Raw genomic sequence first — 60948 nt, 5'->3', positions numbered from 1 at the left:
TGAAAGCCTGTGTTGTTCTGCATAACTTCACCAGGATACATGATTGTTCCTCCTCTGATGGTGTTGTGCGTAGGCCGGACAATGTGCGCAGGGTGAGACCACCTATCAACCCTCAAAGTAGACCGCTCTCTGGCCTCAAAGTGCGTGATATTTTCACTAATTACTTTATCTCACCTGAGGGGGCAACTTCTTGGCAAGAGCATGCTGTGTCTATGTTATAATTTGTTTCTTTAAGTGTGTCTAAATATATATTACTCAACCCCTTATGATTCTATGAGTGTTTCATTGCATTGGTTGGTGCCTGTTAGTATGTTGTGAGGGATTGTGAAAAATCACACAGAGACGTTAACTAGAGTAGACAAATTTTTAGTTTTGCCTTTTTTTTGTTTTGCTTAAAGGCAAACATAATATTGCCATAAGGAAAATTTGGCAATGGCCAAAATGACCCTTTGTGCCTTCTTTAACTTGTTGTAAAATTATCATTACATAACAAAACAGCCACAAAGATTAGGCAATAACAACATTGCTGCATCACTAGATTAACCTAGATTTGCCAACAAAAGGTGAGCTCCATCACCTAAATAAAGGCCACAAGATAACACTCACATTTCCTCATAATGTTATCCAATCATAGAAAGATTCCACCATGACAGGCAAGGCTACCTCACAGCTTTCACACAGATATTACCTGTCTGTAGAACAGACAATATTTAACCATGCTATACTGGAAAGGATGAAAATACAAAACTTACTTGTTAAGACATAGAGAAAGCGGGTTATTCTGAATGCTGGTCGCCTAGAATTTTTTTACTAGAGATTGCTAACAAAAAAGGTGACTACTTAACTAAGGCGAGCACGCCTTTCCTAGGCGTTAGCAAGTGAGTAGTGTATTTTCATCCTTTCATTTTACAGTATAGCGCATTTAAATATTCTCTTTTCTACACACATGTAATATCTGTCTGAAAGGCGTGAGTAGCGTTGCCTGTCATGATGGATTGTTTCATATGTTTAGAAAACATTGTTTAAAAATGTGAATGTTCAATTATGTTCTAAATGTTGGTGATGGAGAACACCTGTTTTTTCATTTCTATTAGGAGCACCAGTTAAAACTCACTGGACATCTCCACCCATCAGAATCATAAATCCTCATAGGTTGGGGAAGGGGAACGTGGAAGAACAGCCTGTGGGTGCTGCTGGACATTGTGGCCAACATCGCCCTGTGTGGGGCCATACTGTTGCCCATGATGCTGGAATTGTCCTGCCTCCTGGGACTGTTGGGGATACTGGCCAGAGTAATGATGATGGTGAGGGGCTTCTTGTTGGCTCTGGTAGGCACGTGGCTCATACCCACCAAGATAGCCAGATCGTCTCCAACCAGGTTGGGACCAGCCTCCAACACTGGGTGGGTACAAGTGGCCATATTGGTGGGGTTGGCTTGAGGAAGACATTTGGGGCTGCGGAATAGAAGGTTGGGTAGGGGGAGGAAGGGGTTGAGGTGTTGGCCCACGTATTAGGGGCTGTTTGGACCCTGCTTGAGCAAGCATCTGTGTGGATGGTCTCATGCGCATTAAATTTCGTGGTGAGAGCTGCCACCTCTCCAGAAATTCAAATACCTCATATGGGGTATTGGGGGGGGTGCTTGCATCAAGCAGGATCTGAATACATCCCCTAATACGGAGCCGGACCTCACGGGTAAGGGCACGGAGATAAAGGGTGAGGCTACGTGCATAGGCCTCCTCCCCATCATCTGTAGTTACTCTCGACAAATAATTGAGCACCCCTGTGTCCACATTGGTCCTGCTCTCTTGAATAGTGACCTGGCACCTTCTTCTTGTTCGCCGTGATGTTAGAGCAGCCTGTGGGGAGGACCTGATCTGGGCAGTTGGGCTGCTGCTCAAGTTGCCCGGCTCTTCCAGGATGGGTGATGTGGCAGCAGCAGACTGTCCTGGTGGTGTGTTGTGTAGGGCAGCCATTGTGTTGTCTTGTGATGCCTCATCTTCAGCCATCCTCTTGTAGGGGGGAGAAGATGGGCCAGCCACCTCATCCCCTACAGGATCTATAATGGGCTCTGCCTCTGAGGCCGTTCCTCGATCCGTAAGGTTGGATTGAGTTCTGTTATGAAATAGAACAGAGGCAAAAATACATCAATATTTTTGTCCCTGTAATGTATTTGTGTAATGTGGTGTGAAGTATGTACTTACGGTCTCAGATCCAGAATTGGGGCGAGGAAGTTCAGCCGGTCATAGTATATGTATTTTCTTTTGACATATCCAGCATCCCCACTCCTGGACCGCTGCTGGCGTTCCCGGCGGAACTGGTCCCGGATGCTTCGCCAGCGTTTCATCACATCTTCCACTGCAATGTGACAGGAAATATTGTCAAAATCACGTATTTGAGAGGTCACGTTTTCTAACAGTAGTCTAGGCATGGGGCCTTCTGGGGTGTGCGTTCTACCAATGGTGGCATATGTAATTGGCCAGATACACAGGGTCTCATTAGCTCCACTTAAACTAATTTTATTGGCTAGGAGGCTGAGGAGCTTGTGGCCTAACCCCAAATTATGGCTGTGTGAAGCCACGTGTCACATCCAAATGTAACGGCCTCATGAGGCTAATAAAAGTACATGCACAGGAAGGGGGGTGCTGATTCTAGATTCATTTTTTGGCGCGCGCTAAGGTTAATGATATTTTTATGGTTGCACTTACGAATTTTATGCTGCTCATCACGTGGTCTGTCACCAAAGTCATGGTACATCTGGCGACAGATGCGCCTCCATGACGCCTCCTTTCTTGTCCGGTTAGCATAATTTGCATCGCGTGGGTCCCATATTTCGGGACGCTCCTGCACCAGCACAATTAGCATCTCAACATTAATGTATGTGGACGCCATGCTGCTGCTGTACTCCATGGAGGCGTACTTCCTGGATGTCTGGAGCGCTTTTTGAGCTCATTTGCATGTCTAGGCTTCCTGATGATGGATTGGCCCATTTCCTGTCACCAGCCAAAAGACCTGCGTATTGCTCGCAGGTCACACGTGTGTTCCGTGTGTAATCCGTATTTTTTGCGCACCCATAGACTTGCATTGGCGTACTACGGGCGTAGTACGCTGACAATCGCAGCATGCTGCGATTGGCACGGAGCGTAGGATACGGATGAGAAATATACGGCTGGTGCGAGTGACCCCATAGAGAATAATTTGTCCGTGTCTAATGCCTGCTTTTTGCGCCTCTCACTCGCCCGTATTCCTCGCCAGTGTGACTCCGGCCTTAGACTATAATAGGCACAAGTTCTCCCCATGAAAAGCACGAATGGATCATGTACATTGATAACTGATGTCTACATGAGCCCTTACTGATAATGAACTCATGACTCACCGATACCATTTTGATTCATTTTAAGCTTTGTTCACTGTGAATTCTCCATCACAGATTCTTTAGAGCGTTCCGCCATATTCGAAAGCAAACAAACCCCACTATAGTCAATAGGATCTTCCGCTGCCATTTGCTTCCATTGTGTAACGGCTTCTTGTATTGTTCCATGGAATGTGATATCTACAGATATTAGAGCATATACCCCTAATTCAGCAATGTATTGTGGTATGATTGAAGCTGCAAGCATCCACTTTGGGGTTGTGGACGCTCCTCGGGGGAGCTGGAGGTTGTCTCACATCAAACAGAGTCACGATATAATGTAGTTTGCCCCATTATTAATTATATTGGTCCAAGTACGGAAAACTGTTAGAACTCTATTATGCTGTGACAGACGTGTAATTAGTCCGCTGAATCCTTGTTATATACGCTTGTCTGGTTCTTTTTGTATTGATGCTATGGTATGATGGCAGGAGACATTAATATTTATCATATCTGTATTTATGAAGAATATATAGGTCAGTCCTGTTAAACAGATGGTTCCATAGGGAATGTGTCTCATCCAGTTTTTGTGGCTGTCAGCCGTTTTGAGATAATTGGAGGAAACTCTTCTATGTCATCGTAGCGTAGCTTAAATAAATTATATATACATTATTTATTTGTGCCATATATACATGTATCTGATAGGCTCACACCCAAGAGACAGCAATGCTGCACCATAATGACCGGGGCTAGTGTGCATCACACATAGGGGAGGAAGATGGAGGACATCCTGGTGGTAGTGGGTGCATTGGTGGAACAGTCACATTTATTTGTTGCTGTGGTTATATGATGACTGCACATAAGTCACACAGCAGTATATGTGTTTGTTGGGAGAGAATTAGTCTAGTTTGAGACTGTATTTGTTTTCTATCCTCATAAAAAATCCCATTGGATAATAATAAGATTTATTATCCATTCCCAAAATAGATGATACATTTATTATCAATGGTGGAATGGAGATGCAATGTTCGTCATTTAACCCACACACTTCAGACATGAATCTTGTGCTCGTAAATGGTGGGGACCCTCAAGTGCTGGGACCCAGGGGGATCATACAAATATCACTCTGCTTTAAATAAGCGTTAAGTGTTGTTCAGGACCAACATCTTTAATACAGACCTTAAAGTTTATGTCCATCTTTGAAACCAGGCTTTATTGTCCCAAACTATCTGAAATAAAAAAAATTCTTATTGTCAAACTTTTCTGCTGAAGTTAGAACCTCTGCAATGTTAGTTTACGTCTTTTTCTATTAATATGCTCTAAACTATTGATACATGCAGTAATCCTGAGCTCAAAAGAGCCTAAACACATTAGATGTTAGTCAGCCTAATGCACCAATGTTAGAAATGTTGGACATGTAGGATTTCAAAGGGTAGGGCCCCCATAAGAATAACACACTAGGTCAATATATAATGGGCATCCAACTTATAAAAGTAATTGAACTATTATTGATCAGGTCGTTAGAAGTTCCATGCACAACAAGGCACCATATGATAACCAGACTCCTAGACAGATAATGGCTGGTTACTGCAGCACTGGCCGCGGGAAATCAATAATTTACATGCCTGGAAACTCTCAATAGTGGTCAGAAAAACCCCTTCACCCAACTCTTCCAACCAAGCGTGCTTGTATGCTCAATAGGTAGAGGACAAAGGATCGGGAATGTGGAAACACAACATGCCCGATCCTTTTTCCCGCTGATCACTTTTGGCCAGTGTCTCCGGATCAGGGACTGGGCTTCGACTATTCTATTGATTTCCTTGGAGTTCGTGTTACTACTCACATATTGTGGAGCCGGTGAGGGAATACGGTCCTCGCTCAGTTATTAGGCTCTATAACTTCCAATTAGCACAGTCATAAGAAATACACTTTACATTCTATTTGATTTCTATGGTTTTACTTATTAGGATATTATAAAGAAACATCTGGTCCTTAGAAGATCTGAAAATTAGATAAATACAAGCTCAGATCAACAACAAATTACAAATTGTAATTTTTATTTTTTTTTTACAAAAACTAAGGCAAAATGCAAAAGCGGTGTTTGAAAATTTAAGCAGACCCTTTTGCAGCTTTTGCAGGGATTAAATAAGTAAGTAGTAGCTCTTGTTTAATTGTTCATGAGCAAGTGTGACCACCTCAATAAAAGCAGAAGTTTTGGCAGGTTGCTGGGCTGGAGCATTCAGGTATACAGTTAACACAGTGCCAAGAAGGAAGGACTTCAGCAATGATTTTAGAGAAACAACTATTGCTGCTCATCATTTTGGGAAGGGTTAGAAGTCTATATCCAAACAAATCGGAGTCCATGATTCTGCAGTGAGATACAATATTCACAAGAGTTTAAACATTGAAGATAGTTGACAATCTTCCCAAAAATGGATGTCTAAGCAAATTCACCCCAAAGGTAGACTGTACAATGCTCAAATCAATTTAAAAAAAAAACAAGAGCTACAGCTCAGAAGCTAAAGGCCTCAGCATGTTAAGTATTCAAGTTCATGAAAGTACAATTAGAAAAAAATTGAACAATTGGCTTGTTTGGAAGGGTTGCCAGAAAAAAAAGTTGCTTTTTATTCTGTGCTGTGTGGCAGCACAGTTAAAGTTAGCAAAGTTGCATCTGAGCAAACCATAAGACAAGAGGAGAGAAGAACAGATCAAAGTTCGAATTTAAGTTGACCGGAAACAGGAAGAATAATACATTACACATCAGTGTGCCAATCAAAAAATTGATAGAATCACTGTTAGATACAAGAATATGGCAGGAACTTTTCTTCAGAAATTCTTAGACGTGGGTGACTTGCTCAGAAGATATGACATTTATGACAATGTTCAGTAAACAGGAGGTGCAGCAGAGCGGTACATTCTTACAATAGTATCTACAAAGCTGTCTGTTACCACACATCATATTTCACCTCCGTGGGAAATGGACTAATAATGACACCTTGAGAACTGGTAATCAGAGACAGTATGGAGACTTGTGTCTCTATCTACCCTGAATAATCCTCTAAACATGCTCGTCTGACTTTACAGAGCAAATAGGGCAAAACAAAGGCAAAGAGCCGGATATGTTTAATTAGAAACTCTGACGGGAGTGTAAATGTCACTATTATTTACCGCATCTATGCTCCGGCTTTATGGTGACAGACAGTTTACTTTGTCTTTGGGTTCAGTTGTCAACAATCTTGTATCTAAAATGTATATGTGAATCTAAGAGACAAAGATGGCAGAAGGAAATCAGATGTCAAATCCAAGGCTGCTTTGGACAATCCATGTTTGAGAATGGATCACTGATCAGTATCTGAAGATGGGGTATTTTGCTCCTGGGACCCCAAGCAATCAGCTCCACGCTAAGGGCAGGTGCAGATGGCCGTAGATTATCTCATCCTAGAGAATTGGGTCGATTATGCAAATGACACACTAATCAAACTGAGTGTCAGCACGGTGTGCTCCGTTTCTCTCAGATTAAGAGAAGATGGAGACAAAAAAAATTCTCCATTCTCTGAGTGTGCGGAAATTGGACTGCACTCAGATGTCATCCGAGTGCAGTTCATTGTTTCCATGCACACGTTGACTTGCATGGCTGAGTGCGATCCAAATTTTGGATCAATCTCAGGCAGGCAGCAATATTTTTTTTCTTAGACTGGCTTGGTCCAAGAAAAAAATCAGACATGTGCATGGACCTTTAGACTAACATTGGTCCTAGTAGGAGCCTTATAGTCAAAATATCCTGAAATCCTGATCACTGTTAGAATCAGGCATGGTGATGTGATCGAAGATTGGGTAGGATATGTAACTCAGGTGTATATATATATATATATATATATATATATATATATAACCAGAGGTGTCCGGAGGGATAGTCTAAGACACCCTCCTCCTTTCACTGAGTACTGCGTTGAATTTTGGGCATCCCAGAGGGGGATAGACCCAGTGGAACAGACTGTAACGGCCGCTCCAGTACTGTGCACAACTGAAGTAAGGATATTTAGCTCTAAAGGTGAGAATCCGTGGAAGAAAAAGAAGAATTTCATGGCTTGGCACATGAATTGTGTGACGAAGGTGTTAGGAAGAACAGAGGAAGTGAATTCTGATTGTTTCTGTTACTGCTATGTTGAAGAAGGAAAACATTGTCTATTATTATGGCAAGGACTGGATGTTCTGTGGTGCAAGAAAGTGACTGTGGTGCAAGAAAGTAACTGTGGTGTGAGAAAGTGACAGAGTAATGTGCCAGAAAGACTCCGGACGATGCATTGAAAGTAGGAAAAAAGAAAAAAAGTTTTCAGAAGAATCTAGCTCGCTCTCTATCAGCAGGGAAAGGAAAAAAAAAAAGCAAGCCAGCAGCTGCTCCAGCTCCCCCTCCCACCACCGCCCCCACTGCTTCCCCCTCCCACCACCACCCCCACCGCTTCCCCCTCCAATTTCAGCCCCCACAGCAGCTACAGGCACATAGCTCTTCCTTATCAGTGGCACACAGCAAACTCAGCTCCCGCGCTCCAACCATACACAAATTCAGCTCCCTACTCCAATATCTCTCCCAATCCTATGACTGGGAACTTTACTCCCCAGCTTCGCCACGCCAATTCTCGTCTGCAATACTGGTGCTGTGGCCGACTCGGTCACTTACAGAGAGATTGTCATACCCCCGTTGTTTTAATCGGAGTAGATGGCAGACCAAATAAACATACTCTTACAAAACCCATCCCTGTGGGACCCTTCCCTGAGGTTACTGCTCAGTTCGTAATCTCTCCCACATGTCCAGTAAATTTACTGGGGGCAGATTTATTATCACAGTTCCGCTCCAGAATACAATTTTAAAATGATGGTCAGATGGTTCTTATGTTACATAACCCCTATGCAGATGAAGACAGTGAGGAAATTTGTATTTTGCATGCCCTTCCTACGGTTATGATGGCCCTGATAGGCCCAGATCCACCCCCAATATTGCCTGAGGATCAACGACTCACCCCATATCTCTGAGATACCATCTAAACTTTGGTCAAAAGGGCCAAATGATATAGGGAAAATGCCTGTAGAACCAGTAAAAGTGTTCCTCAAACCTGGTACCCCTTTTCCCAAAGTCCATCAATATTCTTTGAAATATGATCATGAGCGGGGCCTCCAGGAACAAATACAAACGTTACTTGATAATGGTGCTCTGGTACCCTGTATTTCTCCATGTAATACGCCCTTGCTTCCCATTAAGAAAAAGACCCCGCCTGGCCAGCCCCCTGTGTACCAGCTGGTACAAGATCTACAGGCAGTTAATGCAGCTACTGTTCTGGAAACTCCAGTGGTGCCTAATCCACATACTCTTTTGTCCTAAATACCCCAGGATGCTGCTTGGTTTACAGTGATCGACCTTGCCAATTCCTTCTTTAGCATTCCGTTACAACCAGATTGCCAGTTTCTGTTTGCATCCACCTATCAGGGACGACCGTTAATATGGACAGTTATGCCAGAAGGGGCCCAAAACAGTCCCAACCAGTTTGCAAAAAATATGAGCGAGTGTCTCTTGCCCTGGCAGTTAGATCACCCCAAGGTCCCACTGCTTCAGTATGTGGATGATCTTTTGTTGTGTGCACGGACGGAGCAGGAAGCCATTGCTGCCACTGTTAGCCTCCTCAAGCATCTGGCAGCACTGAACTGTTGGGTTTCGGCCTCAAAACTTCAGTTCTGCCTTGGTCAAGTGATATACTTGGGTCACTGTCTCCTTCAGGGTGTCAGACACCTCACAGGAGAAAGAAAAATAGCTGTCAGCTCCCTTTCTTTCCCAAAATATGAAACTGAACTCCAGCGTTTTCTTGGACTATGTACTTATTATTGTCAGTGGATACCGGATGCATCCCGCATAATGCAACCCCTTTACAACGCCTTGAAAGACGGCATAATGAGCTATAAGGAAAAATCACCGGTTTGTATGGAAAGCCTCCATCGCGCTTTCTCTGAGTTAAAGCGGCTTATTGCTTCTGCCCTTGCCTTGGGCATCCTGGACTATCCTTGACCGTTCCATTTGTATGTGTCTGAGAATGAAGGACATGCAGCAGGGGTACTTACACAATCATATGGCAATAGGCAACGACCAGTGGGCTATTATTCGGCCCGCCTCGACCCAATGGCCCGAGCATCACTAAGTTGTATGAGGGCAGTTCACGCCACTCACTCGTTGCTTGACAAGACTGCAGACATAATTCTTGGACATGAAATGCATATTTTTGCCCCGCATGACATTGCAGCAATACTGACACTTCAGCAACCAAGACATTTGACTGTGCAACGACACTTACGGCTGCAGTGTTCACTCCTTTTGCCTGACTATGTCAAGTTGCATCGCTGTACTACAATCAACCCCGCTACTTTACTGCCGGTTCCCAAGAAAGATGGCAGTGATGAGGATTATCTCCAACATGATTGTTCCCAACTTCTGACTGAAGAAACAGCTACTCCACCAAATGTCAGTGAGAACCCACTCCCAAATCCCGATCTGGTGTTATACACGGATGGTTCAAGATATGATGAGTTTGATAGATTCCACACGGGATATGCTGTTACCACAGAGGACACTGTAGTGCACGCAGCTGCACTCGGGCCCTCACAGTTAGCACAAGAAGCAGAACTCTAGGTTCTGTCTACTGCATGTACTTTGGCTAAGAACAGACGGGCTAATATATACACGGACTCACGGTATGCATTTGGTATTGCTCATGATTTTGGGGCTCTGTGGGCCAATCGAGGGTTTATTACTACTGCCGGAACCCCAGTGAAAAATGCTGAAGCTGTTAAAACCCTCATGGACTCGATCAAATTACCTACTCAGGTGGCCATTATCAAAGTTAAGGTGCACGGTTCTAGGAACAGTCCACAGACTTTTGGCAACGCATTTGCGGATATACAAGCAAAAGCCACTGCTCTTTTACCTGTTGTACCAACTATACCAGCTATGGTGACCACACGCTCTCAGCGTAAATAGTTGCAAGAGATGCTGACTCTACAAGAACCTGATGATCTACAACAAACTGAGATTTTCTGTCGGACCCCGTGAGACCGCTTAATGACAATGCAGAGAATGTCTCCAGAGGAAGAGGTGAAGCAATGGAAGACGGATGGGACATTTATGGATGATGGTCTCTGGAAAAAGGACCAACTCGTGTGTCTCCCTAAGCGGATGTACCCTGCTATTGCCATATGGGCACATGGGCCTACATATCGAGGAAAGAATTAGGCCCTCGCACTGGTGCAAAAATTCTACTGGGCCCCGGGAATTTCCACAGTTTTTGACAGCGCTCGACCGTGCCTGTAATATCTGTCAGACTTGCAATCCCAGTCAACTTTAACGTGTACCTCCGAAGCATCTTGCTAAGCCCGACTATCCTTTCCAAAGGCTCCAGATGGACCATATCATGTTACCCAAGTCTGGAAGGTATGAATACTGTTTGGTTGTTGTTGACATGTTCTCCAGTTGGCCGGAAGCATTCCCTGTTACCAACATGACTGCAAAAACCACAGCGAAGAAACTGGTGATGGAAGTCATATGCAGATATGGGGTTCCAGAAGTTGTTGAAAGTGATCAAGGTCCGGCCTTTTCTTTTTATGTGTACCAACAAATTCTGACAATGCTTGGATCCACTGTAGCCCTCCATACTCCGTACCACCCACAATCCAGTGGGAAAGTTGAGAGACTGAACGGCACACTGAAGGGACAATTGACCAAAATGATGCAGGAGACTACGGCTCCATGGCCAGAGCTCCTACCCATTGTATTATACCACATCCGTACTACCCCTATTGCAAAACATGGCCTGTATCCATATGAGATTTTGTTTGGTGCTAGACCATGCTGTTCAATATGTTATTCAGCTTAGTAAAAATCTTGCTAACACCCATGCTCTAGTTTCTTCTTCTCTTCCAGATTCAGCAGAAACCGACACCTGTCATAACCTGAAGCCTGGTGATTTGGTAGTCGTGACAAGGCATGTCAGAAAGCACAGACTAGAACCCTTGTATGACGGTCCCTATCAAGTCCTTCTCATCACCCAACAAGCCAATAGCAAATAAAGGGGGCATCATGTTTTGGTTTTCCGCATTTTCCATATTATTATTATTGGTAAAAGTTAAAGTTAGAAGATATTCAAAGACTCAGAGATTAATATGATAAAGACAATGATCGTAATAAGGACAGTTGGTGGTCAGACACCTTCTCCTTTCTCAATCCAACCAATTGGTTTAAGGGAATTGGGGGCTGGATAGCTAGGATCTTACAAAGCTTGTTACACATTGCTGCCTGTATCCTTGTTGTATATGTGATATTAAAATTTGTTCTTTAGTGTATTTCTGTATGTATTAGGAAATTCTGCACTAGGACAGCTAATGATGATACCAAAGACGCCGTCACTCCTGCTCTTCTCTACACCGATTTTAAAAGGCTATTTGATGAAGATATTGAAACCAAGCGCATGGCTACCTTCAAAAGATCTCCACACTGTCATCAAAAAATTGTTATTTGTAAATTGTAGTATGCAGGGGGGATGGGTGCACCGCAACAGCCATGACTGGTAACACGGCATCAGCCATGTGAAGACCAGTACCCCTCGACCTTATGGCTTGGGATAGCACCTCTGATGCTGCATATTAGTTAACAAAATTTATCTAGAGGGGAATTGTGAAGTGCAGTATTCAGATGTATGGGACATCTTGTTCTCCAGACCTCCATTTTTGTGCTTGCGACGCTATTTTGTTGTTTACTAATTAAATTTTGTAACTAGGTGAAAGTTTGCAGCTGTTATAAAACCAGACTGTGCCAGCTTGCACAAAATATGAGATATGAGACCCTGAAGAATGCGCTATTGTTCTATTTTCTACGTCACGCAGCTAGGAACATATTCCGATTTTCTTGCAATACTATTGGCTTATAAAGTAAATGTGTCATGACGATGCTATTGGTAAATGAGTACTTTGCATAATTAAGCAAAATACTATAAAAAGGTGACATAATAAACGGGGTTAGTGATCTGCCTTGATCCTCCCATACAGAGGCACACGTCTCCGTCTGGTTATTCCCAGTTGCTAGCAACGCCCTGTGGATTAATTTGGAAATCACTTAGTCAACCGTGAAGGGTTAATTTAGCCCTCCCTCAACACATGGACCTATAGACTAACATTGGTCCTAGTAGGAGCCGGTGTTTTGTTGGATCACCCTCGGAGCAATAATACTGTCGTCTGCACGAGCCCTAACACAAACTAGGCATCAACCTTCCTGCAGCACCACTAAAAAGATAATGAAGCATTACAAAGTCGCCATTGAAATAAACAGGAGGTCTGGGTAATGCACAGACATGCGGGGTCCTCCAGACCAAGAGTCGCTTCTTGTCGCCCCTCTCTGCTATGACTTATATATGGGAGTCCTAAATAGGTGACTCCCTATAATAACTCAGAATTTTTTTGATGGGTATATTGGTTTTCTAAGCCAGACAATGTGTTATCTGCTATAGGTACAGAACATTACTATCAAGCTTTGAGAGTCTGAAATTCAGGGAGACTTTAAAATGTGGAACTCCCCTTTAAGTCACCATATTTACTGTTCTAGTAGACTATTGGCCCTAATTTGGACAGCAAATTTGTTTTCTGCCTGTGATTGGTGTTAGGTGATTTCACGCCCCCCAATTGTAACTTATGAGATATTCGAGAATAAATCTTCAGAACATACAGAAATGACCTATGACGCAGACTCGGAAAACTTCAGATATTGTTTTAACCCATTAACCACATCAGCTTCTTCCATCTCACAGAGCCCCTTCTTCATGCTTCAGTAATAATCGTCTTCACAAACAGCTCAACTCTCAATTTTCTTAGCAAGCACATATCTCTTTCTAGCCCTCCGGCAATGTCAGTGTTATTTTAGCTTGTCGACGTGTCAGCCATTGGCTTCTCTGATTGTTATGTTGATGTTTTCCCAAAGTGTAACTCTATCTTGTCTGAAATGACCTGGCTGAACTTGAAGCAGAAAGAAAGTTGAATGTATCGTACCTGAACCGTCGCTCTACGTGGAAAAATACCACAGAACTAACCATAGTATCTATGATATTAGAATGCTGGGTGCCGAGCACGCTGCCGGCCAATCAGAGGCCAGCAGCTAACGTCGGCATGCGCGTGATGGAGCGCATGGCAGTGATGTCATGTGCAGGGGCGTACATAGAAATCATGGGGCCCCATAGCAAAAGTCTGAATGGGCCCCCCCCCCCAAAAAAAAGGTGGGGATGATCCCTGAGGCTGTGTGCCCACGATGCGATTTTTAAGCGTTTTTGCTGCGATTTTCAGCGCAAAATCACATTCCTATGGCATTCCGCACATGCTGTGCTAATGCTGTGCTTTTTTCCACGGCGGAATCGCATCGCGGAAAAAATCGCAGCATGCTCATTCTTTTGTGTGGAATCGCAGAGAATTGCCGCTATTCCGCACCCATAGGAATGCATGAGAATCGCTTACTTCCCGCATGTGGCTATGCCCACCATGCGCGAAGTCAAGCGTCTCATGTGCGGTTGGTACCATACCCCTGTAAAAAAAAGAATAAAAAATAAAAAATTGTGGTATATTTACCTTCCGACATCCCGCGCTGCATTCCCGGGCCTCAGCGTTCCCAGTAATGCCTTGCGGCAAGGTCCTGTGATAACGTAGTCTCGCGTGACTCTAGCGGTCTCGTGAGATCGCTATAGCAACGCGAGACCAATGTCATCACAGGTCTCGCAAGGCATCGCTGGGAACGGGAGCGTCGCTGAGGCTGCGCGGGACGTCGGAAGGTAAATATACCCCGATTTTTTATTTTTTTAATCATTTTTAACATTCTATCTTTTACTATTGATGCCACATAGGCAGCCTCAATAGTAAAAAGCTGGTCACACTTGTCAAACACTATGTTTGACGAGTGTGACCAACCTGTCAATCACTTTCCAAGCGATGCTTCAAATCGCTTGGAAAGTGCTTGAATATCGCACACGAAAATCGCGGCAAAATCACGAACATAATCGCGGTGAAATCGCGCGGAAAAAACGAGCGACCAGAATGGTGACCGGTCTGCAAACCCTGTCTTATGAGGAAAGGTTGCAGGATTTGGGAATGTTTAGTTTGCAAAAGAGAAGACTGAGAGGAGACTTAATAGCTGTCTACAAATATCTAAAGGGCTGTCACATTGTAGAAGGATCAACTTTATTCTCATTTGCACAAGGAAAGACTAGAAGCAATGGGATGAAACTGAATGGGAGGAGACACAGATTAGATATTAGAAAAAACTTTTTGACAGTTAGAGTGATCAATGAGTGGAACAGGCTGCCACGAGAAGTGGTGAGTTCTCCTTCAATGGAAGTCTTCAAACAGAGGCTGGACAGACATCTGACTGGGATGATTTAGCGAATCCTGCTTTGAGCAGGGGGTTGGACCAGATGGCCCAGGAGGTCCCTTCCAACTCTACGATTCTATGATTCTATGATCTGGGAAGGCGTCCGGTTTTCAGTGTTCAGATTTAAACGCAACGTGGGCACATAGCCTGAGCGGTGTGACTGCCTGCAACCATCCTGAAATACATAGGGACACTTTTTGTAGAGAGCTGGATTTACACTGCAGGATTCCTAGAACTGCTTATTGCACAATAATCAGTGTGTAAACAGACAGCCGATCACCCAATGAACAAAACAATTCTTGACTTAAATGATTTTCAATCTGGCTTAAAAATAATCCCACTCAGTAACACATCCTTCTTTGTAACCAGTATGTGCTGCTGAGAACAATAATAATCTATGCACACAAAACAATCTATACTGATCATCCTGTGAGCATAAGAAATGCCAAAATGGGCTATCAGCTATTGGCCAACAAGTAGCTGATTGATTGTCAATATATATCACAGACATTTAACAAGGCAGAATAAATCATCGGTGGCTCAGTGGTGTATATATATATATATATATACACACACCTGCAGTGCATGCAGGGCCCCCTCCACCCTCCACAGTGCGTGCAGCCGGGCCCCCTGCCTAAGGTGCAAAGGGCAGCCAGAGCCATTGTAAATGTAAAGTGCCAGGCTGCCAGCACAGTGAGGGGACACATTTAACAAAAAAATCTACCCCCAGCCGGACTCACCGAGTCACCGTCTTGTGTGTGTGTCCCTCTCCCTGAGTGAGAGAGGCTCATGAATGTTTTCTGCTTCCTGCAATGCACGCGTGCTGCTCTCTGGCTGCCAGGAGGCGTGGCGTTCTTATGCAAATCCAGCCAGAGACTTCAGCCAACTGCTGACCAGGAAACAAGGAAAGGGGAGCTTCAAGGGGCCAGGGGGTATACAGCCGGCGCTTACATTTAATTAAAGGAGATAGTACTGTGCCAGCACAGCACAGCTGCCAAACCGCAGCGGCTGTCGCGGGCTCCCTCACCTGTCCGGGCCCCATAGCAGCTGCGTGGTCTGCTACTATTGACGGTACGCCGCTGGTCGTGTGCTCCTATCGCTTGTACGCTGAAGTCAGCCGCCGGCTTCAGAAGTTAATGCCCCTCCATAGGGGAGCACAGCGAAGGTGAGTATAATTTTTTTTTTCTATGCATTAAATAACAGTGGCGGAACAGGGGACATATACACCAGGAAGGGGCCCAGGATAAGGGACATATACACCAGGATGGGGCACAGGATAAGAGACATATTACCAGGATGGGGCTCAAGATAAGGGACATATACACCAGGATGGTGCCCAGGATAAGGGACATATACATTAGGATGGGGCCCAGGATAAGGGACATATTACCAGGATGGGACCCAGGATAAGGGACATATACACCAGGATGGGGCCCAGGATAACGGACATATTACCAGGATGGGGCTCAAGATAAGGGACATATTACCAGGATGGGACCCAGGATAAGGGACATATTACCAGGATGGGGCACAGGATAAGAGACATATTACCAGGATGGGGCTCAAGATAAGGGACATATACACCAGGATGGTGCCCAGGATAAGGGACATATACATTAGGATGGGGCCCAGGATAAGGGACATATTACCAGGATGGGACCCAGGATAAGGGACATATACACCAGGATGGGGCCCAGGATAACGGACATATTACCAGGATGGGGTTCAGGATAAGGGACATATTACCAGGATGGGCTCAGGATAAGGGACATATTACCAAGATGGGGCCCAGGATAAGAGACATATTACCAGGATGGGGCTCAGGATAAGGGACATATTATCAGGATGGGGCCCAGGATAAGGGACATATTACCAGGATGGGGCTCAAGATAAGAGACATATTACCAAGATGGGGCTCAGGATAAGGGACATATTACCAGGATGGGGCTCGAGATAAGGGTCATATTACCAGGATGGGGCTCAGGATAAGGGACATATTACCAAGATGGGGCTCAGGATAAGGGACAAATTACCAAGATGGGGCCCAGGATAAGAGACATATTACCAGGATGGGGCTCAGGATAAGGGACATATTACCAGGATGGAGCCCAGGATAAGAGACATATTACCAGGATGGGGCTCAGGATAAGGGACATATTACCAAGATGGGGCCCAGGATAAGGGACATATAACCAAGATGGGGCTCAGGATAAGGGACATATAATGAAGGACATATAGCCAAGATGGGGCTCAGGATAAGGGACATATTACCAGGATGGGTCTCATAAACATATTACCAAGATGGGGCTCAGGATAAGGGACATATTACCAGGATGGGACCCAGGATAAGGGACATATTACCAAGATAGGGCCCAGGATAAGGGACATATAACCAAGATGGGGCTCAGGATAAGGGACATATAATGAAGGACATATAGCCAAGATGGGGCTCAGGATAAGGGACATATTACCAGGATGGGGCTCATAAACATATTACCAAGATGGGGCTCAGGATAAGGGACATATACACCAGGATGGGGCCCAGGATAACGGACATATTACCAGGATGGGGTTCAGGATAAGGGACATATTACCAGGATGGGCTCAGGATAAGGGACATATTACCAAGATGGGGCCCAGGATAAGAGACATATTACCAGGATGGGGCTCAGGATAAGGGACATATTATTAGGATGGGGCCCAGGATAAGGGACATATTACCAGGATGGGGCTCAAGATAAGAGACATATTACCAAGATGGGGCTCAGGATAAGGGACATATTACCAGGATGGGGCCCAGGATAAGGGAAATATTACCAGGATGGGGCTCGAGATAAGGGTCATATTACCAGGATGGGGCTCAGGATAAGGGACATATTACCAAGATGGGGCTCAGGATAAGGGACAAATTACCAAGATGGGGCTCAGGATAAGGGACATATTACCAGGATGGGGCCCAGGATAAGGGAAATATTACCAGGATGGGGCTCGAGATAAGGGTCATATTACCAGGATGGGGCTCAGGATAAGGGACATATTACCAAGATGGGGCTCAGGATAAGGGACAAATTACCAAGATGGGGCCCAGGATAAGAGACATATTACCAGGATGGGGCTCAGGATAAGGGACATATTACCAGGATGGAGCTCAGGATAAGAGACATATTACCAGGATGGGGCCCAAGATAAGGGACATATTACCAGGATGGGGCCCAAGATAAGGGACATATTACCAGGATGAGGCTCAAGATAAGAGACATATTACCAAGATGGGGCTCAGGATAAGGGACATATTACCAGGATGGGGCCCAGGATAAGGAAAATATTACCAGGATGGGGCTCAGGATAAGGGACAAATTACCAGGATGGGGCCCAGGATAAAGGACAAATTACCAGGATGGGGCCCAGGATAAGGGACAAATTACCAGGATGGGGCCCAGGATAAGGGACATATTACCAGGATGGCGCCCAGGATAAGGAAAGTGCGGTCCAAATCTTGCATCGGGGCAAATCAGACTCTAGTTACGCAACTGGCACTGAGTGTCAAATCTCCACTTATTTGGTCTTACAGATAGGCCATCAATAGAAAAGTTCTGGACAACCCCTTTAACAATATACAATGTATTCCCTCCACTATCACTAATGCTTAAAGTTATAAATAATGTAGCGTTCATAAAACTTGAGAAAATAAATTACATAATTATGGCTGTAAATACAGGAAATATTGTGCATGAACACAGTTTATGTGAATATTTCAATTTATCAAATTCTCAGCAACATCCAAGAATATGAGAAAATCTGTCACGCACAGGTGTGTAATTGCAATGTGTTTGCGGAGTAAAGTATACAAAATGCTGGCATGCCCCCTGTGTATAAGGTGACAGCTGTCATCAGGAAGGTGTTGTCCACGCCGGACAGAGGCGACAACAATGTTCCACTGTTTATTTTCAGTGAAAATTTCACTCGTTTCTACAGTTTGTACCATTCACACTTTTTGTTTTCGTTTTGCAAACATCACTTAGTCTACATTCACAGGACTGTATTTTATGTCCGAGTGCTCTCCGTGGAAAAAAAGGACCAAATGCATTTAATTGGGCTATTCAGATGATTTTTTTTTTTATAACATCCAAATTAAAAAAATTGCAGCATGCTCTAATCGCTTCTGTATTTCAGATTCAAGTCTATGCTATTTCCAATTTTTACTGACATTCTGCCAATATTAGGACACTGTTTTTTATTTTGTTAATTTTATTTGCTGCTGATTAATAAAACATATGAATTATGGGTGACGATACAAAGGAAACAGTGTCTGTTTTTTGGATGAAAATTGGAAAAATGTTTAGACTTTTGTTTGAATTTAGATTTTTCATCAGCCTTGTCATCTGAATGGTATTAATTTTTATACATTCGCAGTGAATAAAATTTACAAGACTTAAAAAACCCTCCATTTCCTACGTTAATATTGGCATTCTATCTGTAAAAGTTGGATGATATATGGCTGATCCGTAAGTGATCAGACTTTTTTGTCACATCCATAGAATTGAATAGGCGAGTGTCATCAAAAACAAGGAAGGGACTAGTGCATGCTGCAATTTTAATGTGGACATGTAGTCCATGTAAAAAAAAAAAAAGGTCATCGGAACAGTCCAACTGAATAAATTTGAGTGTTGTCCATTTTTTCTACAGACAGTACTCAGACCAAAAATACAGTCGTATGAACTTTGCCTTATTAACAACAGTTGCTTACTAACCCTGGCCAAGGAAGGGTCTGAAGACACGGACTGAGACAGTAATAGTAACCAGTAGTAGATAGGATCACCTTATGAAATGATATACATTAGCTCTATCCCATGATATCTGTTAGACAGCAGTAAGCTACATTTAAGGCAGAGGTGGGGAATCTTTTTTCTGTCAAGGGCCATTTGGATATTTATACCATTCTTCGGGGGCCTCACAAATTGTGCACTAACTCCGCCCACAAAGTACGTCCTGAAATCGGCACTGGTGTCATAACATAATCTTTTATTGCATACGTCTCAACATTCAATAGTGAACAGTGCGTGTGCGAGCTCACAGAGCAAGAAGAAATTAATGGGCCAGCGGCTAGCAAAATACAGGTGTCGGCCCAAGCACTGTGGTCCCCAGGAATCTGACAAGGGGCCGGATAAATGGTAATCAACGACCGCAAACTGCCTACGGGCCTGACGCTTCCTACCCGTTTTAAGATGACAGCAGCCCCACCTACGCACTGGGTGTTAGGGACATGGTTGTAGAACCACTAAGACACAGTCCGGGGAGAGCCTGGAGGGGCGTAACTAAGCAAACACCTGGTTCTTTACTAGAGCCACTGATGGTGTGGTTGAACTTGAACCCAGGTGGACACCAGGTTGCTACTCCTGGACAGACCCCTTAGCCGTGGCAGCTAACCACAAAGGGGACAGGGAGGTAGGACCGGCCAGGAACTGGTTAGCAGGAGGTATAGACAGATGCAGTATCAGGCACAAGCAGGATAGGTACAGAAATATGGGATGACAACAGATATGGGATAACAGGTGTAGGTTCAGACGGATCAGGAGTAGGCACAGCGGGTTCATGTATAGGTTCAGCAGAACAGACAGGAACAGAAGTGGACTGGGTCAGGTAAATGAGACAGGATCAGATTCAGAGCGTACGGATACAGAGACCTTACAACTCGGTAGCAAAAAATTCACTGGTACTAACATCACTAAAGAACTCGCGATTTGGGGAAAATGTCTTGCATATCTAATATCTCCCAGACATTGGCTGGGAACTTTTTCAGAAGCGTGCAGGAAGTAAGTCCTAAGCATTCTCCCAGTGCACAGGCCCAGGGAGAAGACAGAAACAGCGGGAACCGGAGCTGTGTGGCAACGTGAGAGAACACACCAGCGTCCCTGCCCTGCTGAGAGGAAAAAGAGGACACATGCAGGGGTGCCGGTGCTGTTCTAACAATGGGTATGCTGTTCACATAGATATAATTGCTAACCAGCTGTTCGGTTTGCATATCTTACAAAATAAGTTCTGCATTTGTTTGTTACCGGCTGAATGTATTATCTAGCTTGCTTGTTTACCGCTCTCTCTTGTTCAGTCCAATTAAGTTGGTTCTAACTGGGTGTGGCTTCACATGGGTCACTTGCTCTAGGCAGCCATTTTATAGAACAAGTTGCTGTGAGACAGGAACCACTTGTGCTGGGCTTGTGAAGTGATCAATTTTGGACCAGCAACAACCGATGCCAGAGGCTTTAGAGAATGTTACAGTATTGACCCAACAGGTATTACTTCTGTATCTGGGTGTGACGCTGAGTCACTTCTCGAGGTTCAAGTCTTGAGTCAGGATAGTCAAGGAAGAGACAAAGGCGTACTCCGGTAACGTTGCGAGTATGAATACCAGGAGGATAGCGAATCAGAGCAGAAAGGGTTAAGCAGTCGGATGGTCAGAACAAAGTCAGGCAAAAAAAGATCTATAAATCTAAGGCAAGGCACAGAGCAACAAACTACACAGTAGCTAAATGTACATTTGGCAGAAACAGCTCAGTTAAGCAGCCTGGCAATCACCTGGAAAGATGAACACCGGAAGACTGCCAGTGCCTCTCCCAGTCTCACATTGGACAGCCGAGCTGTCAATCAACAAACTGACAGCTCAGCACACTCTTGCACCAAACTGGATGACTGGGCTGTCAAATTACAGCACGCACCTGTACCAGATTGGACAGCTGAGCTGTCAGTAACTGCATTCCAGACATACTAAGGGGTGGTACCGTGACAGTACCCCCTCTTCAAGAGAGGCCACCGGACCCCCAGGCTTCCCAGTAAATTTTAGATGGAAGAGTCTGACTAATCGATCAGCCTTCACATCTCAAGCTAGGACCCAGGATCTCTCCTCTGGTCCATATTCCCTCCAGTGGATGAGGTATTGGAAGGAATTTCGGACCTTATGAGAATCCACAACCCCCTGAACCTTATACTCAAATCAACCGTTGACTGAAGCCGGAAGAGGCGGGGATGACGAAAACAATGCTGAAGGGACAAACTCCTTTAACAGGGATTTATGGAACATATTAGTGATGCAAAGGGTTTTAGGAAGCTTTAATTTAAATGCCGCAGGATTGACTTCTAGGATCTCATATGGACCAATAAACTTTGAACTCAACTTCGACGGCACTTTAAGTTTAATGTTCCTAGATGACAACCAAACCTTATCTCCAATCTTAAAATAGGACCCACCGAAGGTCTTCTATCAGCTTTCCGTTTTTGGCAAATCTGAGCAGTCCCAATATTCTTTTGAACCTCCCTCCAGACATCCCCAATTCTATGTACAGCTACCTCCACCCCAGGACATTTAGATCTAATCCTAGAAAATTCACCAAAATGGGGATGAAAACCATAATTACAGAGAAACGGTGAGGTTCCAGTAGACAGATTTACTTGACTGTTAGAAACAAACTCAACGAGAGGTAAAAACGAAGACCAGTTCTCCTGCGAGCTGCCACAAAGCACCTTAAAATTTGTTCCAAAGATTGATTTGTCCTTTTAGTCTGACCATTGGTATCAGGGTGGTAAGCAGATAAAAATGACAAGTCAATCCCTAGTCTACTGCAAAAAGCTCAAACAAATTGTATTCACCTATCAGACACAATGTTAAGAGGAATCCCATGTAACCTTACATTATGAGAAAAAAACAACCTGGAGAGTGTCTCTGCATTAAGTAATCCTGAAAAGGAACAAAATGAGCTTGTTTACTGAATCGGTCAACTACCACCCAGATAGCAGTTTTCTCACCAGACAGAGGCAAATGAAATCCGTGGACCAATGAGTCCATGGTCTTTCTGGAATGTGCAATGGAGCCAGTTGTGAAAAGTAGAAGCTGCACTCACGATTTAGAATCATCCAGCAACTCCAGAGGTTAAAGTGGTTACAGGAGACATTGAGTGGATAGCATAGTCCCAGGGGATTCTGGGAAAGTTGTTGTTGTGTCAGGGGATCTGCAGGAGGAAGCAGTGTCAGAAAGTCTCATGTCAGACTGAACTAAGATAAGCTGCCAAGGCCAGTTCTTTCAGGGAAGTGACTGTTGGAAGCATAGTGGTAGTCAGGACAGCCAGGAACAATCATTGTTGCCTCAAGATAAGAGTGTGAGAGAGCTGACACCAGACTCATCCCCTCTCCACCTCACTGCATGATGAAAGTATAGTGCTACTTTGTGTAAAAACACTGTGTGTGAAGAGAAGTTGTTTGTGAAGAGACTTTCATAAATATTTGCTGGCAGCATTGTATAAAGAGAAGTGATTCTGTATGATGGAAAGAAGCTTGATTAAAACTTTATAATCAACCTGTCTGGAATAGTGTAATAGCTTCATGCCTGGAGACTGATACCTCACATCCACTGTGAAAGATTCTGGTTAATGGTCGCCCTGAGTAAAATCTTTCCAGATTCCAAAGAACTCATGTTCCTTTGTCCTGCTTCCATATAGTGAGTGGCAGACATGCAACACAGACACTCTGAGGGGTGGATCTGTGACACCGGGTTTAAATAGGGTACAACTCAACACTTGGTTTATCTGTTGTTCTACATTTGAGTCTACGGATGTTGAGTCTGCGCTGGTCCTATCTGCTCTTCATCTTGGATATGGAGGTAGGAAAAATCTCACAGTACCTTATCAGTCAGCTACACCTCCATTTGCCTTATGTGGAAACAGAACACTGAGCTCCCATGCAGCTGCACCACTTACCCATATTGTATGTGCACCGTAAGGGGGAGAAGAGGAAGACGAGCCCAAAAGGGGTTACCTCTCCTGCTCCGTGTCCAGAACCACCTAGCCAGACAGCAGGGTTGCCGGGGAAAGACTTTCTGGGCCGGACTGACTGAACCATGTGACCGTGGGGGTGCAGGGTGAGGGTGCGAAAGCAGAGCACGCAAGACAGAGAGCAGAGTGCACGGGACAGAGAGCAGGCTGCAGTACCACGCTCCGAGAGAGAGAGAGAGAGAGAACTCCCCGTCAAAGGACTGAGACTGAAGGACTAGGCGTTGAGAGCACCGTATGTGAGTACATGGACTCGGTAGCCTCCGTGACTAGAGGAGACTTCCCCTCTGACAGTGCAGTGACAGTGACATGAGCACGCAGTCCCGGGGACCACAGTGACAAGTCGGAGCCCCTGAGTGTGGTAAAGAGACTTCACAGTGTGCGTAGCATCGTTCCAGCACAGAGACAGATGTGGTATCCACAGAGACTCAGAGCAGGGAAGACTCTGGTTCGCATTGTCTCCCTGCTCCTTGCTTCAACCCCTGAAGGTCCCAAGTTCATTTTCAGAGTAGAGACTTTAGAGACTGCAAGCACCGCTGTTGTCGGTGCCAACGTGGGAGAAGTAGACTCTTCAATCAAGCTTTCCCCGGACCGAGAAGTTATAATTTTCTGAGTTTAACCGTTTCAACTCTGCATAACTGTTTTATAGCTTTCTTCAGTTCCAGTGTGCTGCTTTACTGTTTTACATTGTCCCATTTAACCCCCTACTGCTCCTCCCTGTGTGGAGAGAAAAATCCCTGTAAATAAACCTTTAACTCTTGGTCTGTCTCGGATCCGTGGCGACATCCTCAGTACCTGCAGTTTATTACACACCCTTGACAAAAATGGAATTGTACATTAATCTAGAGTTCATCTAGTTTTAAAAAACTTCCAAAAATATCATTAAGACATTTACAAGTCTTAGGCTAGGTTCACATAAACATTTGAGTCAGCAGCGTATCATTCGCATGCGCAAACGCATGCAGAAACGCATGCAAAACATGTGTTTATGCAGCTTTTTTATGCGCATCATCTTACGCATGATGGGAAAAACGTTGCGTGTGCATGTGTTTGTATACGGTTTTGCATGCGTTTTCATTGTTTATGCTCTTGCGTTCGATATGACAACAGACAAAAATGGGCGTGTCTCATGGGATTTCTATTTACATTTTGAAGAACGCATGCGTATCAAACGCACGCATGCGCATGTCCTTGCGTAACAATGTGTTACCATAGACAGTAATGCGTTTTTTTTACGCACTCATCCGTATGCCTACGCATATCTGACTGATTTTTGATGCCTCAAAAACATGATGCGTTCGCCACGCACCGTGAAAAGACGCATGTGTTTGCAAACGCATGTCCCTGCATACACCATGTTAAATATATGTATGCATGATGCATGTGGACCTATGTGGATCAAACGCTGCGGACACAGACGCAAATGTGAAACCAGCCTTAATCGATGAAGCTGTAGGCCCCAACACATAACAATAGAAAAAATGCTGATGAAGTTTTGTGATTTTCAGGTCTATTGAAAGGCATTTAGGAGTAATTAAAAATCACACTAATGTCGTGTTTATCACTAATGCTGATAAAAACTGTACGGTATGCCCAAGAGGAAAAGCGAGATGTAGAGTGGTGCAAGAAGATTGGTGTACGCAGGTGTGGGAGAGACTTCTTTTTATGCAGATCTCGGAGGATCCCAAGCTTGATTGACGGCTTCTTTCCCTGAAGTCATATAGCATAGAGGCTGTCAGTCAAGCAAGAGAACTGGAGGTGGGGGGATAGAGCTGGGGTGACAGAGGCTTCAGGACCTCGCATAGCACTTCAACCTCATTTGCATATAAATTAGAAAGCTGATTTCTCAGTAACAGAGGAAAGGACTGGCCATGTAAAAATATAGCTATACTTGTCTTTGAAAACCTATATGCACATATAAGTAATTTGGGGAGTGAAATCCTGCTGAAATTCTCTTTAATAGTATCAGTTTTTTTCATGTGGACCAAAGCTTCCATGTGCAAGTTGATATACCCACTATAGGTACACCCGATATGACCTCTGTAAGAAGCATCAAAACACTGTTAAGAGCAGCAGAAAAGGTGGGGGTGATGTTCATGAATGGGATTCCCTCTAGTTTCTGCAGCAAATCTGATATTTGTGAACTTACCCTTATATTGTAAGTTTAACAAATAAGTGCAAGTTGTATTGCACATATGCAGACCTACATGCTGGAAGTAAAACTCATATGGTTGGTCACTTGATGAGTACATGGGAACATTTTGGCTATGCTTTCTGAGAGAAGCTCCGAGCAACAACTGAAACCCTACATTGTACCTGGCGTTACTGTGACGGAGTCAGCTTATGCTGAGTCGTTTTCTTTAGAGTGGACCCTCTGGGTCATGGCACCCACCCACCTAGGGCGAGCTGACCTTGTGAGGAACCACCCCCTGTACAGGGAGTATCAGGGGCAAGACCAAGGGGTGAGCCACCATGACAGCTGGGACCAGACGGACGGCTCAGGTAGACACTAGGTACGAGTGCAGGAAACAGGACAAGACAAGACATAAGTTTAAGGTATCTTCATTAAGGCAAATTCAGGATAACATTCAGTGCAAAAACGTGATAAGCAAAACACAGCAAGGTGCGTGCGAGGGCACGCCAAGGTCCATAGCATGGTACGAGCCAGGTGGCACGCCTGGGTACAGGCAAGGGCTCAATGGCATCGGACTCCGGACAACTGGCAACGATCGACAAGAACAGGACATCCGGCTGCGGACATCAGCTCCGGACATCAGGCCGCAGTCATCAGGCTTACGATCTCTGGCAGCGATCGGCAGGTTCCGGGCATCCGGCAGGCAAACCAGGGTTCAGGCAAGGAGGCACGACAGATCTCCAGACATGGTGCGTCTTAGGGAACACGCCGAGGTCCAAGGCAAGATTCCAGGCAGGGTGCGTGCTAGGGGCACACAAGGGTTCAAAGCAAGGTGCAAGGCAAGGTGCATGTGTAGGGACACACCAGGGTTCAAAGTTCAACATACAAGACAGGGTACATGTGTAGAGACACGCCAAGGCACAAGGTACAAGGCAGAGTCCTGCGCGTACCAAGGGGCACGCCAGGGTCAGGTTCAAGGCAGAGTCCTGAGCGTGCAGAGGGACATACCAGGGTCAGGTTCAAGGCAGAGTCCTGCGCGTGCAGAGGGCACACCAGGGTCAGAGGCAGAGTCCTGCACGTGCAGAGGGCACGCCAGGGTCAGGGTTCAAGGCAGAGTCCTGCGCATGCAGAGAGGCACGCCAGGGTCAGGGTACAGACTAGGACCTGTACGTGCTAGAGGGCACAACAGGGTACATGGCTAGACCTGCGCGTACTTTTACAGAAGCACGGGGAGGTATGCCACAGGGCAGGCGAGGGCCTGCGCGTGCTAAGAGAAGCACGGAGAGCACAGTGCAGAGACAGCGTGAGTGCAAGGAAGCACAGAGAGCACGGCTGGGGCACTGGCTAGCTGGACGGGCTGCAGCACAAACAGGCGGGTAAGGCTCCAGCAAACCCGACTGGGGCATAGCAGGTGACACAGCTGTCACTGACCGATGAGCACGGCTGAGGCACAAGCAGGTAGGCACGGCAAGGGCGGGCACGGCTGAAGCACAAGCAGGAGGCTAGGAAGGCCAGGCGCATGCAAAGGGCACACAAAGAAACAAGGCAAGGCAAAGCAAGAAACAAGGCAAAGCTAGACTAGGTACGGAACAAGGAGCGGAACGTAGGCAAAAGCACAGAGCAGGGTCAGAGAGAGAACAGAGCTAGCAGCGGAGCGTAGGCCGAAGCCCAGAGCCGGGTCAAGGGAGAACCTTGAGACTAGTGTGGAAATGTGCAAGAGAGCACGATAGGACAGAGTCTAGCAGCGGAGTGTAGGCCAGAGCCCAGAGCCGAGTCAAGGCAGAACCTTGAGATTAGACATGGAATGTGCAAGAGAGCACCATAAGACAGAGTACAGAAAACCAGGCAGAGACAGCGAACGTGGAAGTACTACAAGGCTCAGAATAGCAAAGGCCAGACATGGCGAAACAGGAAAGGCAGAGAACAAAGGAATTCTACAAGGCAAAGCATAGCAAGGACAAGCATGGCACGAGAGACAACACAAGACATGGCAAGAGACAAGAGACAGAGTACAAGCACAAAGCGTGTACAGAGACACACGACAGGCAAGAGTGCAGGGGCAAGAATACAGGGAGCGACCGAGCAGACCAAGCAGCCATGCAGGGAAGCAACACGATACTCAGGCCCCGACCATAGGAAGGGGCGGTCTGATATATCACCATAGCACCTGCAGTTCCGGGTCAGGATCAGGAAAGAACTTCCGGTTCAGATCCTCCAGGATCATAGAGAGCGTTGCTAGATCAGACTGGGCTGAACCATAGAGAAGGTCACATGATCAGGGGCTCCAGGAATACATAGAAGATTGCAAAATCAGACAGTGCTGGAACATAGGAAAGGTCACATGCTCAGGGGCTCCAGGAATGCATAGAGGATTGCAGAGTCAGAGCAGAGACGGATGGTTACCTAGCAACGGCGTGCAGCCATGAGGTAAGGCGCGCGTGCACACTGCTCCAGGTATCTTCCAGCACGAGACATAACGGGCATGAGAATTCAGTGCACGTGCACACCGCTTCAGGAGTCATGCGGCATAACAGACATGGCGGGCATGACAGGCATAACGGATATGACAGGCATAACGGACATGGCGGGCATGACAGTTACACTTCACCCTCCCTGGCGGAATTTTTTGCCTTGGTTCCATGTGTATTTTTGAGCTTGAACACTAAAGTCCACAGTGTATGTGTAGTCACAGAACAAGACATTTCCGCTCTGGCGATTGTTCTGTTTTTGTCCAATAGTGTCCACAAATGGTTGATATTTTAGTCTCTGGTGACCGAGCCATTCCCAGTAGACAGCTTTGGATTAACAGCAGCCATTAATGTTAATAGCTTGTCTTCCAGTGCAGTCCTCCCAGAGGAAATGTCTTATTAGTACAGTTCCGTAGTTCTGCATCCATTGGGTTTTCCTAGTATGTGTGAGCTGTGCTAAAAGCACAGAATAGATTTGCCATTTTCTGTCCTTGGGGATGAACAGAAATGCTGGAGCATAAATCTTTGGTCGTTACTTATTATGAACTCTGCTTCAGCGCTGTTCTCTCTAAAGGATGATTAAGATGGAAAAGTTTCTAGAAGCGTACCATAATCTATGGGTAATGTATAGATACATTACTAAATAATAACTATTGATCATAGTGAATTCCCACAAAGCAAATATTCACACGATAATTCAGTAGGAATTCAAGTACTTGTAGGTCTTTATCTCTACTTTTATTGTGATATTGAAAATCCATTAGCTGAGGTTATGTAGCAATGTGTATCTTTCAGGATCTATTTACAATGGTGGTAAGTTATGAAGATTTCTCATACTGGTAAATTATTAGCTATACATTTATTCTAAATAGTACTTTGTGCTCACTAATATGGTATTAGCTGGAAATATTATAGAACATATACATTGTATATCTTGCTCCTAAAATCAGTATAGGATGTACATTACTGTATATTTTAAAACTTGGAACATCATAAACTATGTAGATGTCAAGGTTAAAGGGGCTTTCTGGGACTAGTTTATTTTCCTTGCGATTTTATTTTTTTTCCTATTCAGCTAAGAACTTACAGGCAGGTAGTCGCTAACCTTCCTGTTCTGCCAGGTGCCAGTTCAAAGCTCTCACGGGTAGCTCCTGCCGGAGATTCTGCTGCTTCACGTCACAGAGGAGCTCTTCCTCTTCCAGTCTGCTCTGTTGATAGGGTGTGACTGCTGACATCATGGTGACTCACAATTATACAGCAGGAAGCCAGCTGCCAATCAGCATGACATCGGCAGTCACACCCCATCGGCAGAGCAAACCGGAAGAGAAGCAGGCGATGTGTTTTTGGCTAGAAAGCATAAACCCCTGCAGTTTGAACGAACAGTTTAGCTTCACCAGCTTTATTTAAGCCTACTTGTATTATATTTTTCTGAAAGATAACTCCTTTTAGCCAAGTAACTAATCAAAATGGTTTATATGAGCCATGGGCCAATGAGGCACTAGTGGAACTGTAGGCACCTCTAAGCTTTAAATAGTATGGGGGGGTGTTCATATACTCCCACTTCTGGGCCCCACTATATGAAAAACTTGATATGAGCTTTGATCTATGGGTATGGGGGATGTTGACCTGAAATAAATAGAAGTCTGCACATTATTGCGACTATTGCGCAGTGATAGAAAATAACTGGTATTACGACTGCGGAAAATAATATGCACTGCACAGGTCACAAAGCTGAGACATGTCTGCGTTCCAACTCTCGGAAGTGGATCCAGCTAAACTGGAATTCAGGCTGACACGCTTTTGCGCTCCTCTAACTGGAAGCGCGGCCGGGCCCGAATACCGGACGAACTCACAAGCGCCGATGGAGTACGAGTAAAAAGCTCATGTAGGTAGACATACCACTATGAGCCTTTTCCCCTCCCCCTCCCCTCTTTCAAATAACAGAAGCGGTAAGTACGGTAGCCTTGGAATAAATTGAGGCACCTGCAGTCCTCCTCTACCCATTCCTTCTTCCTAGTATGGCACACCCCTATTTTTGTTCCCCTAATGAGAACTGATAACAGGAGGGGGCAAAACACGTAGGGATAAGGGACATCAATACTGGAAACTACTAGAACCAGCTAAGTGATCCATTGTGGCATTTTCAAATTAAAATGGCTTTCTAATTGTCTATGATTAATGATAAGGCACATTACTGTTTGTATAGAGCACCTAAATTGTATCTGAAGGTGGCCTATATACACCTGCACTAAATGCATTCCATCTTTAGCACATATGCACTTTATTGTAGGAAGCTGGGATTTAACCCTTGAGGTACTCAGCAAATAAGCAGAGACGCCATTTATTGCCATATGAACCTCTGGCGTTTAGTTACATAATTGAATTAGTTACATTTTCTTCCATAGACATAGAAAACAAAAAGCAAAAAACACAAATATCCTGAACTAAAAGTAAAAAAATATACTGCAAATAATGCATAAAGGTAATAATAATAATAATAATAATAAAGGGTATTTAGTAAACATAATTTTGATCAAAATAATGCACAAGCCATCCCGCCACGTCACGGCAACCCTTGTGGGACAGTCCCTACTCTAGTATTTAAAACCTTATCACTTGCCAAGTGGCGTGAATGTGAATAAGGGTCGAGCGGCTGAACCACTAGTAACAGCTTAGGCCAGACTGGATGGCTTTCCCAGCTCAGAAAGAGGGCGGTCACACCCATATATGCACTGAATGCACAATGAAATGAATAAAAAACAAATCTGAACTGAGAAAAGTAAGTTAATGTGTATGCACAATGTAAGTGCATATTAACACATGACCATTAACCAGAGAAAACAAAAAGCAAAAAACACAAATATCCTGAACTAAAAGTAAAAAAATATACTGCAAATAATGCATAAAGGTAATAATAATAATAATAATAATAAAGGGTATTTAGTAAACATAATTTTGATCAAAATGACCGCCCTCTTTCTGAGCTGGGAAAGCCATCCAGTCTGGCCTAAGCTGTTACAAGTGGTTCAGCCGCTCGACCCTTATTCACATTCACGCCACTTGGCAAGTGATAAGGTTTTAAATACTAGAGTAGGGACTGTCCCACAAGGGTTGCCGTGACGTGGCGGGATGGCTTGTGCATTATTTTGATCAAAATTATGTTTACTAAATACCCTTTATTATTATTATTATTATTATTATTACCTTTATGCATTATTTGCAGTATATTTTTTTACTTTTAGTTCAGGATATTTGTGTTTTTTGCTTTTTGTTTTCTCTGGTTAATGGTCATGTGTTAATATGCACTTACATTGTGCATACACATTAACTTACTTTTCTCAATTCAGATTTGTTTTTTATTCCATAGACATAGCTTAGTGGTGTTACAGACAACTGGTTGTATACTGTGTGCATGTCGGTTTATTGTTATAGCCCTAGAATAGGGGCATGCAGGGACTTTAAAGGACTGCCGTCGTTGAGCGCCATATTGAATCTTAGGGTACCAACCTCCACTGCTAGGTATGCCATCAGTTCAATAGGGACACATTAGGGCCAGTGTAGGATTGCTACACCACACTTTGTTAAACTCCCTGTTTGCTAATAATATTTACGGTACATAATATTCCCCTCTCAAGGGTCTGGGAAGTGCTACTTCATGTTCATTTTCTAAATAAACTGTGAGATGATTTTTTAACAATATTAGTAATTAAAAGTTAAATTTTAAAGGGTTTGTTTCGTTTTGGTTTTGATAGCAACTACTTGCCTGTAAGTCCTTAGGGCTGATAAGAAAAAAAATTAAAGGGAATCTGTCACCCCATTTTAGCCCTATAAGCTGCGGCCACCGCCATCAGGGGCTTTTCTACAGCATTCTGTAATGCTTTAGATAAGCCCCCGATGAAACCTGAAAGATAAGAAAAACACGTTAGATTATACTTACCGGGTGGCAGAGTTCGGTGCGGTGGGTGTCGCAGTCCCGTCCAGTGCCCCCAGTCTTCATACGATGATGTCCTCCTCCTTACTTCTCCCTTGGCTCCTGCACAGGCGTACTATATCTGCCCTGTTGAGGTCAGAGTAAAGTACTGCAGTGTGCAGTCGCCGGGAAAGGTCAGAGAGGTCCGTCGCCTGCGCACTGCAGTACTCTGCTCTGCCCTCAACAGGGCAGATAAAGTACGCCTGCGCAGGAGCCGAGGGAGAAGCAAGGAGGAGGACGTCATCGTATGAAGATGGGATGCACCGGACGGGACGGCGACACACAACCGACCGGACCGAAGCTGGGGTGAGTATAATCTAACTCTTTTTTCCTATCTTTCAGGTTACATCGGGGGCTTATCTACAGCATTACAGAATGCTGTAGATAAGCCCCTGATGGCGGTGGCTGCATCTGATAGGGCTAATATGGGGTGACAGATCCCCTTTAAATAGTCCCAGATAACCCCTGTACATAGCATGGCCATGGCGGCATTACCTATTATTGTAGGGGAGCGTCAACCTTTCTCAATGCATTCTGAGCCTAAGGAATGCATTTATAATATAACAATTGCTGCTAAACATAATATATTGCAGAAAAAAATACTGTGGCCCAATGTCAATTACAGCAATTTGTTCTTGGGAGAAAATCTTAAGAAAGTAGGCTACATAGGTGGAATATGGTCTGGGAAATACACACAAAACTGTATTGCAAAGGCCAGGAGAGCTCCAGATATACATTTGTACAAAGAAAAGTCAATTCCCACTATTCTGTTCTTAGATCCAACATTCTGTGAAGATTAATAATGGAATAAAATCTCTAAAAAAACCACAACTCTATAAAAAGATCACTATGCAGACCAGATTTCAACTGTATTGTCTGTATTGAGCAGTATTTATATATACTGCTCAAAAAAATAAAGAGCACACAAACAGCCTGTTGCAAATGGAATAGGGTTCCCTTTATTTTTTTGAGCAGTATATATATATATATATATATACCGTATACACTCACTGGCCACTTTATTAGGTACACCATGCTAGTAAGGGGTTGGACCCCCTTTTGCCTTCAGAACTGCCTCAATTCTTCGTGGCAGAGATTCAACAAGGTGCTGGAAGCATTCCTCAGAGATTTTTGACCATATTGACATGATGGCATCACACAGTTGGCGCAGATTTGTCGGCTGCACATCCCTGATGCGAATCTCCCGTTCCACCACATCCCAAAGATGCTCTATTGGATTGAGATCTGGTGACTGAGGAGGCCATTTGAGTACAGTAAACTCATTGTCATGTTCAAGAAACCAATCTGAGATGATTCGAGCTTTATGACATGGCGCATTATCCTGCTGAAAGTAGCCATCAGATGTTGGGTACATTGTGGTCATAAAGGGATGGACATGGTCAGCAACAATACTCAGGTAGGCTGTGGCGTTGCAACGATGCTCAATTGGTACCAAGGGGCCCAAAGAGTGCCCAGAAAAAATTCCCCACACCATGACACCACCACCACCAGCCTGAACCGTTGATACAAGGCAGGATGGATCCATGCTTTCATGTTGTTTACGCCAAATTCTGACCCTACCATCCGAATGTCGCAGCAGAAATCGAGACTCATCAGACCAGGCAACGTTTTTCCAATCTTCTACTGTCCAATTTCGATGAGCTTGTGCAAATTGTAGCCTCAGTTTCCTGTTCTTAGCTGAGAGGAGTGGTACCCAGTGTGGTCTTCTGCTGCTGTAGCCCATCTGTCTCAAAGTTCGACGCACTGTGCGTTCAGAGATGCTCTTCTGCCTACCTTGGTTGTAACGGGTGGCAATTTGAGTCACTGTTGCCTTTCTATCAGCTCGAACCAGTCTGCCCATTCTCCTCTGACCTCTGGCATCAACATGGCATTTCTGGCCACAGAACTGCCGCTCACTGGATTTTTTTTCTTTTTCGGACCATTCTCTGTAAACCCTAGAGATGGTTGTGCGTGAAAATCCCAGTAGATCAGCAGTTTCTGAAATTCTCAGACCAGCCCTTCTGGCACCAACAATCATGCCACGTTCAAAGGCACTCAAATCACCTTTCTTCCCCATACTGATGCTCGGTTTGAACTGCAGGAGATTGTCTTGACCATGACTACATGCCTAAATGCACTGAGTTGCCGCCATGTGATTGGCTGATTAGAAATTAAGTCTTAACACACAGTTGGACAGGTGTACCTAATAAAGTGGCCAGTGAGTGTATATATATATGTATGTATTATGTTTTACTTATATTGCACCATAATATTCCACAGCGCATTACAGACGTAATCATCACTGTCCCCGATGGGGTTCACAGTTTATTTTCCCTATCAGTATGTCTTTGGAATGTGGGAGGAAACCGGAGAACCCAGAGGAAACCCACGCAAACACGGGGAGAATATACAGACTCCTTGCAAATGTTGTCATTTGTGAGATTTTAACCCACCGTGCTGCCCAGATATACCGAATACGTAAAATTGCATATATGTAATTTATATGTAATATATACATTTGCCTTTTTTATTCTTCTTCCCTAGGAGACCACTTTTCAATACAGTTTTGGGTGGCCCTCTCAAAGAGATTTCAGAGTAGCTCTATCTTTCTGACCTAATATTTCTAATTACAGCCACCGCTAATCTTAATAATTACAACTGCAGTTAATGGATATGACCTGGTTATGACAAGCAGAGGAAACAGTTGACCAAAGTAAGTCCAAATTTCATAACTTTATAAATAGAGTTGAGCAAAAGGATTCGCAGAACACTGATCCAGTGACCAGATTGATAGTCCGTGGCTTCCGGACTAGGTCCCTCCGAGTCTGCTGATGCTGGATTCCCAAGGACTTCTTCTGATTAGCAGGAGCAGCACAACGCCACGTGTTTGTCCCACCTCAGTGATGATGTCACGCTAGGCCTGCTCAGCTCAAATAATAAACTAAAGTGTTGTGACACTAGTCACTACTCACGGTCACGGACAGACCGTGAGGCAGAAAAGTCTGGCGTTCCAGGGTTAATAGCAAGAGAGTATGTAGATAAACAAGAGAAAAGATGAAGGCGTAAGTCAGGTCACAGTCCAAGGTCATTAACAAGAGATAGCGGATCAAAAGACAAAGGACAAGACAAAGGGATAATCAGAACACGGTCCAAAGGGGTCTGACAGCGGAAGATCAGAACTCAGAGCAACAGAATCAAGCTAACACTCACCAGGAAGCACAAACTACATCTGGCAGGGATCAGAGGCAGACAGCTCAGTTACGTAGCAAGGCATTCACCAGAACACCGAACACCTGAAGAAAGTCCTACACCTCCCAGTCATAGATTGGACAGCTGAGCTGTCAATCAAAGACTCAGCAAGCCCATCAAAGGATTGGACAGCCAAGCTGTCAAACAAAACACAGACAACTCAGCAAGACAGTTTCCATAGAATAGCATGGCAATCACTCACTGAGCGGAGGAATCGTGACAAGTGTCCCATGTGACATGGGAAGAGAGGTCCTCTTCATAGATAAAAAAAAAAAACAATCATGTGGCTGTTATTGCTGTTAGCTCAGGATTGAAAATTAATGCACACAAGTTTTTGGATATCAGTATTAAATCCAAGGTGCCATGCACTAGTTTGAAGCCTACCATTAGTAATGCTGCGGTGTGAAAGGCTTGTTACTGTCACCCCCTGCAAGGCGTCAGAAATTTTCACTCCCAGTAAGTGATTTTTCTCTAGGGCTTATTAGAGGTTACAGAATACTAGTTCTGTAAATAACATCCTGCGAGTATAACACACAAAAGAAAGCCAAAGTGCAGGTATTCCTCCACTGTCATCACCCCACCTACTGCCTAGGTCTTGTTACTTCAAAGCCATGGTAAATAAAAGGGACACCCAGCTGTGGGCGACCATCATATAACAAAGGAATCTTATACCATAGGCGTCCTGAAGGGTTCATTGTGGTATCTGTGAGGCTGAGGTGCCTAATGAGAAAGTTACAGGAAATGGATTCATCGACAAGTCCTTACGTGGAATAAGTAGAAGAAGCTACCTAAATATTGAGGAGCTTCTTCTGGGTTGTATCTTTGGCCTCAAGACTAAAGGCCCCGTTACACATAATGTCCCAGCGATCCCACCAACGATCTGACATGGATGGGATCACTGGGACATCGTTAGGCTGATCGCTGGTGAGCTGTCACATAGGCAGCCCCTCCAGCGATCAGGACCGCGCGGCTCCTAGATACCCGCTGTTTACATGTTTACATTGGAAACCAGCGTGCGGTATCGCTGATCGTTGCTCTCCCGCTGCCACACGCAGCGATGCATGCTGGCCAGCGGGAGACCAACGATCAAAAAACGGCCCTGGACGATCCTGCACAATCAGCGATACCCGGCAGGGGGGCCAGGCGCTGATGCATGTCACACACAGCGATATCGCTACTGAGATCGCTGTGGCGTCACAAAATCGGCGATCTCGCTGGCGATCTCGCTGTGTGTGACGGGGCCTTAAGGACTCTTATACAATGGCCGATAATAGGAAACGAGCATTCTTAGGAGCGCTCATTTCATGATTACCAGCCTGTCTAAGTAGGCCAACAATTACATAAAAATCATTGTTTTCGGCAGTACAATGCGAACAGGACAGAATGTTCATATTAATGAATGCATTAATGATCGTTCTGTGCAAATGGAAATGCGACCAGCCTATCTGAAAAGGCACACAACTACCTATTGGCTTACATATAGCCTATCGAAGGTCATTTAACAGCATTATTGGGCTCAATAAAATCAATTTAAAAGGATTGTCCACCTCTGGGGACAATTTTTCTTTTTTGCTTAAGTGTATATAATTGGTACTAAAAAAATAGTTTTTGGTTATTGGGTCTTATTAAATATTTGCACTGATTGCCTTTGATATCTTCTGTGCTGCATAGTGTATTACTGGCTACAGAATGAATTAACTGAGAATGTCAGTGAGCCCGCTATGATGGACTGACAGTTTGTTTCACTTTTATTTGTCTTTTTCTGAGCTTTTCTCAGCTGATTTATGATCACAGAATACATCAAACTAAAATGTACAGGGGAAAAAAAGCCTGTGAAAGCCAAAAGGTACAAAATGTTTAATGAAACCCAATTGCAAAAATAATATTTAGCCCTAAATACAAGCAACAAAAGTGTCTCCAGAGGTGTGCAACCCCTTGTACAGGATTAAAGAAACTTGCTGGCTTTTGCGTAATAGCATTAACACATCTATCACTTGTGCTAAAGTTATCACTCCTTCCATGTCTCCATTGACCACCCAAATTTTAACATCTGCATTTGATCTCCATGGCATCTATCTATCAGAGTTATATGATATTTAGTCTGGAATAGAAGCAGTCGAAATTCCTCTTGTGCCTAATACTGGTCAAACGTTTGTCCAGCAAACAGCGATCTCTCTCGTCTCCCTCATAGCTTTCATGTGCTTTCAACAGTGAGAGAGGAGAAAACCTGCCAACCTCCGCAATAGCTTATCCTACCTGAAAACAAAGTGATTGGATTATTCAGTTTCAACTGCCTGATCCATCACTCCTCCAAAATCATCTGTTGTGTGTGTGCGTGTGGGGGGGGTGTATGGGCCTTAAAGGAAATCTGTCAGCAGGTTTTTGCTACTTCATCTGAGATCAGCAATTTTGCTACTTCATCTGAGATCAGCTAAATGTATGCAAAGAGAAGCTGAATCCAACAATGTATTACTCAGTTTATAGGGTGCAGCAGTTATGATACAATAAGAGCTTTTAGGTTTAGAGTGAAGCAAAGCTGAGAAAGCTAATCCCGCCCACACCAGGCTCTCCATGTGCAATATCCATAGACAGTGAGATGCTTAGCTATGGACTAGTCTGACAATGTTAATCTCTAAGTGACAAATCATCATATTTAGTAAACTACAGCACGCACTTTGACAAGTGACACATCTCTGAATTCTGTGTCTCAGCCTCAATCTTCAGATTACATAGCAAAAACCTGCTGACAGATTCCCTTTAAGTATCAAAGCGTGCACACTGACAATCCTGGGAGATCTTAGCACTATTTGTGTCAGTATACGTAGATGGAGTGGAATTACATTCACTTCAGTATGGCTGAGCTGCAATTTTGGACATAATCCATGTACATATGTGCAGGAAAGTAACGATCGTGGTCGCAGAGGGTGCAACCTCGACCAAACCCATGAAGGATTGGGAGCCCGTTGGTGCCTATTTCAGCTGGATGTGAGTTCTTGGACGCACTTTCAGTTGAAGTGTACTGCGCCCCAGAGAGCCACCAGCTCCCTTCACCACAATAGCTATATATGCTGCCAGGCTATTAGAGGCCAGCAACTAACATCAGCGTCCCTGTCGAAGTCTGTGCTTGATGTCTGTGCTGTTCACCACCCTCCTACGTCAACTGTGGAAGAGGAAGCCCACGCTGCTCATCGTTTGGGCAGGACAGGTAAAAATAATTTTTTTAATGTGTTTGACAATAGCGCCAGGAAAGGGAACATTATTAAATAGAGGGGCCAGGATGGGGGACATTATTACAGCATAATCTCCATTATGTGAGTGCGCAGAATGAGGAACATACATTAGTTTACACTCCAGTTCATTTTCCGTGCATAACAAGATATACTCCCGTTAATTTTTTTGGGTTATATTTTATCTGTAGTCTTTTTTTAAAATGGAGTGGGAGAAAACACATTCATCTTTATAGGATCTTGAACGCCATGGACACACACACATCAGACCAATATGCTGGTGGGGACCTGGGTGCAAATTCTGCACTGGGGCCCATCGGACTCTAGTTATGCCACTGCAGGTGTGTTGATTTTTTATTTTTTTTTAAAAAGGCAGGCACATTATATCAAATCTTGTAAAATGCTTTTAAGAAATCTTGCTCCTCTAACCTGTCGCTAATATACATGTTTTTTTCTTTTTTAATTCTCTCTTTAATGTCTCTTTATGGATTTCCAGAAACATTTAGAGAAGGAACGATGACTGCTTATGCGATTGTGCTTGTCTCATGGTCTCGGAACTTCAGAACTAATATAATGAGAGTGAAATTGAGAACATGGACAGATAACCAGCAATTTGTTGCTTTTAGATTAGATGGAAAAGTACACAAGGTTTAACGGAAACAAAGCTGAGCCGTGTGAAAATGTCGAGTAGTTTTCATAGTTTTCTGTGTGTCAGCTTCTTTGTTCACCCAGGGTCACTTTCTCTTCATATCACTGGCATAGCTATCCTATCTGACACCTCCGCTCCGGACATACTGTAGGAGTTGACTGTACAATATCATTTTATTCAAGGAGAATGGTCCAGGCATGGGCGAAGATATATTCATTACTGGCACTAATAATGATGGTAAGGGATATAGTGGTGCAACACATAATGGAACAACTACACTATTGCTGAAAACAAAATAAAAATGAAAAAAACCTGCTTACATTTGCATTTCAGTGTTTTATGGTATTGTAAATATTTACATTCCATCTTTATTATTGTCCTTTTCCCCAAAGAACTAGAAAGGGTTGTCTTCCTTTGCTAATACTCTTACAATCTCTTTTTACACTTCCTTTTGTTAACCACCAAAAACAAGCAAACAAACAAAAAACTGAATGTTATTCAATGGGGAACATAGCAGTTTTAGCATAGGGAAAACAAAGCAATACACAGTCCTCATTAAATTCAATAGGCTCTCTGTGTAATGCACGGACATGTTGGATCATGTATAGACCAAGGGACTCATCTCTGACTCAACCATTTCATGGGTCCCCAACCTGTAGCTTGTGGGCCTATGATGTGTGGGTCACGCCAGCCTGCCAGTGTGGGGATGAGGACTGTCTTACCTTGTTCCTACCACTGAAGCCAACACACATGATGTGGCGCCCCTGAGGCTCAGTCGCCACAAAGGTACTGCACCTCCTCCTGAGGTGTAGTGCCCCACCGTCCAGGTAAGGTGGGAACTCCTGACCACGCTCCAACACTCGCATCCCACACAACACAGTAGTTCAGCAAAGCCACATTGCGGCTCCTTGCTTAGAGAGTAGCAGAGCATCTTTGGTTGTTCCCTGCTTGGAATACGAAACGTGCTGGGAGGCGGGTGGAGTTTAGAATACAAAAAGAGCGGGAAGGTTTAGGTAGTCAGTAAGTCAAGTGAGTGAGAGAGTCACTCGGAGAGGAGTGAGGATCCCTGGAAGAGGGATGGAGGAAGGAGTGCTGCAGCTGCCTCAGTGATCTGAGCCAGTTGGCACAGAAAAGGAAAGACGGAGAAAGGCATTGGACTGAAACCTGACCTTCTATGAGAGAGAGGGATTAGTATGGAATAAAGGAGTAAAAGGGAACAGAGAGGACGTGGGTTAGAGGAGAACCCTGCCTAGAAGTTCTAAGCGCAAGGCCGGGGCCTGGTCCCCGAGGTTGTATGGACACTAATGGTTCTGCAGCAGACACCGGTGGAGTAGTGGGCTGTAAATGCACTATTCCCAACTAAGACTTAGGGCACAACAGCAACTTGGATAGTGAGCCGGGACTCAGGAGTAAGGAGTCCCCGAAGCAGGCTACAGCTGTCTGCGGTACAAGTAGAGTTCTTGGGAACATCTGTCAGGAGGCACTCCAGTGTAACTCAGTACTAGGAGTACTTCACTTAAAGGCGCTATAGAGGAGGCGCTCAGAAAGGTACAAGTTGACGGAGTGTTGGAAGGGAGCATCCTATCTTGCCTGGAGGTTGACTTATCCCAGGACCCGGAGGACACAGCACAGAGGCAGGCATCTGTGTGAACTGCAGACTGTGAGTAAAGCTTTGGAACTACATGTCCTGGTGTCCTCCACTTATTCCCGCACCACTACACCCCGCATTACTACATCTGGGCACCGGCCTCTACACCACCTGTGCCTCTCCTCCATTGTTACATCTACACTGCCCTGGGACTACAGCTCCACCTGTGGGGAGCTTCACCATCTTGGCTGCAACCCACCACCAGCCCCAGAGGATCTGCATGCAGCGTAGGCCTAACACCTCACTTGCCGAACACCACAGGTGGCATCACGAACTATTCATAAACTTTATTTCATTGTTCATTCATCTCCTTTTTGCCATGGAGCCCCAGGGCCACGGACCGGGTCACAGCTTCCGTGACAACTCCCATTGAGATTAATGGGCCCGGTACCGAGTACCCCGCTAGGCCCTGGTGGGGCGCTCCAGTGACGTGGCTTGTGAATAGTGTCACGCGGTTTTATATATAAATGTAATGTGTGCTTAATGTGATGTATTATGGTGATGTACAGTATGTAAAGTGTTAATGCATAATGTGAGTATAGCATAGGATAAGTTTAGGATAGCATATCAGATAGGAAATGGTTAAGGATAGAACTAGCCCAGTGGGTGGGTACAAGTGCTCATAACAGGGGGGTATTTCTTGGTTAGGGGGAGTTCAGTGTCAGTGAAGAGCCTAGTGAAGGCCAAGTTCAGGTGGAGTGGATTGCTAGGGTCAGTATGTGTCACTTGTTACTAGGACAACCCCTTCTCAAACTAAATGTTTTGCCTAATAAAATAATAAAGCCTATACTCACCTCCTTTGCCGGCTACGTTCCCATGGTGTCGACATTCGCGGTCCTGTGGCTGTAATGCGGAGGAATGACACGTGACGCCGGCGCCCAATCAGCATTGGCATCACTTTCCCCACCTTTAGACAAACTGAACATGAAGAGGAAGTCCGGGTTGAGCTGCGGACTTCCTCTTCATGGTCAGTTTGTATGAAGGCGGGGACAGTGACACCAGCGCTGATTGTCATGTGTCATTCCACCGCATCACAGCCCCAGGGAGGGCGAGTGCCGACACCAAGGGAACGGAGCCAGCAAAGGAGGTGAGTATAGGCTTTATTATTTTATCGGGTCAAACATTTAGTTTAAGAAGGGGTTCTCCTAGTAGTGGACAACCTCATTACTAAACGTGTGGAACAAATACATTTCTATTCCCACCTTAATTTTTACCATGCATATAAAGTAGCAATATGCGCAAAATTCAACATTAAAATGCAACATTGTAACACTAGTCTCCCACAGGAGCATGAAATTTACCAAAAATTTGTGTGACATTTTCATAAATATGGATTGGCAAATTACGAGCAAATTACATACTCCTTGATAAGTGTGTGAATCCTGCTTAATATCAATTGCTACATGATAAAAGCATTAAAGGGGTTTTCTGGGTCTTTGCTTATTTTTCGTTAAAGGGCTAAGAACTTAAAGGCAGGTCGTTGCTACCTACCAGCCCCTTCTGCCCGGCTCTAATCTCTGCCAAGAACAGTTATGGACCGCTCCTGCCAGTGATTCTGCGGTTTACAGTGACAGCATGTCAACAGAGCAGTCCCTTCTCTTTCGTTCTGCTCTGTTGACATGGCATCATGCTGATGTCATGTTGATTAACAGACGGCTCCCCGCTGCCTAATTGTGGGGAACCAACTGTCGATCAGCATGATTCCAGCAGTGACGCCTCCTTGACAGAGTAGAGCAGAAGAGGAAGAGCTGCTCTATTGATGTGAGGTCAAATGAAGCAGCAAAATCGTTGACAGGAGAATAATCACACTAAGCTGGCAGAGGTCGGCAGGAGGCAGGACGCTGCAGTGTTTCAGAGAAAAACATACTTTAAAAGCCACTGGGAAGCACAGAATAATTTTTTGACGGGGGGGTCCTCAGTGGCTTTTACCCACCCGCTGCCAATGACTGACAGGTATATACACACACACAGAGGGACATATCACTCAGAGGGAGCTGAAAACATGCAGCCAGTGGCTGATACATGCTGCCCAAGAATCGGACAGCATGTATCCACTGTTATGTTTCCTTTAAGATAAGTCCGCTGCATTGACACAACTGTGTGTTGTCCAATTTGATCTTCGATAGCACGTGTACGCATATAGGTTTATAGGGATACTCACACATCCATGATTGTAACTGATCTGAGTGTGAGATCCTTGAGACTCAGAGTCTTATGATCCAAGTTTATGGATCAGACTTGACCATACATGTCATTGAGAATCTGCAAAATACGAATGTAAATCAAAAGGCTTCCAATATGCTGCCGTGTCTCACGAGTCCACTGCATAGTAGTCAATTCTAATATAATTTGCATAAAAAATAGTGTCTTGGGATCAAACATAGTGGACACTAAAATGGATAAAAAAAAAACGGATGCAACTTGAAGGTCACCTGAGAAAAAATATGGTCTGTTTTTCACGGATAGTGAAATTCACATGGAAGTGTGAATGCAGCCTAAGGATCTGAGTCCCAGTAAACCTGAACGTCAGAAGTGATGGACCAGTACTGTGGCTTCTATAGGCACAGCTCATTGTGTAGTGACTGCGCCTGGTCCTGCAGCTCAGTCCCATCCAAGGGAGCTCTGTATGGAGCTGTGCCTAGTAAGCAGTGATACAAAAAGCCATTTAATATTTACTATTGTACAAAACCTAATATTGCACCATGGCTTCCCAGTGTCCGACCAGTCCTCTTTGTCTCGATTGTAACTCTGTTCTGCTCCTTCACTGTGTGAGAGTCCTAAAAATCAAGACAAAAGGGTAGACAGTGCAGCGTGCACAAAAGAGAGTTAGTCTGGACTCTTGCCCTAATGGGGACCTCCCACTGAGCACTTCCAGCCTTATTTGCATACTTAATAAAACTTCATTTTCTTTCTACTCACACTCTACTCCACATTAATAAGGGAATAGTTGTAAAAAAAAAACATCCCTACCCAGTGCTGTAATTAATGTACTGGTGAGAACCTATTGACAGATTTCCTTTAACAATCCAACCCATATAGGAAAATATAGGACATAATGTTCTTAAACAAAATTATATGAAAATATGAAAACTATTTTTATCTTTTGTACATTTCTCCTATAATTAATGGCAGAGCCACATAGAAAATGTTGCTAATTATTATGCTAAAATGCATGAGGACATATTCAAACCTAGTCAACTTGCCCAACTGTGACTTGTATATGGGAACAATTAGTTCTGCCATGGGTAGAGAGAGATATTTGGAAAATCGTCCCTTTGTCTCACCGGAATGCATTATTAAACAGAACCGAAGATTCATTGTCTTCTCTCCAGGACATATTGCTTCAATAAGAACATTGAATGTTTCAGTTTATGGTGCGGCTTTCAGAAACAATACATTAGACTCACTCAGGACGGATATATAAGGACATGCGGATTTTGAGGAAATGCTGGTTATTGATATGGAGACCACAATAGATACTGGGACCACTACATGGGAAATCGTGGAGGACATCTTACATCCTGTATCTAAATTCCTTCATAACATTTTCCTTGACTTTCTAGAGTTGGCGAGCAGCTGACTGACATTATGAGCACTGCCAGTATGCCAGTATACTGCCTGGGTTTTTTTTATCAAACGTGTCGGGTCACATGCTATATGTTCCCAGGGGATTAAAGTATTACATTAGCAAGTTATGTACAGTAAATCTGAGAGATTATCGATGCCATAGACTGTAATTGTACTTTAGGTTCTTACACTTGGAAACGGGCAGAGGCGTAAACTTTAAACTCGCGGGCCACAATGTACATTTTCAACAGAGTCCATATCTATATTGGGCTTTATATTGGCCTCATATGGGCCAAGGGGACCTTTTGGGCCCCTTAGGCTCCAGGGCCCAAGCACGACTGCAACCACTGGACCCACTATAATTAAGCCCCTGAACAGGAGACATTGATGAAATACTCAAGGGAATAGGAATGCTTTATATCAGTTGCATCTATTACCAGTCCTAAAGGCCCTACACACCTAAAATCACCCGATCCAACTAATTTGGGCAGGAGCATTCGACCATTTACTGTGATTAGGGGCTTCTTGATATCATCTCTTAGGGGAGGGAAGGATCAAGAGGATTTAATTTAAACACCAAATACTTTCTTGGGAGATAAGCTGCCTCCAGAAATATCCATAAGATGCTTTCTTCGCTCACTCTCCCTATTGAAAACACAAGCGCACTCAGCTGAACCAATCACGCATGTGTCTGAACAAATGGGCTAGGCATTAGTGATGGGCGAGTATACTCGTTGCTCAGGTTTTCCCAAGCATGCTCGGGTGATCTCCGAGTATTTTGGCGTGCTCGGAGATTTAGATTTCATCGTCTCAGCTGCATGATTTGCGACTTGTAGACAGGCTGAATATATGTGGGAATTCCCTAACAAACAGGCATTCCACACATGTATTCAAGCTGTTTAGCAGTCGCAAATCATGCAGCTGAGGCGACGAAAATTAAATCTCTGAGCACGACAAAATACTCGGAGATCACCCGAGCATGCTCAGGAAAACCCGAGCAACGGGTATACCCGCTCATCACTACTAGGCATTTGTTCACTTGTTCAGCAATGTGCTTTCACACTGCATTCTGTGTTATCGTCGAGGCATACATCCAATATCCCCTGCACAAGGGGGTCCGGACACATGCGCCAATGGGGCCATAGACTGTAATGGTGATGGCAGAGCGAACGTGTGCACTTCAGTGCACTCTATTCGGGGGTGTGCACCTACAGGAGGCGGACACTCAGACGCAGTCTACTACGTCTGAGTGTCCGCCTCCTGTAGGTGCACACCCTCGAAAATGATGAACGGCTGTCACCAGTACAGTCTATGGCCCTGTCGGCGCATGCATCCAGACCCCGTTTTGTGGGAGGTTTCAGACCTATGCCCCAAGAGGGACACAGAACACAATGTGAAAGCACCTAAGATGCATGGCTGCCATTTCTGAGGAATTGTTTGCCTTGACTTTCAGAAGCAGATATGGAACCAGCAATATCTACACTATCACCAGATTTCCTGCGGACCTTTGTAAATTGTAGAGTTCTGGTGTTCGCCATTGTGGCACAGAGACCTTTGCACATCCTCAGGTTCCAAGATCCATGCACCACCTATGTTGTAGTTTCTGCCCTGCCAAAAATCTGTAGACTTGGCTTTGCTTCTCTATTTGAACAGGTAGACAGCTACCAGCCATCGCTCAGCTCCCAGAGTGTAGACAAGTGAAAATCCACCCTGTCTTATCCTTGTTACTTTGATAGAGTACGGTTGGGCTGCACCCATCAAACTGTTGACAAATCCCACTGAAGTAAGCAAATCCATCAATAAACCTGTAATCCAGAAGGAATAGATCCAAATATACTACATGTAGGGCTCTTGTACAAATCATCTGTATCATGGGAGGCAGGTGTTTTCATAGAAATCATGGGGCCCCATAGCAGAAGTTTTAATTGCACCCTTTCCCCTCCCCCCCAAAAAAAATTGCTGGGGTCACAGAAAATATCTCACAACTTTCCAGCCTTTACATAGTAATTTTCCCCCAAACACAGTATGATAGCCCCATGGTGAATTCCCCCACATTAGCCTCCACATGCACAGTATAATGACCCTACTGTACCCGACTTCAACTCCCAAGGCAAAGTATGGTGACCCCCAACAGAGTATGATCCCCCAACTGTGACCCCCACACAGCCCTTCATGCAGTATCATGGGCCTACATACAGTACAATAGCCCCACACCTCACCACACTATATAATGACCTGCACTAGTCCTCCAAACAGTGTAATGGCCCCCACACAGTATGATGGACCCTACACAAACCTTCATACTGTATAATTGCTTGCATAAAGTAATGGCCCCGACATAGCCCTTCAAATATTATAATGGCCCCACATAGCCTTCCATAAAGTATAATGCACTTGTCATCGTCCTCCATAGATTATAATGCACTCCCCATGGTCCTCTATACAATATAATGCACTCATCATGGTTCTCTATGCAATATAATGCTCTCCCCATGGTACTCCATATAATATAATGCACTCATCATGGTCTTCCATACAATATAATGCACTCCCCATGGTTCGCCATACAATATAATGCGCTCACTATGGTCCTCCATACAATATAATGCACCCCCCCGTGGTCTTCCATACAATATAATGCACTCCCCATTGTCCTCCATACAATATAATGCACCCCCATGGTCCTCCATACAATATAATGCACCCCCCATGGTTCTCCATACAATATAATGCACCCCCCCATGGTCCTCCATACAATATAATGCACCCCCTATGGTCTTCCATACAATATAGTGCACTCCCCATTGCCCTCCATACAATATAATGCACTCCCCATGGTCCTCCATACAATATAATGCACTCCCCATGGTCCTCCATACAATATAATGCACCCCCCCATGGTCCTCAATACAATATAATGCACTCCCCATGGTCCTCCATACAATATAATGCACCCCCCCATGGTCCTCCATACAATATAATGCACTCCCCATGGTCCTCCATACAATATAATGCACCCCCCATGGTCCTCCATACAATATAATGCACCCCCCCATGGTCCTCCATACAATATAATGCACCCCCCATGGTTCTCCATACAATATAATGCACCCCCCCATGGTCCTCCATACAATATAATGCACCCCCATGGTCCTCCATACAATATAATGCACCCCCCCATGGTCCTCCATACAATTTAATGCACCCCCCATGGTCCTCCATACAATATAATGCACCCCCCCATGGTCCTCCATACAATATAATGCATCCCTCATGGTTCTCCATACAATATAATGCACCCCCCCATGGTCCTCCATACAATATAATGCACCCCCCATGGTCCTCCATACAATATAATGCACCCCCCCATGGTCCTCCATACAATATAATGCACCCCCCCATGGTCCTCCATACAATATAATGCATCCCTCATGGTTCTATATGCAGTTTAATGCTCTCCCCATGGATTGTACGGAGTTCATTTCCTCCGGACAGTGTGGATCTAAATATCGGCAACAGGCATGTTCACAATGCTATTAACCTGCAGGTTAACCCCATATCTGCTGGTTACTTGCAATTTTCAGGTGACAGGTTCCCTTTAAATCAATAGTACACATGAAAATAAGCAATTTTGTAATATATCTTATCAGACAAATCTGCTTCTTTCCCCTCCTGAATTGGTTATTCATTCTGAAAACTCTCAATTCATGGGTAAAATATGTTTTCGGTGAAGACAGATTTCCCCATTAAGAAAAATAATTAAATGATGGTTACTTTTTAAGGTGGCTGTATCTAACATCACTGTAGTACATTAATATAGTGGAAGGATCAAAAGAACATGATGGGTAAGTGAGGATTCATAATAATTAAAAGCCGTGTGTAAAATGAGATAATTCGCCATCAATATATTACCAGTTTTAAAAGAAAAAAAAAATTAGTTGATAAACTACAAATGATTGCTCTTTGGAAAGCTTTATACAGAGCTCCAACCTTGGAAAGGTCATTTACAGTATAGCGAACTATTCAACCACTGCAAATAACCCTCTGATACGTTTACTCCCATCCTCTATTATCACTTCACCGGTACAATTGATACTTGCATGTAATTCACTTAGAATAGATGAAAAATTGTAACCTTGGCTCCCTGCAAAATGTATCTCAATCTCGACACGGCAATTCTCCTCTGTTCAGAATGAAGTGTCTGAATGCGCTGACCTCTTATAGCCGTGTGTAACCTAACCCAGATGTAGAGTTAGGCTGGAGTCACACTAACCGACGAGAAATACAGTCAGTACTTTCCATGCGTAATACGGAGAAATGTCCCCTAAATAGTGCTCCGTATGTCATCCGTTGTCAAGGTGTGGTCGCGTATTTTGCGCATGTAAGCATCCGTATGTAATCCGTATGGCATCTGTATGCCAAGATTTTCTCGCAGGCTTGCAAAATGGACATATAATGGAGCCCAATGACAGGGTTTATAACAGAAACCAAAGAATAGATACAGTATATACACATAGAATACATATACAGTATATACATTACAGACCAAAAGTTTGGACACACCTCATTCAAAGAGTTTTCTTTATTTTCATGACTATGAAACTTGTAGATTCGCTCTGAAGGCATCAAAACTATGAATTAACACATATGGAATTATATAATTAACAAAAAAGTGTGAAACAACTGAAAATATGTCTTATATTCTAGGTTCTTCAAAGTAGCCACCTTTTGCTTTGATTACTGCTTTGCACACTCTTGGCCTTCTCTTGATGAGCTTCAAGAGGTAGTCACCGGAAATGGTCTTCCAACAGTCTTGAAGGAGTGCCCAGAGATGCTTAGCACCTGTTGGCCCTTTTGCCTTCACTCTGCGGTCCAGCTCACCCCAAACTATCTCAATTGGGTTCAGGTCTGGTGACTGTGGAGGCCAGGTCATCTGGCGTAGCACCCCATCACTCTCCTTCTTGGTCAAATAGCCCTTACACAGCCTGGAGGTGTGTTTGGGGTCATTGTCCTGTTGAAAAATAAATGATGGTCCAATTAAACGCAAACCGGATGGAATAGCATGCCGCTGCAAGATGCTGTGGTAGCCATGCTGGTTCAGTATGCCTTCAATTTTGAATAAATCCCCAACAGTGTCACCAGCAAAGCACCCCCACATCATCACACCTTCTCCTCCATGCTTCACGGTGGGAACCAGGCATGTAGAGTCCATCCATTCACCTTTTCTGCGTCGCACAAAGACATGGTGGTTGGAACCAAAGATCTCACATTTGGACTCATCAGACCAAAGCACAGATTTCCACTGGTCTAATGTCATTCCTTGTGTTCTTTAGCCCAAACAAGTCTCTTCTGCTTGTTGCCTGTCCTTAGCAGTGGTTTCCTAGCAGCTATTTTACCATGAAGGCCTGCTGCACAAAGTCTCCTCTTAACAGTTGTTGTAGAGATGTGTCTGCTGCTAGAACTCTGAGTGGCATTGACCTGGTCTCTATTCTGAGCTGCTGTTAACCTGTGATTTCTGAGGCTGGTGACTCGGATGAACTTATCCTCCGCAGCAGAGGTGACTCTGGGTCTTCCTTTCCTGGGGCGGTCCTCATGTGAGCCAGTTTCTTTGTAGCGCTTGATGGTTTTTGCCACTTCACTTGGGGACACTTTCAAAGTTTTCCCAATTTTTCGGACTGACTGACCTTCATTTCTTAAAGTAATGATGGCCACTCGTTTTTCTTTACTTAGCTGCTTTTTTCTTGCCATAATACAAATTCTAACAGTCTATTCAGTAGGACTATCAGCTGTGTATCCACCAGACTTCTGCACAACACAACTGATGGTCCCAACCCCATTTATAAGGCAAGAAATCCCACTTATTAAACCTGACAGGGCACACCTGTGAAGTGAAAACTATTTCCGGTGGCAACCTCTTGAAGCTCATCAAGAGAATGTCAAGAGTGTGCAAAGCAGTAATCAAAGCAAAAGGTGGCTACTTTGTAGAACCTAGAATATAAGACATATTTTCAGTTGTTTCACACTTTTTTGTTAATTATATAATTCCACATTTGTTAATTTATAGTTTTGATGCCTTCAGAGTGAATCTACAATTTTCATAGTCATGAAATTAAAAAAGAAAACTGTACTGTATATATATGTATTCCATGTGTATATATCTATTCTTTTGCTTCTTTATTAAACCTGTCAGTGTGATTTTACTGTATCGCGCACTGAATTGCCGGCTTTTCTAAAGGACACCGGGTGCGTATTTCTCGCAAGTCACACATATGGTCAGTGTGTAATACGTTTTTTTGGCGCACCCATAGACTTGCATTGGCGTATTTCGGCCGCAGTACGCTGACAATCGCAGCATGCTGCGATTAGTACGGACCGTAAAATATCCGCGAGAAATATACGCCAATGGGAGCTGACCCATAGAGAATCATTGGTCTGTGTGCAATGCGTGGTTTTTACGCCTGTCACTCATCCGTATTTCTCTCTAGTGTGACGCCGGCCTTACACTGACATCCCGCCAGTCTATCAAGGTTATGAAAAAGCATATATATAATGGTCACCACTGGATTGTGCCTTGATACTGCACCAAGGAATTTTGAATCCTGGTGGATACTTTTAGGCAAGAGCGGACATAGAAGAGACCCCTGTGCATGAACGGTCTATGGGCCATTTCCAGTCGAATAGCTCATTATAATGCACAACCCCACCTGCTTTGGAGATGGAAGTGGCCCCAATGGCATGTCAACTTTTAGGTGCATGTTTGCAGCACACCTATACCATAAGTCATATCTTACTGATCGCAAGGGTCTGACCAGTAGGACCCCATAGTGATCTTGAGTGCCGGCTCTGCAGAGTTTTATAGTGAAGGTATACATGCTCGACCTCAGCTGCATTCATTCTCTATGGGACTGAAGGAAATAGCTTAGCTCAGTGCTCCCCAACCTTTACTCCCTTGAGAACCACATTTAGGTTTGATAAATGGTTGCGAACCACATTCAAAAGGACCCCTCTCACTTACACCATCAGTCTCAAAGCTTCTTCACAGAAAGCACACCAAAACCTTGTAGTCCCCTCTCTAAGGCCTCATTCAGACGTCCGGTTGCAATCTGTGGTTTTCACAATTAATACCTGTAAATGTTGTCTATGGGGCCATTCACAAATCCGTGGAAAATCGCAGACACATGTCTGAATTTGAACTGACTGCACTCAGAGGATTTTCCGAGACTGTCAGAAGGGAGAAGGTTCTAAAACTTTTATTTTGCTCAATGTATTAGAAAACCGGACACTCAGACCACATTCTGATCAGAGTCTGATCAAAATAATCTGTCTTTTTTCTCGTATGTGAGAAAATTGGACCTCTGAATGAGGCCTTATTGGAAGTATACTTACATTCCATTTACAACCTGGGGTCCCCATTTGGAATTCTTCCATGAAACACATTCACAACACTATTACCAGCTTCACACCCCCACTCCAACTGGTAGTATCATCCTATGTCCAGTAATCAGCTTCCCCCACTTGTATACATGCATCCAGATCAACTTTTCTGTGCAAGTCTCCCTAGCCACAGGTTGCGGACCCCGGCTTAGCTAATGAATGGGGCAGAGCTCGATCATGCACACCTCCACTCCTTTAAAGACAAAGCTGTGCAGAACTCTGTTTTCAAGATCCTATTGCTGGGATAGGGGATTTATTTTAATTGTAGGAGTGCCCCTTTAATAACTTTAGTCACAACGTTTTGCTTTGTGGTCTTTTACTCTGCAAAGAAGCACGCTCTGGCTATGTGTTTCTGGCATTTTGCTCCATAGTCTTCAATAGGCTGTTAAAAACAAAACTTTCACAGCAAAGCGTACATAGCCTGCTGGACTATACTCAGAACTCTCATAAAATAAAATGAAAAGATCCACGGATGCATGGTCACCTATGTACAATAAAGCTAAGAAAAAATAGCTGCACTCTGAAATGCTCAAAACGATGAACTTACAAAATTGGAGCTGCATTACGGCCATAGAAAATACGTGATTACTAAAATATGCAAACATGAAACATAGAAAAATGGAACTGCAATATTGCTACAGAAAAAATGAATAAATTGGCCAATTCAAGAAAGCCCAACAGCCATCGACAAGGTGTACCTTGTTGTTGGGAACCTAACCTGACATGATGCCTCTACTGAGTTGTTTGTGGTCACCTCTGTACAGACACTGGCCAAGAGAAGGGGATACCCTGTTCTGTGTATTGGCGTGGGTCTGCATCTATCAGACACCACAAAAAAAGACACCATAAAAATTATACACAGTTTTTGTCTTGGTTCTATGGTTTTATGTATAAAAATGTTTCTAGTTAAAAATGCAAATGTAATATCAAAAATAACTACCACAAAAACCACTTGTAAACATGATTTTTTTTTACTGGGGTTTTTGTGGTGTGGTTCATATTTTAGTTGTTTTGAACCATTAAAAAGCAAAGAATGGTACCGTACTTTGCCAATTAAACATTGTATATATTGTGCCTGTTGTTATGTGATTTACCCATCTGGTACATTTTTTAAAAACAGAACATTAAGTAAAGAAGTCACAAGATAACTAAGAATTTACATGCTTCTTCAGTATTTTAACACCTTAGTGACCACCAATACGTCTGTTTAATGACTGTACACTATAGGTGACACCCTGTTGCCTCAGCCCTGATCGGTTTTGGCACCAACAATGGGCATATAACCCCTTAGATGCTGCTGTCAATAGTGACAATGGCATGTAGGTGGTTAAAGAGCATGGGAGCTGCCTCTTTAACCCCATTGGCACCCTTAGATCATGATTGTGTGGTCCTGATTGTTGCCATCTCAATCTAAGACCAAATAATGGCACTGAGGTCTGCCAGCTGTAGTGACCTGTTCAGATGTTAGCAATGTTCTAGTGCTAAAAATATAATTTTTAATTTCTGTGCACTTTCCTTTAATTCCTGTAAAGCACCTAAAGAATTAATAAAGTATCTCACAGCAACTTTGAATATGTTGAGGGGTGCTGTTTTTAAAATGGTATCACTTTTGGGGGGATTCCAATATGTAGGACCCCCAAACTCACTTTAAAACTAAATATCTCTTGAAAAAAGGGTTTTTACATTTATTTGTAAAAATATTGAAAAATTGCTGTTAAATTTTTAAGCCTTCTAACATCCTAACAAATAATGCTGAAGTCAGGTAGCCCTAAGGTAATTTCTATTTATTACCTTTTCTGTATGGTATGACTATCTGGATTAAAGGTCTAAATATTCAATTTTTGAAAATTGCTAATTTAAAAAAATATGAAATTTCAGATATTTTTTATAAATAAATGCAAAATATATCAACCTAAATTTGGAAGTAGCATAAAGTACAATGTGTCACGAAAAAAAAATCTCAAAATCATTGGGATATGTTGAAACATTCCAGAATTATTGCTACATAAAGTGACGTCAGATTTGAAAAATGCGTTTCATGCAATTTAAAATTGAGTTTTTACAATTTATTCTGATGGCATGTTTTATTTTGTACATGCATATAAAAAATTCCATATCCAAACTGCACTGACCCCAAAATGCAATGAAAATATTGGCTGAGCCCTACATTATTTCATCAAAGTGGACACTTCTGATGGAATAGTGTAGAGTGTAGCTGATCAGTTGCCGCCGTTTTCTGATATTGTTTATGTCATGTGAACACTTGGAAACACAGCATGAAGATCAAGGGAACAGCACCGTTCCAGGAGGCAAGTATACAGTCTTTTCATTTTGTGCTGTCCACTACTGCACCGTTATAAAGAAGGGGTGTAGTAGTGGAAAATCCCTTTAAATCAAAGCTTCCATGAAGAAAAATCTTATCTATTCAACTCCTTATAAAAGGAACGCAACATGTCCCAACAAATAAAATAAGATCCACTAAAAATAGTTTTTGAAAAAAAAATTGCTTTCCTTTAAAAATGATAAAAGCTCAGTGAACTGACATACTGCCCTATGAGCGGAAGGAATTGTATTGTTGGTTTAACTTAATCCCGTGAGTCACATCAAATCCAAGCGCTCGATTAAAAAGCCAAAGTAAGTATTCTCTGCAAATGTTTGACTTCCTCTATACATATGAGTAAATATATTATAGGTGCTGCTACATTAAACAAATAATATTAGACTAATTCTTTAAACCGCCAAAACTTTTACACGTCACCTGTGCACAGTTGATTGAGATAGTTTGCAAACTTTTCTGGTATGAACACTTTCCAATATCAGTATTTGGTGCAAAGTTTCATATCATGCCTGATTTTATGTATTGTATCGGGTTTATATCAGCCTTACTCCTTTCTGCAAAATATTGGAACTTTTTCACAGAGATCTTTGGTGACTTAACCTTGGGTTTTGTACAGGCAGTATAGTCAATCGTGGTCACGGAGCAGAGGATGCATATTGAAGACATTATTCGCTGAGCAATTAGTTTTCTTTCTGTCGACCCACCTTATACCCAAGTTTGAAAAATTTAAAGTACCGTAGGTGCAAAATATTACAATATCTGCGTTAAACACAATCTAATGTCTATTGGAAGCTCAATAGTTCCCAACATCTACGACTGGAAAAGGGGAGGAGAGGACAGGCAGCTTTTTTTATCTTATCAATTCTTTGTTTCTTTATAATATAAATGGCACTAGATTAATCTTTTGGCCACTTATCCCTCTATCAGTATAAAATACACTTACATGCTAATCTGAGCACCAGAAGTTAGGCAGAATAACTGCAGATTTTCCAATTTGCAGATATTAACTTAGGTGAAATCCACATCAAAATGCATGACAGAATCCGCATGTATCCAAATCCGCAGCTTAAATATTCCTCACCGGTAAAGATACACCTAAGATGTGTTTATACGGAAAAGCTATCATCAACGAGTGTTTGAAGGAACGCTCAATTCACTCTAATCTTGCAGTGTAAACAGGCTGCCGATCACCAGATAAATGAGCAAAACACTCGATCTGGTGAAATTATTATCCTCGGCAGCACATCATTCTGAATAAACAGGACTTGAGCTGTTGAGAATAATGGGAGTCTATACCCACTGAGCCATCTATTACAGATCACTGAGTGTGCATCTACCTGTCTAAACCATATATTCAATGACTAAAGGGCCTTACTCGCATAGCGAGATCACTAAGGCGTCACCGATTTTGTGACGCAACAGCGATCTCACCAGCGATCTTGCTTTGTGTGACACGTAACTGCGACCCCCCCCCCCGCTGGATATCCCTGATCATGCTCGAATGGCCTGGTTCATTTTTTTGTCATTGGCGTCCCGCTGGCCGGCATGCATCGCTGTGTTCGGCGCCAACTAGAACGCATGGACGCAGGTGGAAGTCGTCAGAATCGCTGCGGTGTAACAGGTAACAGCGACCCCCGACGGATCGCTGTATCGCTGCTGCGTCGTTGGAGAGATCTGCCTGTTTGGCAGTTACTAGCAACCATTTAGCGATGCACCAGCGATCCTGACCGGGTCGTTTCGTTGTCGGGATCGCTGGTGCATCGCTAAATGTAATGGGACCCTAACTGATCGGCTGTCATATACTGCTGCAATACGGTTAATGCAAACCCACCTGTACTCTAAAAATTGATATTGTAGATAGAAAGACCATTTGTATCCAAACTAATGTTTTCTTTGTGATGATACATTAGTAAATGATTAGACATAGGAGGGACGGTCTACACCGGCATTTTGTTTCATAGATAAAGTTTTAGCTGCAAATCCTTGTACTCTTTCACTGCTACAAGCGTGTAATTTTTTGGCTACATAAGACTTTAAGAATGATTTGACCCATTTCTGATTGTGAAAACACAAAAGAAGATTTCTCCTAATTCTGAGCCCATCCTTTCTGCTATCTTATTTATCTATTAGAGTGGCAAGTTGGCAGAAAAGATGTGTACATTCATCTGGAGCCTGGAGCGTCGTTATGAGGCTACACACTGTGTTCCTGGCATTTGTGTGAAGCCACTGTAAATTTAAACATGACATGTCAGTGTTTTATGAGGACAGGGGTTTAATAAGCCTTAAGTTAGCATTAGGCTGGCCCTTTACTATAAATTATAGTTGTTTGTGGATAAAAGCAAATGTTCCTCTAATTTGTAATTTTCCAAGTCTCTAAAGAGTTCACAAGTATATGAGAAAGAGTACGAGGGCAACTTTGGGCTTACTCTGATTAATGACAGGCTTGGTTTGCCCAAAAGAACAGATGAGGTCACTTCATGGGCTGATGGAGAACCGTAGTTCCTAGTTTTCTTTCTGTGGAACCCGTGTAAGGAGGAAGACCAGGCTGCGGGTACCTGTCCTGCGCCGGGTCTGGAACCGTTGAGGCTGTCTCCCCTGTTGTCCGGGGGAATGAATAAGGGACCGGACCAACCTGGTCACCCGGGAGCTGGAGGCATGGCTAAGGTGCAGCGCGCGCGGAAGCAGTCAGTTTTTGCGCCAACCAGGAGTGCATAGCAGGCTGAGAAGGGTGCTCCGTCTCTTGAGCACCGACGCCGTGCAGGTCTGCATCCATTTACTCCCATCGACACCAGTGGAAGCCTGAGAGAGCAAGGTGCCGTGCTCTCCGTGATCGTGAGTACTGCGCACGTGCCGCATATAGAGAACCGGGTACTGAACAGACGTTGGCGGCCTACCTTGCCGGTCTATACGTTTCTGCCCACGTTGGACCCTGACAGTGATGTGGCCTTGTTGGCTTCAGCCATGTCAATCCATGGACTAGGGCCTCAGTGGAAGTAATCAGAGACCGACAGATGCCGACAGAAGACGGGCCACCGTTGTCTGCAGGACCTCATTGGACAAGAACCACACCAGTCGTTTTTGGTGCTAGTGACTTCCAAGCAGCATTCACAGCCTGGAAAACTCCTGACATGATAAGTGTTTAAAAAAGAACTGCTGTTATCTTGTTTATGATTCATTAACTCTGCATATTCTTTGCAATTGAACTATTTATTTTCCCATTTAACTGCTTGTATCCCTGCGTGGAGTATCCCCTTGTTAAATTAACTGTTAGCCCTTGCTCTGCCTCTCGTGCGTCACAGCATCCCGCAACCTACTCACACCTGCACACTGCCAAAGATTCATATGTCTGCATTGTTCAAAAAATTCACACGAGATACCCGCACGTATGACTTGCCTCCACCAAGGCTAGAACTTTCAGGTGATGCTGCGTGTGTTGGCTCTTCCACCAACATTATATGTGGCATCACCTGGTCCAGACCTGACTGTAGAAGAAACAGATTTTGCCTTAGAGGATGTTTTTGCCACACTTCCCTTTGCTTTGTACCACCTAGTCCAACACACTTCTTCTTTAATGACCTAATTTCCTCAACAACTCTACCTGGTTCCAAGGTCTTGTCCATCACAGAATCATCATCATCCCTGACTTGGCTGACAGTTCTCTCTGTGTGGAAAATGTCCTGAGTTCCTTGTAACCCTAACTAATTCCCACCTCGAGATCTGCTCCTACTCAGAATGCCACTACCACTGTCGGTGCCGCTACTACCACGGCTCACAGAGTCAGCAACACCGCTAGACATTTGAATAATCTCCGGTTCCATGTCATCCAAGTACAAAAGCTGACTCTTCATTTCTTCCAATAAATCAATGGGAAGACATTGTTCTGGTGAAATATCTACCTTAGTGCCTGGGTTACCATGAGCCCTGCAGCCAATGTCACGCGAGCCCCGGGAGAGCTAGGGCCGACACCGCTTGAACAAAGCCCTCACTGTAGGTGAGTAGAGCTGTTGTTATTTTACTTGGGGGGGACATAGTAATTGAGAAGGGTTTGTGTGAGTAGTAGACAACCACTTTAACCCCAAAAGGACACAGTAAATTTTCATTTTTTTTGAGTTTTCATTTCTATCTCCTCTTTTTTTAAATAACCAAAATAACCATAACTTTTTTTATTTTATGATAAACATAGACATGTGATGGCTGGTTTTCTTGCGTGACAAGTTGTAGCTTTGAGAAACAAGAAATGGAAAAACAAAATTCCAAATACGGTTATATGGTATTAAAAAGGTAACTCCACCAATGTTTTTTTGCATTTTATTTTTATGGCATTAACTATAGAGTAAAAATGACCTGACAACATTATTCTCTAGGTCAGTACAATTGCGGTGATACCAAACATAAAGTTTTTTCTTTACTAAAACACTGGTTTAAAAAAATTCAGTATATACACACCCAAAACTTACTTATTTCTCCATCGATTAAGCTGTGTGGGGGGGATTGTTTTTTTTGCTTGGCAAGCTGGTGATTTTTACCATTTGGGGTACATACTATATTTTGATCACTTCATTTTTTTACGGTGTTGCAGTGACTGATAAACTGCAATTCTGGAATATCGATTCTCTTCGTTTTTAAAGCGCTTACCAATTAGCTTAATAAATGTTATATTTTTGACAGATCTGACTTTTACAGACATGACAATACCAAATATGTACGATGTATATGTATATTTTTTTACATTTCTTTATTTTTACCTGGGAAAAGGGGTTGATTTGTATTTTTTTTATCATTTTAAAAACACTTTTTTGCTTTTCAATTTATGTTCCATAGTGTTACTGTATATAGTAAAAATTACAGTCTCCTTTGATGCCCGCCACAAGCTGGACGTCACTAGAGAAATCACACGATAGGCACGGGGGGTCTTCAGCTGACTCCCCAGCTCTAATAACAACCCATCAGCTCCCTGCAATCATGTCGTTGAAGGGTATAGGGGTATTCGATCGTCTCTAGAAGGCACTGAAACAGCAGCATTTAGATGACCTGAACTAGTTGAATACCCTATGACTACCTTTACTGTATAAATGTGTCATATCTCTGATACATGGTTCTGAAATGTTTCCGTTTCTTTGTTTAATACATTTTACCTGCGTTTTTTATCTAATTTTGTAGTGTGCTGAAATATTGGACAAGAATTGAGCAATAAGAAACAAAACTTAAGCTGACATCTGTACGGATGGATTCTGCTTTGAAGTTATTATGCTCCAACAAGTCTATTGTTCAGGTTTACAAGAAGTCAGGATAGAAGACTTTAAGGAATCAATATGGATGCCTAAAGGGCCGATTTTCTGTTTTCCTTGGAATTGAACATTTTCACAAAAGTAATGTCTGTGGTCCTTGCCTACATGGATAATACTGTTGAACATGATAGGTTATTGTCAAAATGACATTGACAATGTTTTTGAACAGTCTAGGAGAACACCGGAAGCAAATTTTCATTGGGTGATATACCTCTTATATCACAGGTACCCACAGGTACCCCGATCTTCATATAATTCTCCTGGACCTGAATTAGGCAGCTCCACTTTCTGCTTGGGCTGACATTTCAGCACTATGTGTGAAAACGGCCCACTTCACCCACAGCAATGATTATGTGCCTGTATCAAACATGATCTAGAAGTAGAGCTGCAGAACCCTGGGCCAGAGAAGATGAGTGAAAATTGGGCCAATTGTGATGAATTTGAAACACCAGCACCTCTGCACCCCCATCCCCGACAGAGACGCCAACGCCCTCATCGCTGTGGCCCTGTACCTCCCTTTTTTTCTCCTGTCGTCCCTGCTATGGCTTTGGCGTTTCTGCACCCTGCCTCCCTTCCCCAGCAGAGATGCTGACATACTCATCGGCACAGTCACGCGCCTTGTCCTCATCCTCCTGTGACTGCTTGGGGTCTGTGCATGGCTCACAGATCCCCTAGCACTGTGCTTAAGGTGCGTGTGTGGTCTTGGTGACTTAACGGGACAGCGCACACCGCCCTAAAGTGTTTATTATTTAAGGCACCCCACCAGGTGGGAGGTGCCCGTGCAACGTATTGAGTTTGTTTCATAAAACTCTTGCTAGTTCTCAAGTCCTAGTGCTCGTATTTCTGTACACCTGCTTGTCTACCAGCCATGTCCACCAGACTGTCTATCAACCGTGCCCACCTTCTTGCCTATCGGCCGTGACCACCTGTCTACCAACCATGTCCGCCTGTGCTTGCCAAATCTACCATCACTGTCCTTCCTGCTTCCAGTCCCTTGGGGGTCAGCTGCCATCTACCTGAGGAGAGTCCAGGAATAGCACCTGGTCCTGCGCCGTCGTTTCTCCTCGGATCGGGGTATTGTCAGCCGCCATGCATCTGACGTTGGACTTGGTAAGGCACCTAGTCAAGCCCCTCCAGGCTCTCCTCAGATCATGGCACAGTGGTTACACCACCCAGTTCGTTACAGAATTGTATTAATAAGTTGAATTAGTTATTTTCTAAGCTCATTTAATGACTGTCTTTTTCAATTTAATTTCATAAATCAATAATACAAATGAAAATAAGTAACTTTGCAATATATCTTATGAGAGAAATCTGTTTCCTTCACTTCCTGGATTCATCTTTCTTTCTCAATTCATGGATAAAATCTGT

At 43.8% G+C, this 60948-nt stretch overlaps 1 protein-coding gene across 1 annotated transcript; it reads right to left on the bottom strand.

The window, feature by feature from the left end:
• Positions 1 to 350: 350 nt before the first annotated feature.
• LOC141078023 (uncharacterized) lies at positions 351 to 35452 on the bottom strand. Its single transcript, XM_073564822.1, has 4 exons — positions 35388 to 35452; positions 4529 to 4578; positions 2202 to 2355; positions 351 to 2112 (listed from the first exon to the last, which is right to left on the bottom strand). The coding sequence occupies exons 3-4, from the start codon at positions 2342 to 2344 to the stop codon at positions 1137 to 1139; spliced, it is 1119 nt and encodes a 372-aa protein (XP_073420923.1). The 5' UTR covers positions 2345 to 2355; positions 4529 to 4578; positions 35388 to 35452; the 3' UTR covers positions 351 to 1136.
• Between the last annotated feature and the right edge of the window lie 25496 nt (positions 35453 to 60948).

This window comes from Dendrobates tinctorius, unplaced genomic scaffold (assembly GCF_039654945.1).
Source record: "Dendrobates tinctorius isolate UK_male_01 unplaced genomic scaffold, ASM3965494v1 ptg000016l, whole genome shotgun sequence".
Classification (NCBI taxonomy): Eukaryota; Metazoa; Chordata; class Amphibia; order Anura; family Dendrobatidae; genus Dendrobates; species Dendrobates tinctorius.
The sequence above is the reverse complement of the archived record's forward strand: the minus strand, read 5'-3'. Positions and strand labels throughout refer to the sequence as shown.

Coding starts and splice junctions, on each gene's coding strand:
- LOC141078023 (XM_073564822.1), bottom strand. CDS start 2,344: ATGAAACGCTGGCGAAGCATCCGGGACCAGTTCCGCCGGGAACGCCAG. Junction 2,113..2,201: donor CCAATTCTGGATCTGAGACC/GTAAGTACATAC, acceptor ATTTCATAACAG/AACTCAATCCAACCTTACGG.